The sequence below is a fragment of the Panulirus ornatus genome, chromosome 49 (assembly GCF_036320965.1).
Source record: "Panulirus ornatus isolate Po-2019 chromosome 49, ASM3632096v1, whole genome shotgun sequence".
Taxonomy (NCBI): domain Eukaryota; kingdom Metazoa; phylum Arthropoda; class Malacostraca; order Decapoda; family Palinuridae; genus Panulirus; species Panulirus ornatus.
The window spans coordinates 150460-222548 of record NC_092272.1 but is presented as its reverse complement, the minus strand read 5'-3'; the positions used below and the strand labels follow the sequence as shown (position 1 = coordinate 222548).

Genomic DNA, 72089 nt, shown 5'->3' with positions numbered 1-72089 from the left:
CCCATAGATGAGTATAGGTTATACCCCAGGAGGAGAGTACACTACAAATGTGGCCACCATACACCCACCCTCTCTCTCTCTCCTTCAGGGCGACTCCCTCCTGCTGTGTGCTAACGCCTGCCTTAAGGAGGACGGAGGGATGAACTACCAGTGGATCGCCACCTGCCCTTTCTTCGACCCCACCAGGAAGTAAGACCACCATCCCTCCTTGGAAGTGACGACCCGGAGGGCGAGGCCCCTCGCAGCGCCCCCTCACTAGTTCCCCACACCCTGAGTAACGTGGGTCCGCGAAACCCATCCTGGAAGAGACGACCTGCCTGTAGGAGGTTTACCACCTACCTCTGCTGTCACTCCACTATTCATTTTAGCTCTCACTTCATCCATACATAATTTTTTTTCGAATCAAGTGATACATATATACATTTATCGTCTGTTCTGTGAGGATAGCTAAACGATTACGAAACATCTGTAAAAATATAAAGTCTTCAAAATTTGGTGATATAGTTTATAATCATATAAATAACACACATAAAACAATATCAACATATAGAGAACAAAGATCAATTATATTTCTTATCATGAAGTAATAAATCACTGCAGAATCTTTCATCTTTGAATATACATAACCTAATTTAACCATTAACATTCTAAACGTTAATTCGGCAGACGATTACCTTTGGTAGAGTCCAATTCACTATTGTACTTAGGAGAAAGTTTCTGTGATACGGGGTTTGTGAGGTATAACACTAAAAATGATCATGAGTGAAAAATGAATGACAAACTTGTAATAAATGCCATACGAGGAGCGACGTGTTTTCCTTACCTTAATAATGTTATTCAGGACATAGCTATGGTTTCAGTATGAGCTTCAGTTCCCACTGGATGAACATAGCTTCAATCCCCCACTGGACATACACATCTTCAGTTCCCACTGGACGAACATATCTTCAATCCCCCACTGGACAAACACATCTTCAGTTCCCACTGGATGAACATAGCTTCAATCCCCCACTGGACATACACATCTTCAGTTCCCACTGGACGAACATATCTTCAATCCCCCACTGGACAAACACATCTTCAGTTCCCACTGGATGAACATAGCTTCAATCCCCCACTGGACATACACATCTTCAGTTCCCACTGGATGAACATAGCTTCAATCCCCCCACTGGACAAACACATCTTTAGTTCCCACTGGATGAACATAGCTTCAATCCCCCATTGGACAAACACATCTTCAGTTCCCACTGGACGAACATAGCTTCAATCCCCCACTGGACATACACATCTTCAGTTCCCACTGGATGAACATAGCTTCAATCCCCCCACTGGACAAACACATCTTCAGTTCCCACTGGATGAACATAGCTTCAATCCCCCACTGGACAAACACATCTTCAGTTCCCACTGGACAAACATAGCTTCAATCCCCCACTGGACAAACACATCTTCACTACACCCTCTTCTTCACTACGTTCTTCTTCACTACGTTACGACAATTACACCTTTTAACACGACTGGCCTTTGGCCTGACCTACAAGTCTGGTCAAAAGCCATCGTCACTGAAGGATCAATACAACATCCTTATCTTCACTACACCCTCGACACCACTGGCTTTTGACCTGACCCTCACGGATCTGTAGTTAGAGGCCGTAGTTCAGCGGACATGTGTTTGACCGAACTTCGTCAAAACTGCTGGCTACTGGGTAATGTGAGCCTCACGGGATTTGACCGGTTTAGACCCAGTTGCTCATATAATTTCCGTTTTTATGGGCAGCTTAGCCGATTGGTTGGTTAGCGTGCCTAGCTACTATACAAATGGTACGGGGTTCGAATCCTTGCTATCATAGGGCATTAACTTGATAGATATATGTACATCTTCAACAACTTACATTAAGGGGAACGTATATATGCGTGTGTATCAATCTACGTGTATATGTACGTATATACGAGTAAAAATTATATATATATTGCCTCCCATCGTAATCATATTTGTTATAGAAATATACGTGCCTCCCATCAATAACACACTCTTGCTGTCTCTAGTTCTTTTCCATCTCTCTCTCTGTCTCTCTCTCTCTCTCTTTTAAACACACTGAGCCCCTCCCCTCCGTCCTACATGTTCTTTCCTTTCTTTCCTCCAGAGAAAGCCTCCATCCAGTCCAGGGGACACTGGTGGTGTCATGCTGTACGAAGTGTGGTCCAGAACAAAACATCTAATGCTTAATAAACAGTTCACAAATATACACAAGAGCCACATACAAACTGGGAGAGTATGTGAAGTTTTGTTTACCTTTCTGTCATCCCGTGTGCTCGCCACTTACAACCTACATCCACGTTATGTTATGGGTTAAGAACATGGTACAATACCTTCTGGTATAAGTACATCTCTGGCCTGGTAAAAGCGCCTCCAAGAAGAAATTCCAGGCTGCCTATAACAACCATAGTATATTCTCTTTTCCTTCTCCCAGTTGCTCACCGCCATTACTATCCTGTCCTGACATAGGGGTCAGTAACCCAGCATATGGAGAACTTAGGCCGGTCAAACCTTCTCGAGCTAATCTAGCGACATGACCGTAAGGTCTATATCAGTGACCCCCGGATCAACGTCCAGCCTCCGTCGCCTCTACGCCAACCATTTCACTGTCCTCCCTCCATAATCTCATACCTCGAAAACCCAGTTCAGGCAGAGTCCTCCTCCTAGATGTAAGACTTAGACACAGTGAATCTCTCTCTCTCTCTCTCTCTCTCTCTCTCTCTCTCTCTCTCTCTCTCTCTCTCTCTCTCTCTCTCTCTTCGATGTATATCAACTGACTGTTATATTTCTCTCTTGTGTCTCCCCTGATGATGTGATTATTACACGAAAGTGCACTTGGGAACTTTTCGTATTTCATTTTCCCCATGGACTCATAGGAATATATATATATATATATATATATATATATATATATATATATATATATATATATATATATATATATATATATATATATATAAACTTACATCTGTATATCACTTTTTTTCACTTATTAGTTTTACTACTACTACAACTACGGCTATTACTACTACTACTACTATTACACCCACTTCGACTACTGCAAGATGATTCCTGTGGTCGAACCCAGGGCCTGACCCTCAGGCAGACAACTGAGTTCATAAACGCTTTCCATATTTGTTCGGACACCCATTTCACAGAATCACTTCAGACACCAGAAACTTCTTATAAATACCGATGTTTTACGAATCGTTCTAAGGGTTGGGTCAAGGGCCAGGGCCAGCCTACCCACGGGTCGTATACCGTCGTGGTCAAGGGTCGTCGTATACCGTCGTGGTCAAGGGTCGTATACCGTCGTGGTCAAGGGTCGTATATACCGTCGTGGTCAAGGGTCGTATATACCGTCGTGGTCAAGGGTCGTATATACCGTCGTGGTCAAGGGTCGTATATACCGTCGTGGTCAAGGGTCGTATACCGTCGTGGTCAAGGGTCGTATATACCGTCGTGGTCAAGGGTCGTATATACCGTCGTGGTCAAGGGTCGTATATACCGTCGTGGTCAAGGGTCGTATATACCGTCGTGGTCAAGGGTCGCATATACCGTCGTGGTCAAGGGTCGTATATACCGTCGTGGTCAAGGGTCGTATATACCGTCGTGGTCAAGGGTCGTATATACCATCGTGGTCAAGGGTCGTATATACCGTCGTGGTCAAGGGTCGTATATACCGTCGTGGTCAAGGGTCGTATATACCGTCGTGGTCAAGGGTCGTATATACCGTCGTGGTCAAGGGTCGTATATACCGTCGTGGTCAAAGGTCGTATATACCGTCGTGGTCAAGGGTCGTATATACCGTCGTCGTCAAGGGCCATATACCGTCGTGGTCAAGGGTCGTCGTATACCGTCGTGGTCAAGGGTCGTATATACCGTCGTGGTCAAGGATCTTAACATTAAACCTATACCTCCACCTCTCCAATACCTCATTCACTAAGCGAACCGATTTAGCGCCGCCCGTGACGTCAAACGTAATGCAGACCACCGTCATGGGGTGTCAGCCAGAAGCGAAGCATTATTACATTTGCAATTTCCCAAGCGTAGTGGTGACGTCACGTTTGATGTCCACGGAGGTAAGGTCTGGTCGGTCCACCAAACGCTAAAGTCTATGGCACCAAAATTGCATAACTCGGCATTTGTTTTATGTTGTATCTCATCAGCCAAGTATCTCTTGTGTGAACCAGTTTATAGACATGTTTCTTACTCTCCAGGCGGTCTTCCCTACCACTGGCAAATACATTTCCCCAGTCTTGATGAAGAAAACGTGACGGAGGAGTGACTCATTTGACTCTCCCAACAGACACGTTCAATTATTTTGTTTCCCCCTAAGTAAACACCACAATCAGCTTAAGTACAGAGAGTCATTCCGTTGTCTAGGCTGAAGCCTTGGGTATGGGTGTAAACATTATGGAATGAGGGTGTCCTTCCAGGGCATCAAGGAGGTGGGCTGAAGCCTTGGGTATGGGTGTAAACATTATGGAATGACGGTCCGGGCATCAAGGGCTCGACTGAACAGAAGAGTGAGTAAATATTATGGTTGTGATGGTCCTTTACGAGGAACATTGAAGGGTCGACTGAACAAAGGGGGAAGTGACAGTAAATATTATAATGGCGTGATAGCTCTATATATAAGTAAGGTAGTCTTAGAATTAAGTATATATTATCAGAGGAATTAATTCATAATTATATGGAACATGCTTTACCACTTATGTACATCACACTTGGTTCCCACCGTCCAGGGGTTGGTCTGTACAGATTGGTGCTGGACGGCGGGACATAAGTGTGATGTTGGGATTTAAGTAACTTTGTCAAGTACTGGCGCACTTGGTGAGGTGGGCTGTCTCCGAGAAACATGTCTTGCCACATGTATAGACAATTTACAGGTTAAATATAATTGTATGAACTACTGAAGTGCGATTTCACCTTCATACTATCATCACGGACTAGTGTGGTCAATATATATATATATATATATATATATATATATATATATATATATATATATATATATATATATATATATATATATATATATATATATATATATATATGTGTTCATTTATACTTAACCGCCGTCTCCCGCATTAGTGAGGCAGCGCAAGGAAACAGACGAGGAATGGCCCAATCCACCCACATACACATTTATATACATAAAACGCCCACACACGCATATATGCATACATATAAATTTCACCGCATACATACACATACATACACAGACGTACACATATATACACATGTACATATTCATGCCTGCTGCCTTCATCCATTCCTGTCGCCAACCCACTACACACACGAAATAGCATTCTCCCCCAGCAAGGTAGCGCCAGGACCAGACAAAAAAGGCCACATTCGTTGACAGTGTCTACCTGTCATATGCAATGCACCGAAACCACAGCTCCCTTTTCACATCCAGGCCCCACAGAACTTTCCATGGTTTACCCCAGACGCTTCACATGCCCTGGTTCAATCCACTGACAACACATCGACCCCGGCATACCACATCGTTCCAATTCACTCTATTACTTGCAAGCCTATCACCCTCCTGTATGTCCAATCCCAGATCCCTTAAGATGTTTTTCCCTCCATCCTTCCACACACAACGTTAAGAGACGGGACAACACGAGTGTCAACCTCTCCCCGTAACACACGAACAGTAATAAAACACACATACACACACACACACACATACACACACACACACACACACACATCAAGCTGGCCATCTCTGTGATCAACACGCGTCAATTCCCTAAAGTGAATATGTATTCCCTTGTATAACAAACGCTTTATAAAAGAGCATAATGAAGGGTTACAGTTTGTATTTTACATGTAAATTGGTGTTGCTGGTAATTCCAGGTCAGTATGAACTGCCCATGTATCGTTATTGATTGCCAAGTGTAATTACGGGCATTGTCGTTATGGTGTTTGCTGGTTATAAACGATATAATCATCGTTATTGCCACAACCAACAAACTGTACTTTGAGTACTGGTAACACTATATCGTCAGAGAATGAAGCAATTGGACATGAGATCAAGTACTTTTTCTTATACTAATCATCAATAAGGTGAAGAGGAATAGGCTTACCCTTGGCCCATTACAACAAAGAGGGTTGATTCATGTTATAGCACAATGCTTTTGTTTGTTGGGTCCTGAATAGGCTTATCTAATATCCCAGACTAACAAGGCAAACTACAAAAAGGAATACGAGTGAATGTATCTCCTTGATGGAGCCGATTGGCGTCGCTGGACGTGACGCACTCAAGGGCCGTCCGGGGTCCAGTCTGCGTCGGTTCGATTCACGGTCGCGGCAGCCGGTCCACAGTTAACCCAGGGACAAGAATCAAATGCCTTGTTTTATCAGGTTACAAATTATGATCATTGCATTGACAAGTAATGATGCCATCTCAGTTATTAGCTTTAACTCCTGAACCACGAGAAATATGGAGTCTTCTGTTATTAGATACACAAAGATATGTGACTTTGATATCAGTGAAGGTCTATACAAATTGGATCGCTTTACTGTTGATAAAAATTTGTAAACAGTTCCCATTCTTGTCCACATAATAAGTTTATGATATACTTTGTTGCCAGACACGAACGCACCCGACCTCCATTCAGGTAGTCACTTTATACCAAATGGCGTCCTAGCTACGTCTCTTAGTTGTATTTCAACTATTATATTTCTTTCTTGTATCTCACCTGATGATGTGATTATCACACGAATATATATATATATATATATATATATATATATATATATATATATATATATATATTTTTTTTTTTTTTTTCATACTATTCGCCATTTCCCGCGATAGCGAGGTAGCGTTAAGAACAGAGGACTGGGCCTTTGAGGGAATATCCTCACCTGGCCCTCTTCTCTGTTCCTTCTTTTGGAAAAAAAAAAAAAAAAAAAAAAAAAAAAGAGAGAGGGGAGGATTTCCAGCCCCCCGCTCCCTTCCCTTTTAGTCGCCTTCTACGACACGCAGGGAATACGTGGGAAGTATTCTTTCTCCCCTATCCCCAGGGAAAATATATATATACATATATATTATATCGTTAATCGAATGGCCTCGAAACGGACATTCAGCTGTTCGTGCCGTCTCAGCTACCATAGGAAATATAGACCATGGAAACCTATTAAAGCTTTTTATGATAATGGAAGAGATAAGAAAAATATAGAGATTATTTAGTCTTAAATGAACCATACTACGAGGCACGGGGCGTTCTAGTGAACGAGTCACTCAGCGAGTCAGTCTTTGAGAGACTAAATATTCCAGTCTGCAAGTCACTAAGCGATCCAGTCTATGAGACACTGAGCGAGATAGTGTACGAGACACTAAGCGAGCTAGTCCACGAGACATTGTGCAAACCAGTCTTCGAGGCCATAGTTGACGTGAAGAAAATGGTCTGGTTATGATAATACAAGAGTAATTATAGACCCAGCGTTGGTTATGATAATACAAGAGTAATTATAGACCCAGCGTTGGTTATGATAATACAAGAGTAATTATAGACCCAGCGTTGGTTATAATAATACAAGAGTAATTATAGACCCAGTGTTGGTTATAATAATACAAGAGTAATTATAGACCCAGCGTTGGTTATAATAATACAAGAGTAATTATAGACCCAGTGTTGGTTATAATAATACAAGAGTAATTATAGACCCAGCGTTGGTTATAATAATACAAGAGTAATTATAGACCCAGCGTTGGTTATAATAATACAAGAGTAATTATAGACCCAGCGTTGGTTATAATAATACAAGAGTAATTATAGACCCAGTGTTGGTTATAATAATACAAGAGTAATTATAGACCCAGCGTTGGTTATAATAATACAAGAGTAATTATAGACCCAGCGTTGGTTATAATAATACAAGAGTAATTATAGACCCAGTGTTGGTTATGATAATACAAGAGTAATTATAGACCCAGTGTTGGTTATAATAATACAAGAGTAATTATAGACCCAGCGTTGGTTATAATAATACAAGAGTAATTATAGACCCAGCGTTGGTTATAATTGTTTGGCATAAACTATGACATTGTTCCCAGTTATGCTACATAGCACGTTGATACGACCCTTGGGTAGAGAGTACGACTCCCAAGGCGATGGTCGTTGAGGACGACGGTACGACCCCTTGTGGCACGAATGTACAACCTTTTGAGGAAGACGGTACGACCCTTGTGGATGGAGCACAACCCAATGTAGTGGCTCTTGCATTAATTAGACAACCATACATTTGTATGATGACCGATTATAGGGGGTTGATGGTCCTCCCGGACACAACAAAAGTGGATGCTAATTTGCATATGAGAGAGACTAGATGAGGTTAGGAGAGCAGATTGCATTCGCCAGCCGTGAATTGAGTGATGATGTCGAGTTTAAGTAGAGAGGGAGGGAAGGGGGATGAAGAGAGAAGGTGAGAGGGAGCGTCTCCGGTAACCGGTTCTCGACTGTTACCGGCTCGGGAACCGTGAGAGGCGAATTCGCACAAGATCTCGCAATCTTCTTGTGATCGACGACTTAATCCGATAGTTTTGCGGGATAAGTTCGTCGCCATTTGTCGTTACATCAACCAACCTATACCTAAGATTGAAATACGAAAAAGAAAAATATAAAATATTTTAATCTGACGTGCTCTCTCACCTCGCGTGAACTTGCCTCTGCCGGTTCCCAAAGCGTAAGAGAAACCGTAAGAGAATCGACTACATGGGTACCGGGAACAATCCACCTCAGTGTGAGTCTGGAATGAGTAGTTATCATGTCTAACCTAACCACCTTCCATCACCAACCCATTTCCCCCTTCCCCTTACCTCTCTCTCTCTCTCTCTCTCTCTCTCTCTCTCTCTCTCTCTCTCTCTCTCTTCTTGCAAGAGTCCGGCAGACACACTGCGGACCTGAGTCACCCAAGACCTTCAAAATGAATCGTAAATAAGATCTGGGACTCAATTGATATGTTGATGGGATTTCTCCTCCCAGCCTCGGCCGTGGGTTGGGGCTGGGTGATCATATTTGCAGGGTACGTGTTGAGGAGGAGGAGGAGGAGGAGGAGGAGGAGGAGGAGGAGTCGTTCTCCTCCTTAAGGTGCTTGGGGAGAGGAGGAGGAGGAGGAGGAGGAAGGGGGGGTGTCTGTCAATGAAGGGGGAGAAAATGGGAAGTTGAGGGGAGGAGGAGGAGGAGGAGGAGTCCTTCTCCTCCTTAAGGTGCTTGGGGAGAGGAGGAGGAGGAGGAGGAAGGAGGGGTGTGTCTGTCAATGAAGGGGGAGAAAATGGGAAGTTGAGGGGAGGAGGAGGAGGAGGAGGAGTCCTTCTCCTCCTTAAGGTGCTTGGGGAGAGGAGGAGGAGGAGGAGGAAGGGGGGGTGTCTGTCAATGAAGGGGGAGAAAATGGGAAGTTGAGGGGAGGAGGAGGAGGAGGAGGAGTCCTTCTCCTCCTTAAGGTGCTTGGGGAGAGGAGGAGGAGGAGGAGGAGGAGGAGGAGGAGGAGGAGGAGGAGGAGGAGGAGGAGGAGGGGGGGGTCTGGGGTCTGTCAATGAAGGGGGGTGAAAATGGGAAGTTTTGAGATGGTGTGGGAGTTGCAACGTTGGTGGTGGGTGAGGGAGGTGGAGGGCACGTATGCAGACTGCTAGGGGGAGAGCCTTATAATGATGCACTGGGGGTGTGGACTAATTATGTTTTCTAATAATTTAGAAATAAGACTTTAACATCTGAAATTTTCGTATAGTAACTTTTTTTTTCATCATTTTTTCCAATTTTCCTTTTTTTTTATATATAGGATTGAATATTCCGTGAAGCTTTCTATATGAGATTTGCGGGTAAATGATATTTCCATACAACGCTTCGTGACGCTGTATTTGATCGACCCTCCGCTCACCTGTTGCATTCGACTGTAATAAAGATAAGAAAAAAGATACATTTCTTGAGTTGGTTCTTAGCCTATAATTTGTATCATCTGTCCACCACCACCCTGTCATTATAACCTGACACTTTATTTCCCTTCAATCAACTGAACCTTTTACTTTAACGAAATCCATTCCAGATGAATGAACGAACCTGTGTTATTGAACGAGATTCCATAGTTCCCCCTGCCGTCAGCCAGCATCACGTTTGGGGAAAATAAGTTCTACAAGATATATTCTCACAAAAAATGGGCCATACTTCATGGGTCACGTATGTATGTAAGATATTACGTGGGTTTGTATGTCTTGGTGGCTGTGGCTTGACCTTAAGCAACATATGATGCCACTTGGCACTTGATAGATACCTACTTCCCAAGTCATTAAAGTTATATTCTCTCGATGCAATCTATGGAAATACACTAACGAAACTCATGAAAACAGATATAAGGAGAATGGCTATAGAACTGCTATTCAAGATGGCTTCCAGTCTTTTACAACTGCCCTTTCTCATAACTGCGTCTCAACCAAGTCGCTGTATATGACTTAAGGTGAATAAGATACCTTTTCGAAGAGTTTCAATTCTAACTTGTTTCATTCTTACTAATAATTCTTGTGATACAGAGCGATATAAATGGTCTTATTCTACACTTTCGAGAGTGTTGTGGTATAATTCTTTTTTTTTTACATAATCGCTGTTTCCCGCGTCAGCAAGGTAGCGCCAGGAAACAGGAAGAATGGCGAATCCTCTCATATGCACATTATATATATATATATATATATATATATATATATATATATATATATATATATATAGTGATGGATGATTTGAATGCAAAGATGAGTAATGTGGCAGCTGAGGGAATAATTGGTGTACATGGGGTGTTCAGTATTGTAAATGGAAATGGTGAAGAGCTTGTAGATTTGTGTGCTGAAAAAGGACTGGTGATTGGGAATACCTGGTTTAAAAAGAGAAATATACATAAGTATACGTATGTAAATAGGAGAGATGGCCAGAGAGCGTTATTGGATTGTTTTAATTGATAGGCGCGTAAAAGAGAGACTTTTGGATGTTAATGTGCTGAGAGGTGCAACTGGAGGGATGTCTGATCATTATCTTGTGGAGGTGAAGGTGAAGATTTATAAAGGTTTCAGAAAAGAAAAGAGAATGTTGGGGTGAAGAGAGTGGTGAAAGTACGTGAGTTCGGAAGGAGACGTGTGAGGTAGTACTAGGAGAGACTGAGTGCAGAATGGAAAAAGGTGAGAGCAAAGGACGTAAGGGGAATGGGGGAGGAATTGGATGTATTTAGGAAAGCAGTGATGGCCTTGCGCAAAAGATGCTCGTGGCATGAGAAGCGTGGGAGGTGGGTTGATTAGAAAGGATAGAGAGTAGTGGGATGAAGAAGTAAGATTGTTACTGAAAGAGAAGAGAGAGGCATTTGGACGATATTTGCAAGGGAGTAGTCGAACTGACTGGGATATGTACAAAAGAATGAGGCAGGAGGTCAAGAGAAAGGTGCTAGAGGTGAAAAAGAGGGCAAATGAGAGTTGGGGTGAGTATCGTTAAATTCTAGGGAAAATAAAAATATGTTTTGGAAGGAGGGAAATAAAGTGTGTAAGACAAGAGAACAAATGGGGAAGTGATAACAAGTAGTGGTGATGTGAGAAAGAGATGGAGTGAGTATTTTGAAGGTTTGTTGAATGTGTTTGATGACAGAGTGGTAGATATAGGGTGTTTTGGTCGAGGTGGTGTGCAAAGTGAGAGGGTCAGAAAGAATGGTTTGGTAAACAGAGAAGAGGCAGTGAAAGCTTTGCGGAAGATGAAAGCCCGCAAGGCAGCGTGTTTGGATGGTATTGCAGTGGAATTTGTTAAAAAATGGGGTGACTGTATTGTTGACTGGTTGGTAAGGTTATTTAATGTATGTATGATTCATGGTGAGGTGCCTGAGGACTGGCGGAATGCGTGCATAGTGCCATTGTATAAAGGCAAAGGGGATAAGAGTGAGTGCTTAAATTACAGAGGTATAAGTTTGTTGAGTATTCCTGGGAAATATGGAGGTTACTGACTGAGGGTGAAGGCATGTACAGAGCATCAGATTGGGGAAGAGCAGTGTGGTTTCAGAAGTGGTAGAGGATGTGTGTGTGGATCAGGTGTTTGCTTTGAAGAATGTATGTGAGAAATACTTAGAAAAGCAAATGGATTTGTATGTAGCATTTATGGATCTGGAGAAGGCATGTGATAGAGTTGATAGAGATGCTCTGTGGAAGGTATTAAGAATAATATGGTGTGGGAGGCAAGTTGCTAGAAGCAGGAAAGAGACGAAGAATGGCCTATCCTCTCATATACACAATTATATATATATATATATATATATATATATATATATATATACATTTGTATATTCATAGTTGCTTGCCTTCATCCATTCCTGGTGCAATCGCGCCCCAAAGAAAACAGCATCGCGACCCTCCGGCTCAGCGAGGTAGCGCCCCAGGAAGACAGACAAAAAAAGGCCACATTCATTCACACGCAGGCTCTGGATGTCTTGGTGGCATGTATATAATAGATATATTCTGAAGACATCTACGTGACTTCTGAAATATCTTCAAAAATCTATTGTAAATTGAAAACTTGCTGGAGACATATGAAACTCGTACGTCCTTTCTGAACAAAGGTATTTCTCAATTCTTCGTATATTTCTACTAGTGCTAACTATATACAGGCTTCCTCTAATTCTAAATTCGTGTCAAAATCTTTTTTTTTTTACTTTGTGATGTAAGATATATTATTAGTCAGCCGGACTGGTGGCTAAGGAATTCTGTCCCACCCTGGGCGATATCGTGTCTTAAACCTCTGAAATATTATCATTCGCTGTGACACAATCCAAACTCTCTCTCTCTCTCTCTCTCTCTCTCTCTCTCTCTCTCTCTCTCTCTCTCTCTCTCTCTCACCAACCCCACGGCACGTTGAGCAAGACCACGAAGCGCTTAGCCATAACTATCAACCAGAAAACTCTTCAACGTCTCCTACACTAGTTCCGAGATAATATCATTCGTCAACTATTGATACAACTGATGGCAAATGTCCTCCATAAATTCTCTTCAGCATTTTCGTCCTGACATTAACATGCACATGGACATTTAATAAATACCTGAGTACTTGAGTACATACATACATCAGGTTTAACCTTCAATCGAATAAAAAAAGGTGTCGAGCTAAAATGAATTACGTGTTCTCCAACCTACATAACTATTCTGTGGCTTCTTAATCACGATACTCTTCGGGGTATTACAACCAATGATGGAAAAATACTCCAGATCACTCAAGCATCTTGCAGGTTGAAAAAGGAGAGAAAAAATAGTTGGAAGAGAAAGCAAAACAGCAGGTCATTCAATGATTTAATTGGCGGAGCAAAAATCCTTTGGAGAATTTCACTTTTAATGATGTTTTCTTCTTCGTCGTCCAGTCATGGCCGACAGGTATACACTGGATTCCAGAAAACCTTTAATTGTGAGTCGTTTTCCTCATTCATCCACACAAACCTGGACTCCAGCACGTTGGAATCCTACTAATGACACGGACGGAGTCGTCAAATTGTTTCTAGAATCTTCTTGGGTTTTCCAGAGGGTTAGGTTATTGAAGCTATATTACGACTCCTGAGAAGTATATGTAGTGGCTATATTTCGACCGTCTATAAGGATGAGCAGCCATCTTATGACACATACAGGGGTGAGTTAGCCACTCTACATTATCCTAATTAAGAATTATGCCATAAAAGATACCATTCACGTAATTAATAAAGTCCAATTTCCACCTGTATGGATGTAATTTGTTATATTGTAAATTACTATAAAGTAAATTGCTATAATGGTCATTTTATCCGCTATCTGTACTATGAATCAAGTATTTGTAGATTAAGAGATATGGCTGTGCATAGGAAGAGAGAGGCATTTGGACAATTTTTGCAGGGAAATAATGCGAATGAGTGGGAGATGTATAAAAGAAAGAGGCAGGAGGTCAAGAGAAAGGTGCAAGAGGTGAAAAAGAGGGCAAATGAGAGTTGGGGTGAGAGTATCATTAAATTTTAAGGAGAATAAAAAGATGTTTTGGAAGGAGGTAAATAAAGTGCGTAATTACGACAAGGGAACAAATGGGAACATCAGTGAAGGGGGCAAATGGGGAGGTGATAACAAGTAGAGGTTATGCGAGATATCTGGGAGTGGATTTGGCAGCGGATAGAACCATGGAAGCGAAAGTGAATCATAGGGTGGGGAAAGGGGGAGGGGCGCGAAAGTTCTGGGAACGTTGAAAAATGTGTGGAAGTCGAGAACGTTATCATGGAAAGCAAAAATGGGTATGTTTGAAGGAATAGTGGTTCCAACAATGTTATATGGTTGCGAGGCGTGAGGTATAGATAGAGTTGTGCGGAGGAGGGTGGATGTGCTGGAAATGAGATGTTTGAGGACAATATGTACTGAGGTGTTTTGATAAGGTAAGTAATGAAAGGGTAAGAGATGTGTGGTAATAAAGAGTGTGGTTGAGAGAGCAGAAGAGGGTGTTTTGAAATGGTTTGGTCACATGGAGAGAATGAGTGAGGAAAGATTGACAAAGAAGATATGTGTCACAGGTGGAGGGAACGAGGAGAAGTGGGAGACCAAATTGGAGGTGGAAAGATGGTGAAAAAGATTTCGAGTGATAGGGGCCTGAACATGCAGGAGGGTGAAAGGCGCGCAAGGGATAGAGTGAATTGGAACGATGTGGTATACCGGGGTCGATGTGCTGTCAATGGATTGAACCAGGGAATGTGAAGCGTCTGGAGTAAACCATGGAAAGTTTTGTGGGGCCTGGATGTGGAAAGGGAGCCGTGGTTTCAGTGCATTATACATGACAGCTAGAGAATGAGTGTGAACGAATGTGGACTTTGTTGTCTTTTCCTAGCGCTACCTCGCATACATGCGGGGGGAGGGGGTTTTCATTTCATGTGTGGTGGGGTGACGACGAGAATGAATAAGGGCAGACAGTATGAATTATGTACATGTGTATATATGTATATGTCTGTGTGTGTATATATATGTATACGTTGAGATATAGAGGTATGTATATGTGCGTGTGTGGACGTGTATCTATATACATGTGTATGTGGGTGGGTTGGGCCATTCTTTCGTCTGTTTCCTTGCGCTACCTCGCTATCCCTGGGGATAGGGGAGAAAGAATACTTCCCACGTATTCCCTGCGTGTCGTAGAAGGCGACTAAAAGGGGAGGGAGCGGGTGGCTGGAAATCCTCCCCTCTCGTTTTTTTTTAATTTTCCAAAAGAAGGAACAGAGAAGGGGGTGAGAATTTTCCCTCTAAGGCCCAGTCCTCTGTTCTTGGCGCTACCTCGCAAACGCGGGAAATGGAGAATCGTAAGAAAAAAAAAAAAAATATATATATATATATACACACACATTTATATATTTACATATGTAGATAGATAGATAGATATATAGAAAGGTAATATGGGTGCAGGAAGAGGTAACAGAGAAGTGGGAGGAAAGAAACGTATGGTAAGAACTACGAACAAAGGCACACCGGAACCATTGTACTTTTTATGTAGGGAAGGTATGGTGAACTTCGGAACTTGGGAATGGTCTGGGTGGCTGGCAAGGCCCACACGGGACCAAGCGTCGTCACAACACTCCTGGCAGCGTCGCCGACACCACCAACCCCACACACGGAGCCTCGCTCCCCCTGACGCGCCACCGTTCACTTACGAACTCCAACTCTCACCGTGACGCTTGAACGCAGTCATTAAACGGGCGCTATAATCATACCGTAAGAACATACAAGTTTAACTTAAAAATAATCATGTAATTTACTAATCATCATTATTTTGTACATAACAAATATCTGGCTTTGGGTTCTATTTAATCAATAGACAGTATCAAGTGATGAATACTTAGGCTCTACCAGCAGCGCTCTTGCAAGACCCACAAAAGACCAGAGGAGTTTCTGCACTTCATGACCTGGCCAACAGGAGCCTCTAGGAGAGTGGTAGGTGCATATGTTAGAGTCTGGATGTAGCTCGAAACCTCTTTTCTGTTCAACACCTTTATCAGATAAGTCAAGAAGCGATTTTCTTTCAAGAGCGACACGGTCACCGTAGAGACCCTTTGTTATGGAAGTTCGTTTGGAAGACCATGGATGGGTCAAGGGTCATTGGTGGTGACCTCGAACCATCGTCGTTACAAATCCGTAAAGCGTTTCATTACTTTCTTTACGTCTTTCTTCATCATGGGGGGAGATTAAAGGCGTCAATGCCTTCCCCTCCAACTGACTTTCAAATCTTCATCTAAACCTTCTGCAGGAGTGGCCAGCGAGGTCCCCCCTCCCGGCCGGAGACGTAGAGGGAGTGGCCAGCGAGGAAAACTCCACGGACGTCGCAGCGATACAAAACTTCGACTTGACCCAACCGATTGGGCCTTTGAAGATCATCACCCCGGGGGGCTGGAGGGGGATGGCGGGCGGCTACACCAGGGGAGGAGGAGAGATTCCTACGATGCCTCCAGTTGGAGACATGGAGGCTGCAGGAGTGAAGAGGAAGTGGGACGAGATCCAGGAATACGTAAGGTACGTCTTCGTGACCTCAAAAAGACAAGTTGCACCTTCTTGACATCTACATGACTACATGCATCCTTCTTTGATCCGTAGGACACACACACACCTTCCTCCTTCGTTCCATCTATGGTGACCTCTTCAAAGGGACAACCTGGACCTATATCCATGAATGTAAGAGTGTGTGTGTTACGTACATACGTATACATATCTTTCAGGATCTACAATCCTCGAGATCCTGTACATAATGGTGAAGGAACACGGTGCTTGCGAGAAGCGCTTGGGTACGTCCTTGAGATCAGGTCGTGCTTCTTAATCAACAGGTCAATTAGGGTGTCTAATTAATGAAAGAATCACTACATTGGGTTGTGCTCCATCCACAAGGGTCGTACCGTCTTCCTCAAAAGGTTGTACATTCGTGCCACAAGGGGTCGTACCGTCGTCCTTAACGACCATCGCCTTGGGAGTCGTACTCTCTACCCAAGGGTCGTATCAACGTGCTATATAGGATAACTGGGAACAATGTCATAGCTTATGCTAAACAATTATAACCAACGCTGGGTCTATAATTACTCTTGTATTATTATAACCAACGCTGGGTCTATAATTACTCTTGTATTATTATAACCAACGCTGGGTCTATAATTACTCTTGTATTATCATAACCAACGCTGGGTCTATAATTACTCTTGTATTATCATAACCAACGCTGGGTCTATAATTACTCTTGTATTATTATAACCAACGCTGGGTCTATAATTACTCTTGTATTATCATAACCAACGCTGGGTCTATAATTACTCTTGTATTATCATAACCAACGCTGGGTCTATAATTACTCTTGTATTATCATAACCAACGCTGGGTCTATAATTACTCTTGTATTATTATAACCAACGCTGGGTCTATAATTACTCTTGTATTATTATAACCAACGCTGGGTCTATAATTACTCTTGTATTATCATAACCAACGCTGGGTCTATAATTACTCTTGTATTATTATAACCAACGCTGGGTCTATAATTACTCTTGTATTATTATAACCAACGCTGGGTCTATAATTACTCTTGTATTATCATAACCAACGCTGGGTCTATAATTACTCTTGTATTATTATAACCAACGCTGGGTCTATAATTACTCTTGTATTATTATAACCAACGCTGGGTCTATAATTACTCTTGTATTATCATAACCAACGCTGGGTCTATAATTACTCTTGTATTATTATAACCAACGCTGGGTCTATAATTACTCTTGTATTATTATAACCAACGCTGGGTCTATAATTACTCTTGTATTATTATAACCAACGCTGGGTCTATAATTACTCTTGTATTATTATAACCAACGCTGGGTCTATAATTACTCTTGTATTATCATAACCAACGCTGGGTCTATAATTACTCTTGTATTATCATAACCAACGCTGGGTCTATAATTACTCTTGTATTATCATAACCAACGCTGGGTCTATAATTACTCTTGTATTATCATAACCAACGCTGGGTCTATAATTACTCTTGTATTATTATAACCAACGCTGGGTCTATAATTACTCTTGTATTATCATAACCAACGCTGGGTCTATAATTACTCTTGTATTATTATAACCAACGCTGGGTCTATAATTACTCTTGTATTATCATAACCAACGCTGGGTCTATAATTACTCTTGTATTATTATAACCAACGCTGGGTCTATAATTACTCTTGTATTATTATAACCAACGCTGGGTCTATAATTACTCTTGTATTAATATAACCAACGCTGGGTCTATAATTACTCTTGTATTATCATAACCAACGCTGGGTCTATAATTACTCTTGTATTATCATAACCAACGCTGGGTCTATAATTACTCTTGTATTATTATAACCAACGCTGGGTCTATAATTACTCTTGTATTATTCACAGATCATTTTCTGCACGTCAACTATGGCCTCGAAGACTGGTTTGCACAATGTCTCGTGGACTAGCTCGCTTAGTGTCTCGTACACTATCTCGCTCAGTGTCTCATAGACTGGATCGCTTAGTGACTTGCAGACTGGAATAATTAGTCTGGAAGACTGACTCGCTGAGTGACTCGTTGACTAGCGCGCACAGAACTCCATAGTATGGTTCATTTATTGACTCGGTAATTATTTTTTCTTATCTCCTCCAGTGTCATAAACAGCTTTCATAGGTTTCCATGGTCTATTACTGTATTTTCTATGTTAGCTCAGACGGCCAAGGAGGATATTCCCTCTAAGACTCAGTCCTCTGTCCTTAGTGCTACCTCGGTAACGCGGGAAATGGCGAATATGAAAAAAAAAAAAAAAAAAAAAAAAAAAAAATATATATATATATATATATATATATATATATATATATATATATATATATATATATATATATATTCCTATGAGTCCATGGGGAAAATGAAACACGATAAGTTCCCAAGTGCACTTTCGCGTAATAATCGCATCATCAGGGGAGACACAAGAGAGAAATATAACAGTCAGTTGATATACATCGAAGAGACGAAGCTAGGACGCCATTTGGTAAACGTGATTGTCCAAGACAGACAACGAGCGTATCATAAACTTATTATGTGGAAAAGGTTTGTTTACAAATCTTATCAACAATAAAGTTATCCAATTTGCATAGACCTTCACTAATATTAAGGTTATAATTCTTTGTGTATTCAATAACAGAAGATTCAATGATATTTCTCTTGGTAATAGAGCTAAGAGTTGATAACTGAGATGACATCACTCTAGTCAATACAATGATCATAGTTTTTAACGTGATTAAAAAAGGCATTTGATTCTTGTCCTGTTCTTATACTATATCTATGTTGCTAAAGTCTAACAGAAAGATCCTCACCAGTCTGCCCAACATAAAACTTTCCACAATTTCTACATGGCACTTTATAGATGCATCCAGGAGAATTTTCTGGTGAGTTCCTGAATAAGATATTCTTTATAGTATTATTGCTGCTGAAGGCAACGTTTACATAAAAGGATTTACGCAACATGGGAAGTAAAGTGAAATTTTTATCAAGAGGGAGAACTAAAAGATTCTTGGTGTCAATGGGAGGTTTGGGCTCAACTCTATAAAATGATTTCTTTACTAACTTAAGAGGATTTATCAATGAAAGATCTAGGGTACTTTAACTTCTATCCAATAGAATATATCTTCTCAAAATCATTATCAATAAGCTCTGGACTGCAAATATGTAATGCCCTAAGGAACATGGATTGAAATGATGATAATTTAACTCTGTCATGTTGAGATGAGTAATAATGGATATATGAGCATACAGTGGTAGGTTTTCTGTATATACTAAACTTAAACTTGTTTCCATGCCTATGGATCATGCAATCTAAAAATGGTAACATACCATTATTTTCATTTTCTACAGCAAATTTGATAGAAGGCACTAAATTGTTAAGTAAAGGGAGAAATGTTTGTAAATTTTCATTTGTTGGCCAAAAACAAAGCGCGTCATCTACATACCTACACCAAATTACGTTAGAAGGTAAGACATCCTTTAGTAATTCTGTTTCAAAAAATTCCACATAAAGATTACTTAGTACAGGTGAATGAGGGTTACCCATTGCCATACTAAATTTTTGAGCATATTCTTCATTGAATTATAATACACAGCCTTTTATATACAATTTTATCAGTTCAATGAAAACAGACTTTAAAACAGGTAAATGAATATCATCCAAAACATCAAATAAATATTCTAAAAGGTCATCAACCTGAACTTTTGTGAAAAGTGAAGAAACATCAAAACTAACAAGTTTGAAATCAAAATCAACGTTTATATTGTTAAGCTTGTAAACTAAATCTACATTGTTCATGGTATTAGAATTCGATATCTTATCCACTAAAGGCCTTAATAAACAACCATTTTGACTATATGTGATGGAGCCTACTGAACTCACTATAGGTCTTGCTGGAACATTTTTTTTTTTGTTTTGATAAGTCCATACACATATGGCAATGAAGGGGACAAAGATGACAAACTATTGATAAGAGAACCATTACCTTTCAACAACTTTAGCTCTTTACTGAAATGGGAATTAACTGCTTCTAGGGGATTCTTACTGAGTTTAAAATGTTGTCATCATTTAAAAGATAATTCATTTTAGATAAATAATCACATTTGTCCATAATCACAACAGTGTTAGTCTTATCTGCTTTAGTAATGTATATCATTTATCTTAGAGAAAGACAGGAATTTATCTAATGATGAAATTAATATCCGTAAGGGTTAAGTGTATGCCAGTTTGTCAAAACCAGTGGAACCTAATCGCCCTAAAAGATTAACAAGAGCTATTATAATAAGAATTATAACCTTAATATTAGTGAAGGTCTATACAAATTGGATAGCTTTATCGCTGATAAAATTTGTAAACAATTCCCCTTCTTGTCCACATAATGAGTTTATGATACGCTTGTTGTCTGTCTTGGACAATCTCTTGTTTACCAAATGGCGTCCTAGCTACGTTTCTCCTTTGTATATCACCTGTTTTATATTTCTTTCTTGTATCTCCCCTGATGATGTGATCATTACACGAAAGTGCACTTGGGAACTTATCGCGTTTCATTTTCCCTGTGGACTCATAAGAATATATTTGATCGTACAAAATTGTGATCCCTTACATACATATGTATGTGGGTGGGTTGGGTCATTCTTTCGTCTTTTCCTTGCGCTACCTCGCTAACACGAGAGACAGCGACTAAGTATAATAAAATAATAATGCATATATACCACACACAACCTCAGCCAGGTACGCCTTTATCGAAAGGAGGAAAAACACCTGGGATTGCCTGTGGGATCGACCGCCGCGCCCAGGATGCGAACCTGGACATGCAGGGTGCTGTCGTGTTCCACGTCATCAAACGGTGTGTGTGTGTGTGTGTGTCTACAAAGACCCCCCCCTATCCCTCTCGGCTCTTGCGTCAGTGACCCTGTAGGGATATGTTCCAAGGCAGTAGACGTAGCTGAAATAGATGTGTTTCAACATGAGGAGCGTCGAGGTTCCCGGACCCTGGAACACGTAATGCATGAAGTCCGGCCGAGTGTCGACGACTGCTTACTTTACCGTGGCTTAACTTTTTCAGCGCGACAGTACGACTCTCGAACGCGACGGTACTACTCTTGCGCACGACGGTACGACCCGTGAACACGACGCCGTGTCGTTTGGCCAGACCCCTCACTTCTGATCAAAGGTCAGGCCATTAATATAGCCGAGTCGTACCGTCGCACCTGTGTGCCCAAGGGTCGTCAGGTCGTCCTCGAGTCGTACCTTAGTGTCTGAAGGGATACTGAAGAGGACGACTCCCTAAGCTGTACAAGACCAGCTTGAGTGCCTCTGTGTAAGGAAGGTAGCGAGGCAGGAGTCTTGCCACTCCATCTTAAGGGTCGCATCAGTGTGGACGGCGAGGCCAGAGGCACTCACGTCACTGACTTCGGGTACTCCCTGCCTTCTGCAGGAGACTTTCCTCCCACGAAGCTACAACAACGTCTAGGTGTGCTTCTCTATACAGCATATTATTCACCGGGCGTGTCTCTCCCTCAGCTCTGTGCTGACGAAGGAGGCGATGAGGAGGAACAAGGCGCACGTACAAGAGGCGTGGACGGAGGAGGAAGACATGACGCTGAGGAGTACGATTGCCGACTTCGCGGGTTGCGTCAGCGCACACGGCTTCAGCAAAGTCTACAGGTAGGTCCTGGTGGAACATAACACCTTTAGTAACCTGGCCTTGTGTTGTATTTTTTGATATGGAGGTTCGACGTGGCTAAGGAATGGTTCTCATTGTCCTCATGATCAACAAAGGTCATGTCTGTATGTGTGCTGCGCGCGCATGTTCACGATATCAGGTCCTCATCAAATTATCAAGCCCTTCCCTTCATGATCTAGTGGGCAGTCAAACGTAAGATGAAAGAAAAAGAAAAATGTATGGCAATTCATTTATATTTTCCTCCCAGAGTGAAACTTCTTAAGTCGAGGTCTGAAATGACACGGTGCGTTGTGTGTGTCATCCACAGTCACACACACACACACACACACACACACACACACACACACACACACACACCTGACCTGTGCCAGTAAAGACACCAGGGAACGGGCTGTACCCAACATGACCCATCCGTCCCAAACATTGAACCTGATTCACCTTCCAAAATCCCATCGACCCGAAGTTCCGCACATATAGTCTTCATTTCGCTTTACCACAGAGGACCAACTGGCGGTGAAGGGTTCCGTACGCAGCCCCTGGGGCGTGAGGGTATGACACTTGAGATACAGTGGTCTGAGCTTTGCTAACTAAGGAGCGAAACTATCAGGCCAGAGGGTCGTAAGGCTGTTCTCAAGGGTCGTCCTCGAGGGGGTTACACACACGTTCTCGGGAGTCCAAGTGCCTTATGTTTCCCCAGTACATCCAGGCTGTGTCCAAAAATTTCCCCCCTACGCCACCTCCATAACTTACAAAGACTTACCGCAAGATTCGCACCAAAAAAAAAAAATATCAGCAACATAACCTGAAGGTTATTCTCCCACGAGACAAACTGTGTGTACCCCTAACGTCACCTCGTAAACTTTAAAGAATGAAAGAAGAGTGAGAGAACAATATTCTTTGATGGGGACAACATTCAAATCATGAGCTCAATAGGAGAGGGTTTGCCATATATCACAACTGTCCTTTACTGTTGCATCTTATGCAAGATCCTTCGTGTCCTCGATAATGCCACAGCTGCCACACAACACGTAACAGCTCAACTGCCCCCCACCCCCACAAAAACACTTTTCCCTCCCCCTTCACAGAAGCCTACACCACATCACCACACTTCATAACCCATGGTCGTCCCGACCTGTAGACGTGGCCGGCTTCCTGAGAGCTGCGAGAGTCTCATAAAGAGATGCTGGACAGCTGGGATAGGTATATGTGTGTGAGAGAGAGAGAGAGAGAGAGAGAGAGAGAGAGAGAGAGAGAGAGAGAGAGAGAGAGAGAGAGAGAGAGAGAGAGAGAGACCGTGCTAGTCTACTGCTGCCACCTTACCCTAGCGTGCTGTAACCTTACTTCAACGAGCTGTAAAGTTACCCTAACGTGGTGACATTTACCTTACACTAACAACCTACGACCTTACCTCACACTAACGAGGTGTGGGCGTAAATTACCGGGCCACTAGCTTACCCCCCAACCTAACCTTACTAAGCTCTGGCCTAACACTACTGAGCTTTGACCTAACCTTACTGATCTCTGACCTAACCTTACTAAGCTCTGGCCTAACACTATTGAGCTTTGACCTAACCTTACTGATCTCTGACCTAACCTTACTAAGCTCTGGCCTAACACTATTGAGCTTTGACCTAACCTTACTGATCTCTGACCTAACCTTACTAAGCTCTGGCCTAACACTACTGAGCTTTGACCTAACCTTACTGATCTCTGACCTTACCTTACTGATCTCTGACCTTACCTTACTGATCTCTGACCTTACCTTACTGATCTCTGACCTTACCTCAATGATCTCTGATCTTACCTTACTGATCTCTGACCTTACCTTACTGATCTCTGACCTTACCTTACTGATCTCTGACCTTACCTTACTGATCTCTGACCTTACCTTACTGAGCTCTGACCTTACCTTACTGATCTCTGACCTAAACTTACCGAGCTCTGACCTTACCTTACTGAGTTCTGACCTTACCTTATTTTACTATGACCTTACCTTTACAACCCTCGGTGGACTTAATCACTCTCCTCTTTGCCCCATCTATGACCTCCACCTGATGAGCCATGCGACCTTACCTATATAGCTTTAAGGCATGTCTCACCTAACTGCGGCGTGACCTGACCTTCGTGTGACCTTACAGGTCACAGCACTGGGGTCGACGACTCCTTTGGCTGACCGTCTGCCTCATCATGATGAGCTGGGGAACGTATCAATGCCACAGCGTAATCGCCGAATACCTCACCTACCCAAAGAAGGTAACCATCGGGGTAAGTAACGTAGGGTCGCCTTACCTTACTAAGACATCTTCAGAGAAGGGAACCCAATTAAGGTAAGAACAACAGACTGCTTTACCTTACTTAGGGAGCCCCAAAGAAGGAAACCAATAGGGTAAGAATTACAGACTCCCCTTACCTTATCATAAACAGGAGCTTCCCCCATCCCTTTCCCACACACACACACACACACACACACACACCTAACCTTGCCTCCGACCAATGCCAATTTATCCAATCATCTACACAAAAGAACTGTGAAGCCAATTTAGGGAGAATAAAAAAAAGTTATAATTACAAAGGTCTGGGAGTCGATCTCGTGACTTGGACTCGGGGGAAAAAAAAATACCTGTCGAGTTCCATTCCAAAAACATTACCCTCGCATTTTATTTATTTGTAGTGACGCTGTGTTTTTGTATCCTGTTATTACTCGCTTACATAAAAAGCGATCTTTCTCGGCTCCTTGGGCACGACCCTTGAGCACGAAGGTACGACGACCCATTACGCATCGTGGCATGGCAATTGCCATGACCTGAGTGAGTCAGGCCAAAGACCAGGTCTCCATACCTAAGGGTCGTACTGACGTGGTCTAAGGGTCGTAGAGCTGCACTCACAAGGTCTCCATACCCAAGGGTCGTCCTGCCGTGCCCTAAGGGTCGTCCTCAAAGGCTTTGTACCCTCATGCTGACCGGAGTTAAGAGAAATGTAACCCCAACGACATTAACAAGCGGCTCCTACCTAACGACCTTAATGACGTGCTTGTTAATTCGACCCTCCCGTGAGTTCCCGCCTCAGATGGCCAATTAGCTTTCTACGATGCCTTGCATGTCGCTCCGTTCCGTTTAAGAGCTCAATTTTCATTAACTCTTGTCAGAAGAAAAAAAAAAATGTTTGTTTAATCTCTTAAGTGTCGTAGAAGTAAGTGTATATAAGCGAGAGTAAACAAAAGTTCATGTAAGGACTTGCGTGTAGCGGAATGCGAGAAAACCAAATTCGATGTGGATAGGGAGGAAGAAAATGGGGAGGAGGGAAAGCCAGACAATGCAATATTCATCAAATGATTTACAGTAACAATTGAGGTCATGGTATGACAAAACATAAGTCACACACACACACACATCTCTACATAAGTGGTAAAGCATGTTCCATATAATTATAAGTTAATTCCTATGATAATATATACTTAATTCTAAGACTACCTTACTTATATATAGCGCTATCACGCCATTATAATATTTACTGTCACTTCCCCTTGTTCAGTCGACCCTTCAATGTTCCTCATAAAGGACCATCACAACCATAATATTTACTGTCACTTCCCCTTGTTCAGTCGACCCTTCAATGTTCCTCGTAAAGGACCATCACAACCATAATATTTACTGTCACTTCCCCTTGTTCAGTCGACCCTTCAATGTTCCTCGTAAAGGACCATCACAACCATAATATTTACTCAGTCTTCTGTTCAGTCGAGCCCTTGATGCCCGGACCGTCATGCCATAATGTTTACACCCATACCCAAGGCTTCAGCCCACCTCCTTGATGCCCCCCCTAAATACCTCTCACGCCCTAAGTCTTGTTGACAATCGCTACCACCCGTCCTGTCCTCCTCCTCCTCCTCATACTTCAGTCCACTCCCCGATGTCCTGCATTCGTTGTAAAGGACAAGCGATGCTTTCTTGTCAACACAGCTGGACGGGTGGATTTTGGTAGTATGTTCCTGAGGCAGAGTGTGGAAGTATCCACCTCCCACATGGTAGGCAGTTTGCCTGAAGAAGCCGCAGACATACGAACTTCCCGGAGGCATATGAAACTCGTAAGTCCATTTCTAAACAAAGGTATCCATCAATTCTTCGTATATTTCTACTACTGGTGATGACACAGGCTTCCTCTAATTCTAAATTCTTAAAAAAAAAAAATTACTTTGTGATGTTAGATCTATTATTGGGCAGCCGGACTGGTGGCTAAGGAATTCTGTCCCACCCTGGGCGATATCGTCTTAAAACCTCTGAAATATTATCATTCGCTGTGACACAATCCAAACTCTCTCTCTCTCTCTCTCTCTCTCTCTCTCTCTCTCTCTCTCTCTCTCTCTCTCTCTCTCTCTCCCTTTTCCTTCCTGGTGTGTTTACCTCTTTCTCACCCCCCCCACGGCAGGTTGAGGAGGACCAGGAGGTAGAGTTCCCGGCAGTAACCGTGTGCAGCCTCAACCCTCTGGGCAACGAGGACAACTTCATACACCACCCGCTCTGGGGAAGCTTCATCGACATCGAGAAGGATAACCAGGACCCTAGTCAGTTCGAGGACGCGTATTAAGTATAGCATGAAGATTTTATGTGGGAGAGGGATGTGTCAGGGATGAGGACGACGAATGAAGGAGGATGTGCACGGATTAGGGAGTATGAGGGAGTACTGAGGGATGGAGGGGGAAGGATTAGGGAAATAAAAGACGTGTTTGGGAAGGGAGAGGCTTGTAGAATCTGGAATCAATTAGGGAGTATGAGGTGATTCGGTAGTCCTAGCAAACGAATCAGAATATTCTCAAGGATGTTCACGGACTTGCAAAGGTCAGGATATACAGAGACGTCACATGAATACTGAATAGGGAACGAGGATTGTGTAATATCTCAACACTGATATAATAACGTCCCCGATATATTCCCGATATAAAAGTTCATACACTATATCTAAGTCAGCCCTAAAACACTTGTAACAAACATACACACACACACTCAAGGATGAATAGATACATGTGTATATATACATATGTATGCGTAACTGTGTGTGTATATGTTATGTCTACGTATGTATATGTACGTATGTCTATGTATGTATATGTATGTGTATGTGCGTTTATGCATATATATATATATATATATATATATATATATATATATATATATATATATATATATATATATATATATATGTGTGTGTGTGTGTGTGTGTGTGTGTATATGAGAGGATGGGTAGCTCTTCGTCTATTTCCTGGTGCTACCTCGCTGGTGAGGGAAACGGCGATCAAGTATCACAGGCCAAGTGAGGATTACCCTTAAAGGATCAGTCCTCTGTTCTTAACGCTACCTTGCTAACGCGGGAAATGGCGAATAGTATAAATATATATATATATATATATATATATATATATATATATATATATATATATATATATATATATATATATATATATCTTTCAAAATTTGCCAGCCTGTGTATGTATATCATAAACCGTAACCTGGCCATGTTGTTATAATCATACCTAAGAAAAAAAAAATATGTGTAATGACGTAAGTGTTGCCATGACACGAGGCGATGGACAAAAAAAAAAAATAATAAAAATTACAGCCGTTCCTGGCAGGTTGAGTGCTTGGGTTATGGCCATAATGGTGGGCTCACAGAAACTGCGATCAGGTGGTCTTGAGAGAGAGAGAGAGAGAGAGAGAGAGAGAGAGAGAGAGAGAGAGAGAGAGAGAGAGAGAGAGAGAGAGAGAGAGAGAGAGAGAGAGAGAGAGCTATATTCCCCCCTTTTAGTGACTGTTATTTGATCAAATATATATAATCACCTGTGTCGTGTAACTGTTGGTATCTTAGATAATGATGATTGAAGAATCTAATAAAATGAAAAAAAAAAACGGGGTGGGTGAGTGGGGTTGTGGGTGAGTGGGGTGGGGGGGTTCCCGTTAGAGGAAAGGGGGGCCAATTGGGTTTGGAAGGAGAGGAGCAACAAACACCACACGATCGTGATAAGCTCACCACACATACATACCCGAGGCGCTGAGTCACCATAGTGAGAAGGCCGGTGTGTCTTCAGTGTTCCATTATCATGTCATCATACCTGACTGCGCGCGCCTAGTCATCATAAATCCCGCGTTTACCAACGTATTGAAGGAGAGGTCATTATGAGGTAATGACGTACCAGCCTCTCACTAAAGTATAGGCATCATCAATCCATCGTAACACAGGAGGGTTCGATCCCCTGTACCCATCACACGTCGTGGTTCAGTTGATAAACACTTAGGTAGGGGGTTTCACCCCTCACCCACCTCCCCCTTCCACTTCATCCCCTCCATCGCATTCATTACGTGTCAAAAGGGCCACACATTCATCACACGAACGAAGTGGGCGCCATGCTTCATGCATGAGACGCGTCAGCACGAAACGATCGAGGGACGGCCAACACGAAACGATCGAGGGACGACCAACACGAAACGATCGAGGGACGGCCAACACGAAACGATCGAGGGACGACCAACACGAAACGATCGAGGGACGGCCAACACGAAACGATCGAGGGACGACCAACACGAAACGATCGAGGGACGACCAACACGAAACGATCGAGGGACGACCAACACGAAACGATCGAGGGACGACCAACACGAAACGATCGAGGGACGACCAACACGAAACGATCGAGGGACGACCAACACGAAACGATCGAGGGACGACCAACACGAAACGATCGAGGGACGACCAACACGAAACGATCGAGGGACGACCAACACGAAACGATGATCCACGGGCGGTCACTACGAACGATGATCCACGGGAAAACGAGCCCAGATGATGACCTTCGGCCTCCCTCACCCTCGCGCCATTACGCCTCACCTGGTTACAACAACAAACTTTTTCTTTCTTTCTTTCGATGAATAACAAATGAAGTCACAGCGTTGAATAAATGAAGGCCCAACACGAATCGAGGAGGAGGACATCCCCCCTCCCTCCCACAACAGCTCTCCATGTGCGTGAAATGAACAATTCTCTCTCTCTCTCTCTCTCTCTCTCTCTCTCTCTCTCTCTCTCTCTCTCTCTCTCTCTCTCTCTCTCTCTCTCTCTCTCTCTCTTCTCAGCTGCCTTTGCGCTTAGCCTATCAGCCTTTTCATTGTGTGTGTGTGTGTGTGTGTGTGTGTGTGTGTGTGTGTGTGTGTGTGTGTGTGTGTGTGTGTGTGTGTGTGTGTGTGAGTGAGTGAGTGAGTGAGTGAGTGAGTGAGTGAGTGAGTGTGTGTGTGAGTGTGTGTATGAGTGAGTGTGTGTGTGTGTGTGTGTGTGTGTGTGTGTGTGTGTGTGTGTGTGTGTGTGTGTGTGTGTGTGAGTGAGTGAGTGAGTGAGTGAGTGAGTGAGTGAGTGAGTGAGTGAGTGAGTGAGTGAGTGTGTGTATGAGTGAGTGAGTGTGTGTGTGTGTGTGTGTGTGTGTGTGTGTGTGTGTGTGAATCAGCTATCTACACGGCACGTGGTCCTTCCTCTCACACTGTCCCTACTGCTATCGCACAACACTTTCAACCTGTGTGCCTTGGTTTGTTACCGGCATTAACGTGGTAGTTTCCTGCCACGCTGCCGACCGCCACTCCTGCGCTAGTTCGAGTCCTCCATGTTACGGGGGGGACCTGTTCTATACCCACTCCCCCTCGCTCGGCCCGCTGACGAACTTGAAGGCGGTGGTCAAGCCGCTCCCTAAGTCTTCCCTCTCTCGTGTGGCGTTGGGCCAATTCACGTGCACTAACCTCTTCTCGCTGGAGCCGGAGGGAAACCGGTTGTGGTAAAGACAGTGCTTGGAGGAAGGGAGGCACGGGGAAGTGTTGTGGGAGATGAAGTCTTGGTTTGGAGGGGGTTTGTTGGAGGAAGGGAGGCACGGGGAAGTGTTGTAGGAGATGAAGTCTTGGTTTGGAGGGGGTTTGTTGGAGGAAGGGAGGCACGGGGAAGTGTTGTGGGAGATGAAGTCTTGGTTTGGAGGGGGTTTGTTGGAGGAAGGGAGGCACGGGGAAGTGTTGTGGGAGATGAAGTCTTGGTTTGGAGGGGGTTTGTTGGAGGAAGGGAGGCACGGGGAAGTGTTGTAGGAGATGAAGTCTTGGTTTGGAGGGAGGGTTTGTTGGAGGAAGGGAGGCACGGGGAAGTGTTGTAGGAGATGAAGTCTTGGTTTGGAGGGAGGGTTTGTTGGAGGAAGGGAGGCACGGGTAAGTGTTGTAGGAGATGAAGTCTTGGTTTGGAGGGAGGGTTTGTTGGAGGAAGGGAGGCACGGGGAAGTGTTGTAGGAGATGAAGTCTTGGTTTGGAGGGGGTTTGTTGGAGGAAGGGAGGCACGGGGAAGTGTTGTAAGAGATGAAGTCTTGGTTTGGGGAAGGGTTTGTTGGAGGAAGGGAGGCACGGGTAAGTATTGTAGGAGATGAAGTCTTTGGAGGGAGGGGGGTTTGTTGGAGGAAGGGAGGGATGCACAAGGTGTCGTCTGAGTTTAAGTGTCAAGGAATAATTTGTTCGAGGTATATCTATCTATCTATCTATCTATTTGGAGTGTGGTAAGGGTAGAAAAAAAAAGATGAAGAAGAGAGATAAAATAAAAAGGTAAAAGGCCCCAGACCCTATAAGTACTCTATTGCTAACAAATAAATCAATTCGGTAAACTGTTGTAAGTTAATGTATAGGAAATAGAAAGAAAAGCAAACTTGAATAATACGTGTAATATTGTATTCCGGGGGCGATATAAGGTAATGTAAGGCTTATTAATCATAATTTCGTTTCGTAATTTACCCTTACAGAAAAATCTGTAAACACAACATACGGATTTACGTAGTTTGTCCACAACTGGTGTTTACACTGGGCCGGGTGTGTTACCAGAGTGCGCGCGCGCGCGTGTGTGTGTGTGTGTGTGTGTGTGTGTGTGTGTGTGTGTGTGTGTGTGTGTGTGTGTGTGTGTGCGAGGATGCTGATGATGCTGGAGTGTATTTCAAGTGCAGTAATACAGTAGACAGGCGGTTGTAGATACAGCAGCTACAGTCATGTAGGCTCCCGTCCCAGGTCACCCCAACCCCCCAGCAGGTACAGGTAGAGATGCTGTAGCTAGGGGGTGGGGTCATGCGTGCCACTACCCTCCCACGCCACGCCCCTTGCAGCTAGAAAGAGTGTAGCTAAGGGGGGAAAGGGAAGGGGGGGTTGTCGTCGTCATGTAGGCCACCACCCTCCTAGGTCCCGCCCCTGAAGTTGCAGAGGTGTAGACGAAGGGCGTGACGCCCCTGAAGTTGCAGAGGTGTAGACGAAGGGCGTGACGCCCCTGAAGTTGCAGTGGTGTAGACGAAGGGCGTGACGCCCCTGAAGTTGTAGTGGTGTAGACGAAGGGCGTGACGCCCGTGAAGTTGCAGTGGTGTAGACGAAGGGCGTGACGCCCCTGAAGTTACAGTGGTGTAGACGAAGGGCGTGACGTAGCAAGCCACCTGACCGCCCCACAACCTTGCAGTATGTGATGGCCTGGACTACTACGACTACTACGACAACTACGACCACTATTTCAACTTCGACCACAGCCTCGGCGGACTCACCTTCCCCGATGAACATCACCCAGATACGGAGGAAGGTAAGAGATGTGTAGATATTCCCGCTAAGGCTCAGTCCTCTGTTCATAACGCTACCTCGCTAACTCGGGAAATGGCGATTATGTGCGTGTGTGTGTGTTTGTGTGTGTGTGTGTGTGTGTGTGTATATATATATATATATATATATATATATATATATATATATATATATATATATATATATATATATATATATATTTATTATATTTATGTTGCTTTGTCGCTGTCTCCCGCGTTTGCGAGGTAGCGCAATTATATGCATATACATATATAATTTCCCAAGCTCTCTCATCCCCAACAGACTTCATACTTGCCCCTCTTTCCAAAACTCTTGCATTTACCTCCCTAACAACCCCATCCATAAACAAATTAAACAACCATGGAGACATCACACACCCCTGCCGCAAACCTACATTCACTGAGAACCAATCACTTTCCTCTCTTCCTACACGTACACATGCCTTACATCCTCGATAAAAACTTTTCACTGCTTCTAACAACTTGCCTCCCACACCATATATTCTTAATACCTTCCACAGAGCATCTCTATCAACTCTATCATATGCCTTCTCCAGATCCATAAATGCTACATACAAATCCATTTGCTCTTCTAAGTATTTCTCACATACATTCTTCAAAGCAAACACCTGATCCACACATCCTCTACCACTTCTGAAACCACACTGCTCTTCCCCAATCTGATGCTCTGTACATGCCTTCACCCTCTCAATCAATACCCTCCCATATAATTTGCCAGGAATACTCAACAAACTTATACCTCTGTAATTTGAGCACTCACTCTTATCCCCTTTGCCTTTGTACAATGGCACTATGCACGCATTCCGCCAATCCTCAGGCACCTCACCATGAGTCATACATACATTAAATAACCTTACCAACCAGTCAACAATAGTCACCCCCCTTTTTAATAAATTCCACTGCAATACCATCCAAACCTGCTGCCTTGCCGGCTTTCATCTTCCGCAAAGCTTTTACTACCTCTTCTCTGTTTACCAAATCATTTTCCCTAACCCTCGCACTTTGCACACCACCTCGACCAAAACACCCTATATCTGCCACTCTATCATCAAACACATTCAACAAACCTTCAAAATACTCACTCCATCTCCTTCTCACATCACCACTACTTGTTATCACCTCCCCATTTGCGCCCTTCACTGAAGTTCCCATTTGCTCCCTTGTCTTACGCACTTTATTTACCTCCTTCCAGAACATCTTTTTATTCTCCCTAAAATTTAATGATACTCTCTCACCCCAACTCTCATTTGCCCTTTTTTTCACCTCTTGCACCTTTCTCTTGACCTCCTGTCTCTTTCTTTTATACGTCTCCCACTCAATTGCATTTTTTCCCTGCAAAAATCGTCCAAATGCCTCTCTCTTCTCTTTCACTAATACTCTTACTTCTTCATCCCACCACTCACTACCCTTTCTAATCAACCCACCTCCCACTCTTCTCATGCCACAAGCATCTTTTGCGCAATCAATCACTGATTCCCTAAATACATCCCATTCCTCCCCCACTCCCCTTACTTCCATTGTTCTCACCTTTTTCCATTCTGTACTCAGTCTCTCCTGGTACTTCCTCACACAAGTCTCCTTCCCAAGCTCACTTACTCTCACCACCCTCTTCACCCCAAATGGCGTCCTAGCTTCGTCTCTTAGATGTATATCAACTGACTTATATTTCTCTCTTGTGTCTCCCGTGATGATGTGATTATTACACGAAAGTGCACTTGGCAACTTATCATGTTTCATTTTCCCCGTGGACTCATCGGAATATATATATACATATATATACATACATACATACATATATATATATATATATATATATATATATATATATATATATATATATATATATATATATACACACTAGGAATTGGACAGTGTGGTACAAGAGATTCTATAAATCTAACTGCAGAAACTGGCCCGATGTATGGATATACAACAGCAGCAACTGGCCCGATGTATGGGGATACAACAGCAGATACTGGCCCGATGTATGGAGATACAACAGCAGATACTGGCCCGATGTATGGAGATACAACAGAAGATACTGGCCCGATGTATGGGGATACAACAGCAGATACTGGCCCGATGTATGGGGATACAACAGCAGATACTGGCCCGATGTATGGGGATACAACAGCAGATACTGGCCCGATGTATGGGGATACAACAGCAGATACTGGTCCGATGTATGGGGATACAACAGCACATACTGGCCCGATGTATGGGGATACAACAGCAGATACTGGTCCGATGTATGGGGATACAACAGCAGATACTGGCCCGATGTATGGAGATACAACAGCAGATACTGGCCCGATGTATGGGGATACAACAGCAGATACTGGCCCGATGTATGGGGATACAACAGCACATACTGGCCCGATGTATGGGGATACAACAGCACATACTGGCCCGATGTATGGAGATACAACAGCACATACTGGCCCGATGTATGGAGATACAACAGCAGATACTGGTCCGATGTATGGGGATACAACAGCAGATACTGGCCCGATGTATGGGGATACAACAGCAGATACTGGCCCGATGTATGGGGATACAACAGCACATACTGGCCCGATGTATGGAGATACAACAGCAGATACTGGCCCGATGTATGGGGATACAACAGCACATACTGGCCCGATGTATGGAGATACAACAGCAGATACTGGCCCGATGTATGGAGATACAACAGAAGATACTGGCCCGATGTATGGGGATACAACAGCACATACTGGCCCGATGTATGGGGATACAACAGCAGAAACTGACTTAATGAATGACGCTACAACAAAACCTACAACAGAGGGAAGTGTCGTCACACAGGAAAGTACAACAGAGGGAAGTGTCGTCACACAGGAAAGTACAACAGAAGGCAGTGTCGTCACACAGGAAAGTACAACAAAAGGAAGTGTAGCCACACAGGAAAGTACAACAGAAGGCAGTGTCGTCACACAGGAAAGTACAACAGAAGGAAGTGTAGCCACACAGGAAAGTACAACAGAAGGCAGTGTCGTCACACAGGAAAGTACAACAAAAGGAAGTGTAGCCACACAGGAAAGTACAACAGAAGGCAGTGTCGTCACACAGGAAAGTACAACAGAAGGAAGTGTAGCCACACAGGAAAGTACAACAGAAGGAAGTGTAGCCACACAGGAAAGTACAACAGAAGGAATTGTCGACACACAGGAAAGTACAACAGAAGAAAGTGTCGTCACACAGGAAAGTACAACAGAAGGCAGTGTCTTCACACAGGAAAGTACAACAGAAGGAAGCGTCGTCACACAGGAAAGTACAACAGAAGGCAGTGTCGTCACACAGGAAAGTACAACAGAAGGAAGTGTCGTCACACAGGAAAGTACAACAGAAGGAAGTGTAGCCACACAGGAAAGTACAACAGAAGGAAGTGACGTCACACAGGAAAGTACAACAGAAGGAAGCGTAGCCACACAGGAAAGTACAACAGAAGGAATTGTCGACACACAGGAAAGTACAACAGAAGAAAGTGTCGTCACACAGGAAAGTACAACAGAAGGCAGTGTCGTCACACAGGAAAGTGCAACAGAAGGAAGTGTCGTCACACAGGAAAGTACAACAGAAGGAAGTGTCGTCACACAGGAAAGTACAACAGAAGGAAGCGTCGTCTCACAGGAAAGTACAACAGAAGGAAGCGTCGTCACACAGGAAAGTACGACAGAAGGCAGTGTCGTCACACAGGAAAGTACAACAGAAGGCAGTGTCGTCACACAGGAAAGTACAACAGAAGGAAGCGTCGTCACACAGGAAAGTACAACAGAAGGAAGCGTCGTCACACAGGAAAGTACAACAGAAGGCAGTGTCGTCACACAGGAAAGTGCAACAGAAGGAAGTGTCGTCACACAGGAAAGTACAACAGAAGGAAGTGTCGTCACACAGGAAAGTACAACAGAAGGAAGCGTCGTCGCACAGGAAAGTACAACAGAAGGAAGTGTAGCCACACAGGAAAGTACAACAGAAGGCAGTGTCGTCACACAGGAAAGTACAACAGAAGGAAGTGTCGTCACACAGGAAAGTACAACAGAAGGAAGTGTAGCCACAGAGGAAAGTACAACAGAAGGCAGTGTCGTCACACAGGAAAGTACAACAGAAGGCAGTGTCGTCACACAGGAAAGTACAACAGAAGGAAGTGTAGCCACACAGGAAAGTACAACAGATGGAAGTGTAGCCACACAGGAAAGTACAACAGAGGGAAGTGTAGCCACACAGGAAAGTACAACAGAAGGAAGTGTAGCTACACAGGAAAGTACAACAGAAGGAAGTGTAGCCACACGGGAAAGTACAACAGAAGGAAGTGTCGTCACACAGGAAAGTACAACAGAAGGAAGTGTAGCCACACAGGAAAGTACAACAGAAGGAAGTGTAGCCACACAGGAAAGTACAACAGAAGGAAGTGTAGCAGAGTCTGGGGTGGCTGAAGATACCGGTCAGACACAGAGGAGGAGGAGGTGGGCCATCTCGTCGAGGACCTCTGCGTCAGGAGGTGACTTCATCAAGCCCCCGGGGACGCCAGAGAACCCGAGGGTAACGCAGGAAGGAGGTACTAGGGAAGGGCGTGGAGACGCGACAGTAAGGGTGAGGGGGACTTGGAGGGCCGAGGCGAAGAGTAGGATAAAGAGAGGAGGAGGAGGAGGAGTGGAGAAGGAAGAGGAAGCCACACCGAAGAGGAGCTGGATGAAGAGGTTGGAAGACTTCCTGCAGGAGGGGTTGGCCTTCTTCAGAGGGAAGGCGACCTCGACGCAGTCCACCTCCACAGAGAGAGAGAGGGTCGTGGACTTCGAGACGTTTACAAAGGTGAGCAAAACTCTCTCTCTCTCTCTCTCTCTCTCTCTCTCTCTCTCTCTCTCTCTCTCTCTCTCTCTCTCTCTCTCTCTCACTAGCAATACTTCCACACAATGTTACGTTCTTATCTATAATGCTACGTTATCAAACTTATTCTTCTGCTTGTGAAGAGAGATATTGTTATACATCTGTCATAAACATAAAAAAAAAAAAAAAATTGCGTTTTTCAATAGAGTGGGGTCTGCAAGATAACAAGTATTCGTCTTATCAACCAGTTTTCCTTCCGCCAATCTGTTTCCCCTAACCCTCCTCCTGCCCGCTGCACGTCATAACATCATTGCTTGCTGCACACGCACTCAACCTCCATGTATCGTCGGATCACACGTCTTCAAGCGTTGACTTTTGAGGCCCGGTCGTCTGCGTCAAGATCTACGATTAGTGTATCACGTAACAACCCCCCGCCCCCCTTGGAACTTTAAGCAAATCATGCTTACTATTTACAATTCAGTGGTTCATCCACATCTTGAATACTATTGCCTTCAGTCTTGGTCATCCTACCATCAAAAAATAAAGCCATGGAATGCAGATAGTGCAACGTTGAGCCATCAAAGATGATTCCAGGGCTGAGACACAAACCCCTACAAGCCAAGTGATTTGAATCTATCTAGCTTTGGAAAGAGAAAAGGTCAAGAGGTGGTCGAACACAAGCATCCAAATGTATCAAAGACTCTTTTGGTCGAACACAAGCATCCAAATTTATCAGACTCTTTTGGTCGAACACAAGCATTCACATTTATCAAAGACTTTTTTGGTCTAACATAAGCATTCACATTTATCAAAGACTTTTGGTCGAACACAAGCATTCACATTTATCAAAGACTTTTGGTCGAACACAAGCATTCACATTTATCAAAGACTTTTTTGGTCTAACACAAGCATTCACATTTATCAAAGACTTTTGGTCGAACACAAGCATTCACATTTATCAAAGACTCTTTATATGATCTTGATGTATCATTGCATAGTACTAGTAGTACTCGTGGTCCGACGTTTGACCTCGAATGAGCCGAATCACTTTTCCTCCAGTGGCACATCGTTATCATAAGAGATAATTTGCTAAATCAGAGGTTGAGAGCAGTACCGATCGATAAGTTTCATATTTATCTTCGTCTCCAAAAGCTTGTGTTACTTCTGTCTCCTTAGATCCATACAGGGTTTGCGGCTTCTTTCCCCCCCACACACTGAAACGTCTTCATGTCTTTCCACTCTCACCATCACCACACTAATGTGAATTTCTCGAAACGACCCGTTGGTCTGCTGTTGTGTGAATTCCTCTGTGTGGTACAGTGTAGTGGAGAGTTCCGGTATAGACCATTACAGAAAGATAAAAAGAACTGTCAATCTATTCAAATCCCACTCTAGTTTCTCTGTCCCCTTTGTGCATATCAACGCCGCCTCCAAATAAAGCGAGGCAGCGCCAAAAAAAAAAAAAAAGAAAAAAAAAAAAAAACAGACGAAAAGAGGCCGAATTCGCCCATATGCTTTCTCCAGCTGTCATGTGTAATGCACTGAAACCACAGCTCCCTATCCGCACCAAGCCCCGCCAACCTTTCCCATGGTTTACCCCGGCTACTTCGCGTAGAAACGAACGAATCTATGCACGTAGAAAGGTAGGACCGTGCCGTAGGAACGCTCCAGTCACTGTGTTCTACACCCACTCCTTCCTTCACTGATCTACGGTAACCCAGCCATCCTCTCACGCCTTCTCCCACTCTTTCCACAGCTGAATGCAGACAAACTCCTCATCGGGACGTCCGGAAACCCCACACTCCACCACAGGACTAGACGTCAAGGTGCGTCTCGCCTCACACTACCAGCAGCTGGAGGAGGACATCCGTGTGTGTGTGTGTGTGTGTGTGTGTGTGTGTGTGTGTGTGTGTGTGTGTGGCGTCACAGATGGACGTCCCTTGGGGGTCCATCTCCCGTGCTGGGGGAATGACACATAGCCCCAGCTAAATAATGATAATAATAATAATAATAATAATAATAATAATAATAATAATAATAATAATAACTAATAATAATAATAATAATCATAATCATAATAACTAATAATAATAATCTCAAGTTACCTATTAAGATGATGATCCTCAGAATTCAATGCCTGTCAAATCAAATGCATGCAAATGAGGAACAACCTATACCCATGAGAAATGCTGTCTAATTACCATCATTACGGCCATTCACAATGTAGTTAGGAGGGATCAGGCACACGTGCAGTTAAAATCGAGAGGGAGGTAATTAATTTCACACACACACACACACATTAAGTGTATTGAGTTCATAAGAACATTCATTCCGTGTAAACTGTCCTCTCTATATAGAGTTCGTGGTCTCTGGTCCTCCCTGTCCTCTCTATATAAAGTTCGTGGTCTCTGGTTCTCCCTGTCCTCTCTATATATAGAGTTCGTGGTCTCTGGTCCTCACTGTCCTATCTATATAGAGTTCGTGGTCTCTGGTCCTCCCTGTCCTCTCTCTATATAGAGTTCGTGGTCTCTGGTCCTCCCTGTCCTCTATATATAGAGTTCGTGGTCTCTGGTCCCCCCTGTCCTCTATATATACAGTTCTTGGTCTCTGGTCCTACCTGTCCTCTATATATACAGTTCTTGGTCTCTGGTCCCCCCTGTCCTCTATATATACAGTTCTTGGTCTCTGGTCCTACCTGTCCTATCTATATAGAGTTCGTGGTCTCTGGTCCTCCTTGTCCTCTATATATAGAGTTCTTGGTCTCTGGTCCTCCCTGTCCTCTATATATACAGTTCTTGGTCTCTGGTCCTACCTGTCCTATCTATATAGAGTTCGTGGTCTCTGGTCCTCCTTGTCCTCTATATATAGAGTTCTTGGTCTCTGGTCCTCCCTGTCTTCTATATATAGAGTTCTTGGTCTCAGGTCCTCCCTGGTATTACTACACTTCTACCTTGATGGAAGACCAAAAAGCTGCGATTTCTATTTTCTTGTTTTCTTTCTTTTTCATACCGTATTGCTGCGTGCAGACAGTCCTCAACCGGCTCAGTACGACAACGGTACGACTACCTTGAACACGACCGACGGTACGATCCTTGAACACGACGGTACTATCCTTGAACACGACCGACGGTACGATCCTTGAACACGACGGTACGATCCTAGAACACGACCGACGGTACGATCCTTGAACACGACGGTACGACCATTAAACACGACGATACGATCCTTGAACACGACGGTACGATCCTTGAACACGACGGTACGATCCTTGGGTAGGATGACCTGATCCTCATGAGTCAAGTCACAGGCCTGGTCAACACAACTACAGGCCGCACCGTCGTGGTGACGCAATTGACCCGACGGAGTCAACAGAGATCATGTCCCCCCCCAAATATACTAGTTTGATTTTACGCTTACAGTAGACATAAATATAGGGCAGACACCAGTGTTGCATCTGTCGACAGATAGAGAGACACAGGAGTAGATGTGTGCTTCATTTGAGTTTCTCACACGAGTCCTCACTCGCTAACATACCTTCCCCCACTCTACATCCTGCTGTAGACCTACTCACTCTGACTTGACCCACTCCCCACGGCTCCAGCTGACCTGACCCACTCCCTACAGCTCCAGCTGACCTCCTACCCACTCCCCATACCTCTGGCTGACCCGACCCACTCCCTATAGCTCCAGCTGACCCGCCGGCAGTGAACATGAGCATGGAAGCGGTGAAGCAGCTGCGCCTACGATGCAGCTTCTACTACAAGTACCAGACCTACATCAAGAACGAAGAGAGCGCCGTCAAGGATTCGACTATTACCGCCGAAAACCTTCTGAAGGATGACTGTGAAGAAAGTGAGTTTCATGTCCCATCAAAGACTAGGGCGTGCGTGCATGCGTGTGTGTGTGTGTGTGTGTTTATATTAGGCAGAACCTTTGAGACTATCCCTAGATGATTAAGTATCCATGACAACATTCGGTGGCAATATCTGCTCATAACGTCCTCTTACAACGTCCCATACCTTCATCCCCTTGCGACCTGTGTTCTCTAACATTTGTCGTCACGTCTCCCAACACCTCGCCAGGCGAGTACAACGTCAATGTCTCCTTCGACTTCTTGTGCCAGATGGCTGTCTTCTGCGACAACTTCGGCTGCTTTGACGAAAATCTCCAAGGTAAGGCCTCGCCTTCATCCCCCACACGGGGAGCGTTTGGTCGTGTTCCATCCTTTAGAGATATATCATGGGCGGGCACGAACACCACAGGCCAGTCTCTATCAACGAGATCAATCAAAGGGTTCTTTTGGCTCCTGCCTGGCGGGGCCCCGATCGAAGTCGAGGTAGGCAACTCGCCTATCGTTCGTCCCCCCTTTTGACTAACCATGTCCTGAGGGTTAGAATCGCCAGATAAATTCTATCAAACTCCTCCTTCTGGACCGACCCATGCTCCATCGTGGACCAAACCGTGACGCGTCATTTCGGTCTCACGTCAGGAACGGGTGGTAGGAAGTACTTTAAAAAACGGAGGTAATATATCTCCAATTCACAGAACCTGTGCTTGGCTTACGGTGCCCTGAGGGACCCTGAAGACGTCGATCTCTCAGTGTTATCTGGTGTACTAAGAAGGGGAAGGTGGCTCCTAGTGGCATCCATTTGTAAGATACATCACAAGATGATTTCACAGCTTCTGACACGTAACAGCATAAAAGGAATTTAGTAGACAGTCTTGTTCTTATCAAGTATTTCTCTATGATTATTACTCAACGCCAGATATCAACTTTCGGCACCCCGCTCTTGACCAGCCATCAAAATTTCTCAGTTTAGGCAGTAACTAACAAGCGATGGGATGTAACGACCTAACAACTACAGGCTTGGCACTATCAAACAACCACTGGCTAGGCACTATCAAACAACCATTGGGTGAGTGCCTCATGTGTCAGCTGACGGGTAAAGCTGGTAGTTCAGTGGGTCCTGAAAGCACACAAGTCTCTCTTAACTTTTCAAAGTTGCCAGATCAGGTGCCTGTGTTAAGTGACACGCTGGGTACGTTACCCGAGAGAGAGAGAGAGAGAGAGAGAGAGAGAGAGAGAGAGAGAGAGAGACCGGCCACTAATGCAGGCGTATGTTTCTCAATCCCGAGATCCAGGAGACAATGTCACTCCATCATATCTGTGTGGGTTGAATAATACTGACCTCCAAGGGGGGGCTGGGGGTCTTACTAACAGCATAGTTTGACGTCTTTCTCTCTCTTGCGTTACAGATTACAAAATGTGGGAGAAGAACAACACGGGGGCCCGTGAACGCTGCAGCTCCTGCTCACCGGATTGCTCGCCAGTGGAGTGTTAGTACCAACTTCTTTCGTCTGCTCAGCTGCAAATCATCTCTTGTTCTCTGGCCGACCCAACCAAACCTAAGCTCACTGTCAGTTGTGCTCACATAACCAGTGAAAATTAATGACATAAAGTTGTACTGTTTATAAGTGTAATATATATATATATATATATATATATATATATTGGAAAGAATCACAATTTTGCGCGTGATCAAGATATTCCTATGAGTCCACGGGGAAAATGAAACACGAAAAGTTCCCAAGTGCACTTTCGTGTAATAATCACATCATCAGGGGAGACACGAGAGAAATATAACAGTCAGTTGATATACATCGAAGAGACGAAGAGAGAAGGCATATGATAGAGTTGATAGAGATGCTCTGTGGAAGGTATTAAGAATATATGGTGTGGGAGGCAAGTTGTTAGAAGCAGTGAAAAGTTTTTATCGAGGATGTAAGGCATGTGTACGTGTAGGAAGAGAGGAAAGTGATTGGTTCTCAGTGAATGTAGGTTTGCGGCAGGGGTGTGTGATGTCTCCATAGTTGTTTAATTTGTTTATGGATGGGGTTGTTAGGGAGGTGAATACAAGAGTTTTGGAAAGAGGGGCAAGTATGAAGTCTGTTGGGGATGAGAGAGCTTGGGAAGTGAGTCAGTTGTTGTTCGCTGATGATACAGCGCTGGTGGCTGATTCATGTGAGAAACTGCAGAAGCTGGTGACTGAGTTTGGTAAAGTGTGTGAAAGAAGAAAGTTAAGAGTAAATGTGAATAAGAGAAAGGTATTAGGTATATATATATATATATATATATATATATATATATATATATATATATATATATATATATATATATATTATCCCTGGGGATAAGGAAGAATACTTCCCACGTATTCCCTGCGTGTAGTAGGCGACTAAAAGGGAAGGGAGCGGGGGGCTGGAAATCCTCCCCTCTTATTTTTTTTTTTTTCCCAAAAGCAGGAACAAAGGGGGCCAGGTGAGGCTATTCCCTCAGAGGCCCAGTCCTGTGTTCTTAACGCTACCTTGCTAATGCGGGAAATGGCGAATAGTTTGAAAGAATATATATATATATATATATATATATATATATATATATATATATATATATATATATATATATATATATATATATATATATATATATTTTATATATATATATATATATATATATATATATATATATATATATATATATATATATATATATATATATATATAGACACAAAGGTTTAATGACTGGATCAAGATGTTCATCAAGTAGTGATGACCAAGTCCCATTATGAAAGGAAAAGTTTGAACCAAGGAAGACCCTGGAAGGGCTCCACTGGGTAAACTGCTTCAAGAACAGTTTAAGGTATACGTAACGAGGTGTTTGGTCTTGCAATCACCTTGAACACTTTCTCGATTGTCCTTACATGACCTGATGGCCTTAACTATGGCCCCTGGCAGTCGAAAGACCAACCTAACCACCCTATAAAACCAACCCACGACAAAGGCCTGACACCCCATCATCATCGTCATCATCATCATCATACCCAACTTCCACCCCCAATTCATGGGCAAATCTGTCTCTTTCTGTCTCTCCCACACAGGGTACACAGCTTGGTCGCAAGGCAACATGACGTCGGAGCAAGTCATTTCGATCATCAGGAAGAGCCGAACTCTCGACTTCTCGGACCTGATGGGGACATTCAGCCCCTCCGAGGAAGACCTCACGAAGTACTCCATCCCCGCGAGGGATTTCATTCGCACCTGTAGCTTCGATCGACGCCCCTGTTCCCACCAGTCAGTACACACACACACACAAACAAAATCCTACAGCTCTATCACTACCCAGTATGGGAAGTGCTAAGCCTCTCTCTCTCTCTCTCTCGCCCCTACAGGCATTTCTACAAATGGACCAGTGACCAGTACGGTAGTTGTTACACCTTCAATTCCGCCTTCATGATGGTAAAGACGAAGGACAACCGAAGACTCAATGCCGTTCCCAGGAAGACCTACGCAATTGGCCCTACGGTCAGTACCATACTGGGAGGGAGATTCATCCAACGTGTGTATGTTGGCATCCATTCTTAGCTCCATGTGTGATGACGTGGTGCTACAAAAAGGGTCGAGGTGGGCAAAAGATACTGGCGCTCTCAATACACAAGTGGTAAATTTCTTGTCAATGACACACGCACACACACACAGCTTCAAGGTGATAATGGTATATTACGTGGCATATATGTGTTACGTGTGCTCCAAATACATATTTTCTTGTCTTCACTGTACGAGCTGAGGAGGTGACAAGTCACCACAGACAATATGCTTTTTTTGTTGACCAACTTAAGTATAGAGTCTGATGCTCTTCAAGACGGTACAACCCTTGAACACGACGGTGCAACCCTTGAACACGACTGAACGACCCTTGAACACGACGGTACAACTCTTGAATACCACTGAACGACCCTTGAACACGACGGTACAACCCTTGAATACCACTGAACGACCCTTGAACACGAGGGTGCAACCCTTGAACACGACTGAACGACCCTTAAACACGACGGTACAACTCTTGAATACCACTGAACGACCCTGGAACACGAGGGTGCAACCCTTGAACACGACTGAACGACCCTTAAACACGACGGTGCAACCCTTGAACACGACTGAACGACCCTTGAACACGACGGTACAACCCTTGAATACGACGGTGCAACCCTTGAACACGACTGAACGACCCTTGAACACGACGGTACAACCCTTGAATACGACTGAGCGACCCTTGAACACGACGGTGCAACCCTTGAACATGACTGAAAGACCCTTAAACACGACGGTGCAACCCTTGAACACGACTGAACGACCCTTGAACACGACGGTACAACCCTTGAACACGACTGAACGACCCTTGTGCACGACGATGCAACCCTTGAACACGACTAAACGACCCTTGAACACGACGGTGCAACCCTTGAACACGACTGAACGACCTTGAACACGACGGTACAACCCTTGAATACCACTGAACGACCTTGAACACGACGGTTTGCAACCCTTGAACACGACGGTGCAACCCTTGAACACGACGGTGCAACCCTTGAACACGACGGTACAACCCTTGAATACCACTGAACGACCTTGAACACGACGGTTTGCAACCCTTGAACACGACGGTTTGCAACCCTTGAACACGACGGTACAACCCTTGAACACGACGGTACAACTCTTGAATACCACTGAACGACCTTGAACACGACGGTACAACTCTTGAATACCACTGAACGACCCTTGTGCACGACGATGCAACCCTTGAACACGACTGAACGACCCTTGAACACGACGGTACAACCTTGAATACCACTGAACGACCCTTGAACACGACTGAACGACCTTGAACACGACGGTTTGCAACCCTTGAACACGACGGTACAACTCTTGAATACCACTGAACGACCCTTGAACACGACGGTACAACTCTTGAATACCACTGAACGACCCTTGAACACGACTAAACGACCCTTGAACACGACGGTACAACCCTTGAATACGACTGAGCGACCCTTGAACACGACGGTGCAACCCTTGAACACGACGGTACAACCCTTGAATACCACTGAACGACCCTTGAACACGACGGTTTGCAACCCTTGAACACGACTGAACGACCTTGAACACGACGGTGCAACCCTTGAACACGACGGTGCAACCCTTGAACACGACGGTACAACCCTTGAACACGACGGTACAACCCTTGAACACGACGGTACAACCCTTGAACACGACGGTACAACCCTTGAACACGACTAAACGACCCTTGAACACGACGGTACAACCCTTGAACACGACGGTACAACCCTTGAACACGACTGAACGACCCTGGAACACGACGGTGCAACCCTTGAACACGACTGAACGACCTTGAACACGACGGTTTGCAACCCTTGAACACGACGGTGCAACCCTTGAACACGACGGTTTGCAACCCTTGAACACGACTGAACGACCCTTAAACACGACGGTGCAACCCTTGAACACGACGGTGCAACCCTTGAACACGACGGTACAACCCTTGAATACGACTGAGCGACCCTTGAACACGACGGTGCAACCCTTGAACACGACTAAACGACCCTTGAACACGACTGAACGGACCCTTGAACACGACGGTGCAACCTTGAACACGACTGAACGACCTTGAACACGACGGTGCAACCCTTGAACACGACGGTACAACCTTGAATACCACTGAACGACCCTTGTGCACGACGATGCAACCCTTGAACACGACTGAACGACCCTTGTGCACGACGATGCAACCCTTGAACACGACGGTACAACTCTTGAATACCACTGAACGACCCTTGAACACGACGGTTTGCAACCCTTGAACACGACTGAACGACCTTGAACACGACGGTTTGCAACCCTTGAACACGACTGAACGACCTTGAACACGACGGTTTGCAACCCTTGAACACGACGGTACAACTCTTGAATACCACTGAACGACCTTGAACACGACGGTACAACTCTTGAATACCACTGAACGACCTTGAACACGACGGTACAACTCTTGAATACCACTGAACGACCTTGAACACGACGGTACAACCCTTGAATACGACTGAGCGACCCTTGAACACGACTAAACGACCCTTGAACACGACTAAACGACCCTTGAACACGACGGTGCAACCCTTGAACACGACGGTTTGCAACCCTTGAACACGACGGTGCAACCTTGAACACGACTGAACGACCCTTGTGCACGACGATGCAACCCTTGAACACGACGGTGCAACCCTTGAACACGACTGAACGACCTTGAACACGACGGTACAACCTTGAATACCACTGAACGACCTTGAACACGACGGTACAACTCTTGAATACCACTGAACGACCTTGAACACGACGGTACAACCCTTGAACACGACGGTACAACTCTTGAATACCACTGAACGACCTTGAACACGACGGTACAACCCTTGAACACGACGGTACAACTCTTGAATACCACTGAACGACCCTTGAACACGACTGAACGACCTTGAACACGACGGTACAACTCTTGAATACCACTGAACGACCCTGGAACACGAGGGTGCAACCCTTGAACACGACTGAACGACCCTTGAACACGACGGTGCAACCCTTGAATACGACGGTACAACCCTTGAATACCACTGAACGACCTTGAACACGACGGTTTGCAACCCTTGAACACGACGGTACAACCTTGAATACCACTGAACGACCCTTGAACACGACGGTTTGCAACCCTTGAACACGACTGAACGACCCTTGAACACGACGGTACAACCCTTGAACACGACGGTGCAACCCTTGAACACGACGGTACAACCTTGAATACCACTGAACGACCTTGAACACGACGGTACAACCTTGAATACCACTGAACGACCTTGAACACGACGGTGCAACCTTGAACACGACGGTGCAACCCTTGAACACGACTGAACGACCCTTGAACACGACGGTACAACCCTTGAACACGACGGTACAACCTTGAATACCACTGAACGACCCTTGAACACGACTAAACGACCCTTGAACACGACGGTACAACCTTGAATACCACTGAACGACCTTGAACACGACGGTACAACCCTTGAACACGACGGTACAACCTTGAATACCACTGAACGACCCTTGAACACGACGGTACAACCTTGAATACCACTGAACGACCCTGGAACACGACGGTGCAACCCTTGAACACGACGGTACAACCCTTGAACACGACTGAACGACCCTTGAACACGACTGAACGACCTTGAACACGACGGTACAACCCTTGAACACGACTGAACGACCCTTGAACACGACGGTACAACCTTGAATACCACTGAACGACCTTGAACACGACGGTACAACCCTTGAATACGACTGAGCGACCCTTGAACACGACTGAACGACCCTTGAACACGACGGTACAACCCTTGAATACCACTGAACGACCCTTGAACACGACGGTGCAACCCTTGAACACGACTGAACGACCCTTGAACACGACGGTGCAACCCTTGAACACGACGGTACAACCCTTGAATACGACTGAGCGACCCTTGACCCTGAAAAGACACATGGGAGGTCACCATATACAAGCCATAAACCTTGACCTCTGACCCTCCCCCTGGCATAACCCCTCACATTTCGTCTCTTCAGACCACCTCACGTGTCGGGTATGTAGATTAACGTGTGTGTATATATATATATATATATAATATATATATATATATATATATATATATATATATATATATATTTTATATATATTTAATTTTTTTTTTATATTTTTGTCGCTGTCTCCCGCGTTAGCGAGGTAAGCGCAAGGAAACAGACGAAAGAATGGCCCAACCCACCCACATACATATGTATAACATACACGTCCACACAGCACATAATACATACCTATATATCTCAACGTATAATATATATATTATATAATTATATATATATTATATATATATAATATATTATATATATATATATAATATATTTACTATCAGTAAATTTTAGGGAGAATAAAAAGATGTTCTGGAAGGAGGTAAATAGGGTGCGTAAGACAAGGGAGCAAATGGGAACTTCAGTGAAGGGCGTAAATGGGGAGGTGATAACAAGTAGTGGTGATGTGAGAAGGAGATGGAATGAGTATTTTGAAGGTTTGTTGAATGTGTCTGATGACAGAGTGGCAGATATAGGGTGTTTTGGTCGAGGTGGTGTGCAAAGTGAGAGGGTTAGGGAAAATGATTTGGTAAACAGAGAAGAGGTAGTAAAAGCTTTGCGGAAGATGAAAGCCGGCAAGGCAGCAGGTTTGGATGGTATTGCAGTGGAATTTATTAAGAAAGGGGGTGACTGTATTGTTGACTGGTTGGTAAGGTTATTTAATGTATGTATGACTCATGGTGAGGTGCCTGAGGATTGGCGGAATGCGTGCGTAGTGCCATTGTACAAAGGCAAAGGGGATAAGAGTGAGTGCTCAAATTACAGAGGTATAAGTTTGTTGAGTATTCCTGGTAAATTATATGGGAGGGTATTGATTGAGAGGGTGAAGGCATGTACAGAGCATCAGATTGGGGAAGAGCAGTGTGGTTTCAGAAGTGGTAGAGGATGTGTGGATCAGGTGTTTGCTTTGAAGAATGTATGTGAGAAATACTTAGAAAAGCAAATGGATTTGTATGTAGCATTTATGGATCTGGAGAAGGCATATGATAGAGTTGATAGAGATGCTCTGTGGAAGGTATTAAGAATATATGGTGTGGGAGGCAAGTTGTTAGAAGCAGTGAAAAGTTTTTATCGAGGATGTAAGGCATGTGTACGTGTAGGAAGAGAGGAAAGTGATTGGTTCTCAGTGAATGTAGGTTTGCGGCAGGGGTGTGTGATGTCTCCATGGTTGTTTAATTTGTTTATGGATGGGGTTGTAAGGGAGGTAAATGCAAGAGTCCTGGAAAGAGGGGCAAGTATGAAGTCTGTTGGGGATGAGAGAGCTTGGGAAGTGAGTCAGTTGTTGTTCGCTGATGATACAGCGCTGGTGGCTGATTCATGTGAGAAACTGCAGAAGCTGGTGACTGAGTTTGGTAAAGTGTGTGGAAGAAGAAAGTTGAGAGTAAATGTGAATAAGAGCAAGGTTATTAGGTACAGTAGGGGTGAGGGTCAAGTCAATTGGGAGGTGAGTTTGAATGGAGAAAAACTGGAGGAAGTGAAGTGTTTTAGATATCTGGGAGTGGATCTGTCAGCGGATGGAACCATGGAAGCGGAAGTGGATCATAGGGTGGGGGAGGGGGCGAAAATTTTGGGAGCCTTGAAAAATGTGTGGAAGTCGAGAACATTATCTCGGAAAGCAAAAATGGGTATGTTTGAGGGAATAGTGGTTCCAACAATGTTGTATGGTTGCGAGGCGTGGGCTATGGATAGAGATGTGCGCAGGAGGATGGATGTGCTGGAAATGAGATGTTTGAGGACAATGTGTGGTGTGAGGTGGTTTGATCGAGTAAGTAACGTAAGGGTAAGAGAGATGTGTGGAAATAAAAAGAGCGTGGTTGAGAGAGCAGAAGAGGGTGTTTTGAAATGGTTTGGGCACATGGAGAGAATGAGTGAGGAGAGATTGACCAAGAGGATATATGTGTCGGAGGTGGAGGGAACGAGGAGAAGAGGGAGACCAAATTGGAGGTGGAAAGATGGAGTGAAAAAGATTTTGTGTGATCGGGGCCTGAACATGCAGGAGGGTGAAAGGAGGGCAAGAAATAGAGTGAATTGGAGTCATGTGGTATACAGGGGTTGACGTGCTGTCAGTGGATTGAAGCAAGGCATGTGAAGCGTCTGGGGTAAACCATGGAAAGCTGTGTAGGTATGTATATTTGCGTGTGTGGACGTGTGTATGTACATGTGTATGGGGGGGGGGGGGGGTTGGGCCATTTCTTTCGTCTGTTTCCTTGCGCTACCTCGCAAACGCGGGAGACAGCGACAAAGTATAAAAAAAAAAAAAAAAAAAATATTCCTATGAGTCCACGGGGAAAATGAAACACGTGGACTCGCGCAAAATTGTGATCCTTTCCAACACACACACATATAATATATATATGTGTATATATATATATATATATATATATATATATATATATATATATATATATATATATATACATACATACATATACACGCATGTACATAGCTCACACACACACACACACATATATATATATATATATATATATATAAATATATATATATATACACACACACACACACAAAAACCACAGAGTACGTGACCCGTCACTCAATATCCTCCTATCGTTTCCTCTGTCGTCGTCGCCGTTGGGACGGGATGGTGGCCTGACCTGACCCCTCCGGGCAACAGCGATGCCAGAAGGTGTGCGTGGAGCGGGAGTACTGGCGGGTGTGCCAGTGCTACGTGGGCCATAACCCGGCCTTCCGCGACCCCCTCAACCCGAGGCCCACGCAGCAGTGCTCGCCCTTTAACGTCACCCAACGTAAGGGTCACGGGGGACATCTACCTCAACTTCTCCTCCTGCATGTGGATGGAGTTATATCTACTCTTAGAGAAACATCAATTTAATACCAGAAATAATAATAAACTAGTGACGGAATCCATATTTTCTGAATATGATGTCGAGTTGGAAGGTGAGAGAGAGAGAGATGCATTCTTAAAGCCCGTGTTCTCCCCCGCTGCAGAGATGTGCCTGACGAAGGTGCAGTTCCAGTACCAGCACCGCTTCCTCCAGTGTGACTGTCCGCCCGCCTGCAAGTAAGTGTCGTGCGACGCGGCCCTTCACGGGTTTATACCACAGCCGCTTCCTCCATGCAGTTCACTGGACACTTAGGGGTCAAGTCTACAGGTCTTCCATCAGAAGAATCTGCACGTCCTTCTACTCCTAACTACACTAAGTCTTGTTAGTTTCTGTTCTTATTCCACGATCACAAATCGCCTCGTTAGGACCCAAGGTTCTACTGCTGGCTGGATTTATTTGCAGATGCAGTCTGGTCTGATAAAAGGTTCTGATACGTTGTCTTCTCTTTAAATGTTATATAGGACCATATAACTACAGCAGCGTACAAATATGTAAACACACTTCCTTCCCTAGGCACTAGAGTAGACGTAGATGATGACCTTAAGCCACTACAGAGGGTGACAGGCAATGCTATCATTCTCCTTGTGTTCTGTATTCCTTCAGGTTCACGTTACAGTAAAGACGTCACACACACTGTTGTATCTACTCAACCCCCCCCCTCCAAAAACATTTTTGCAAAATCATTTGAAGCAGAATTTTCAGGCTTACAGACCAGATATGATAACAACTTACTGCCTTACACTTGCTAACCGCCTTATTGCACTCCACTGTCTTCTTAACTACCTCCAGATGTCCTTTAGTCCAGAGAGGAACTTAACAATCTATACTTCTAGTATGCTTCAATTTTTTTTCGTATGGGATAGATTTTTCTTTTTTCTTTTTTGTAACTTGTTACTAAATATGCCATGTTCAGGAAAGTGACGCAAGTGTTGGTAACGATTGCTCTTGTGTGTGCGGCCAGAGAGACGGTATACACGACCCAAGTGACGACCAACGAACCCAACCAATGGTTCTACACCGTCATTCAGAACCTGAAGAAAACCATGGTCGCAAGTGACCTCTGTAACACGTAAGTTACCTCAAGCAAAACGGGTTTGGGAAATGGGTGCAATACCAGTGTCCCCCCCAACCCACTCGCAAACCCCCTGCTCATCCTATCCAATGGCTACTATCTACGTCCTACACTTGGGTCATTAATGATATATTCCATCAGGTCAATATGGCTCTGTCTTGCACGTAGATGGAGCAAAAGTTCGCACATACACGAACCCCATTGTATTTCATCGTTCTTCCCTTAGGTGTAGCGTTCGCCCAGCACACACTGTCTCTCGCCCTGTAGCCTACACCTTGTGAAGCGTCCAACACTACGGTTTATTCAACTACTCTTCTTTCTTGCGTTATGTCTACCAGTCTGTTCCTACCCGCATACCTGTTATGAATTCTTGTTACTATACATGTGTGTGTGTGTGTGTGTGTGTGTGTCATAACCATTTATGTTAGGGTAAGTTTTACAATCGTATTGCCCTTGTGTGTATATACACCACTCCTAGCCTGGTACCCATTTGTCATCCAGCCCCCGAAGGGTGGATGAACACGCAGGACTGGTTGTGGGCCGATGGCCGAACCCGATTCGGAACCATGCGCGAATCATCGTCAGCTATGCCGACCATTACACCACGTGTGGCTGCTTTCGTACATGAACAGCGCGGGGAGGGCATTACACACTCGGGCGACCGTATCTTGAAGATTCTATCATATGACTTTTTAACCTATGTATGTGTCTGTTCGTGTGTTCTGACCCATGTGCGTCTGAATACGTTGGTAAGTATGACTGCGGTCTTAACTCTCTCTCTCTCCAAACCTTTGCACCGCTGGTGTTGTTCTTCTAGAACATTCCTCAAACCTGTGAACTCCCCCTTCCCCCATCTTTCACGCTCAACCCATTTCTCTCACACAGGTTACGCCCGCCCTTGTGAAATCTACACGTTCTAGAATCTCATACCGTTCATTAACGCGTCTCACGTAAGCAACAGAAACACCTAAGAGCTAAATTCTATATAGTGACTTCCAGGAGAAAAAATCCTTTGGGGTTAGGATGGCGGGACGTGTTGCATGCACACAGTCAGGGTGAAATGCCATCACAAAACCAGAGGTTATTAACATGTCTCTATCTATCCCTACAGCAATTCGGCCAACGAGACGGTTCGCCTGCATGTCTACCTCAACTCCCTCACCCACGAGACCATCCAAGAGAGTCCAGCCTACACGGTAAGAAGTCGTCCCTCCTCCACACACACACACACACACTTATATCGTCAAAGATGAACACAGGGTTAGGCTAGGGTATACAGGCCAGGCGAGGGTCAAAGACGCGCATGCGTGCGCCGCACCACTCGACGCCAAAATTTCATCATCACCCAACCTCGCTAAAATGCCGTACAACACAACCAACGGAAAATTCTGACAAAACTCGTGCGTCTGGCTCTGCTGTCCTCACATGGCACTACCATAACTACTGTTACCCGTCGTTATAATCTAGGATTAAGAAAGATTTGTATTATGGTTATGCGAGCAAAGTAACTAATGTAATTCACGCAGTCATTCGTGTACTGAAAATCCCATAAGTCAAAGATACTTTTCAATATGCAAAGTTGCCACTGTATTTCCATGTTGCTTTAGCCCACTCCACGAGGGGAGGTAACATAACCCCTTGTTGCCCGGAAAGTAGTTTAACATCAAAAGGTACGACTTAACAGCAATGAACAATATCGAATGTGCCTGTTTTTATACGTTTCGGATTACAGACTTCGAGAAGTTAAGGAAAGAAAAGCATGCATTAATATCACGATTTCAGATCGACAATTATGATTCCAACAATTTAATGTTACCTTCCAAATGACGGATTACTGTACGAAACATAAATATTCATATAAAAATAGGCTCTTTCAAAATCATCTATGTGCCTTTACGGCAACCCCATCCCTTGAGCCGAAATTAGTTAATAAAAAATCTGCATTATATATATATATATATATATATATATATATATATATATATATATATATATATATATATATATATATATATATATAATCCCTGGGGATAGGGGAGAAAGAATACTTCCCACGTATTCCCTGCGTGTCGTAGAAGGCGACTAAAAGGGGAGGGAGCGGGTGGCTGGAAATCCTCCCCTCTTTTTTTTTTTTTTTTTTAATTTTCCAAAAGAAGGAACAGAGAAGGGGGCCAGGTGAGGATTTTCCCTCTAAGGCCCAGTCCTCTGTTCTTAACGCTACCTCGCAAATAAGGGAAATGGCGAATCGTATGAAAAAAGAAAAAAAAAATATATTATATATATATTGCAATGTATTTATTACAATCAGTAGTAACAACCCTTCTCAAACAACTGCAGCCACTGTACTCCATTTCAAACTCCACTAAACCCTAAGGTGACGATAATTTTGTAGTGTACATAAACTCCATCAAATCGACACATAAATAGTCACAGTTACGTACATATGTGCACATAACTCGTGTGTACAAACAGATTGGACCATGTACGAACGCACATGACAACCGTCAGCGTATAAAAAAAAAATCTTGTCATATATTGAAATATATAAACGCTACACCTACTGCTTCTACAGATACATATATAAATCACATTACAATGTATATCACAATCAGTGGTACCAACCCTTCTGAACCAACTGCAGCCACTGTACTCCATTTCAACTCCACCAAACCCTCTTGGGTGACGCTAATTACTCTTGTAGTGTACATAAACTCCATCAAATCGACACATAATAATCACAATTACGTACATATGTGCACATAACTCGTGTGTACAAACGATTGGACCATCACAACTGTCAGCGTATAAATGGCATATATTGAAATATATATAAACGCTACACCTACTGCTTCTACAGATACATATATAAATCACTACGAGAAGCAAACTGTAGCAGGAGGGTCTCCGTATGAAGATAGTGTGATAAAGTAGAATAGAATTATCAAAATGGAATTATTGATATATATATATATTTCATACTATTCGCCATTTCCCGCGTAGCGAGGTAGCGTCAAGAACAGAGGACTGGGCCCTTGAGGGAATATCCTCACCTAGCCCCCTTCTCTGTTCCTTCTTTTGGAAAAAAAAAAAATAGGGGCGAAAGAATACTTTCCACGTATTCCCTGCGTGTCGTAGAAGGCGACTAAAAGGGGAGCTGAAGGGGAGGGCTGGAAATCCTCCCCTCTTCTTTTTAATTTCCAAAAGAAGGAACAGAGAAGGGGGCCAAGTGAGGATATTCCCTCAAAGGCCCAGTCCTCTGTTCTTAACGCTACCTCGCTGATGCGGGAAATGGCGAATAGTTTGAAGGAAAGGAAGGAATAGTATGAAATATATATATAATTTTTTGTACCTTCTTGGTCCGGTGGGTGGACGTGGCAGTGGGACACGCTGGTGTGTAACGTGGGAGGGAACCTGGGCCTGTTCATCGGCATGTCCATCGTGACCATAGTGGAGCTGATGGAGCTGATGGTGGACGTGGGCCTCCTCTCCTGCCGTAGCTACAGGAGGCGCCACGCTAGGGTAACGACCCTAAACGTCAAACAACAAGGTAAGGGCGTCGTTAGCATCACAGTGATCAAATATTGATGATTTAGCCGGGGATAATGAGGCATCGCTTTAGGGGGCGGGGTGGAAGAATGAGCTACAAAATGGCGACTTTCTACGGGCATCGAAGTTTCTAGAAGGTCTATCCAAAGGTTTAGAATTAAAGAACATTATATCACATTTTACCACAATTCGTCCAAAATGCTTCACTTAATATATGCAATTTGCACTCTAGGTAATAAATATATCCAAATAGTCTGCATATCTAAGAGAAAACTGCGCAAAAAGCGGGAAAATTCTCTTACCAAAGATCAAGAGTTCCTCCTCGAACGACTTCCTCCACTCGACTGCCGCCACGTTTAACTTTCCCGCCTAAACATGGCGACAGCCAGGACTGCCAACACTACCGGTTAATCACTCAACTGATAGTTCGGCCAGCGATGCCAAATTACTGACTTCTCAATGGCTAGTGTGAACAATTAATGAGCAAATGACACTTACCAAATTCATCTATTATCCCAAGAACATTACTAGACCATTAAACTCCACCATTGATCAATGCATAGTTGATCCGTGAGTGGTAACCTTGTGGTCATTTTTTTTTTCCACGGGAAATCAACTCTTGATCACTAAGTTGTCTTCTAAAAGGAAGTAAATTAATATGAAGCTCCCTTTAATGACAATAATAAGCGGATGTTGTTCATGTGTTGAAATGGTTATGAATATTTCTCGTTTACCAGTTGGTAGAGGATGTGATAATTGAAATCCACTCGAAAAAGTGGGGAGGTGGGCCGGATTTCAGAATTCCAGTTCTTCGTCAAAGTAACATAAAACGTATACATAAAATAAAGTTTTGATGGCACTAATTTTTGAACAAAATCACAATCATAGAGACAATAAAGACATGAAGATTAGTGCCAATTCCTGAACTCATTGTCTAATCTAGATCGCCCTTGTCAGTCTTAAATGCACCCAAACTTTGCCTTACGTCTATAATTTCAGAGGCCATAGAACACTTTCATTTAACGTGAATTATGTGGTAAATAATAATAATATAATAATCAATTAAATACTTCGCGAATTGAAGTACAATCTTCAGGGTATGAGGAAGCCAAACTTCACTGCTTACATTTGGCATTGGCTGATTTTCAGCTGTATTATTAGCAACGTGGAGAAAGATGAAGTATAAGCCCGTTCACATGTAAATCATAAAGAAAATTATATATATACAAATGAACTGAAAGCCATTTTATCTAATCTCGTTACTTACTTTGTTTCACAAATCTTATAATCTTAATTAATATCTTACATATTTCTTTAGTGAAGTATCTTGTCTCACAGATCTTACAAGACATTTTAACTTGGTACTTTTCACTTTACTAAGTAGTCTTGTTTCACAGGTCTCTCTGAGGTGAGCACACAGACATGCCAGGAGGTCCAACCTTACCCCATAGACCATAACTTGTTCCACCGTGAAGCAAGGTACAGGAACACACAAGCAACAGCTGCTTTCGACAGAATCTTTCTGGGCGAATGAAGGCTTCAACACACTCTACTCCATCACTACACCCCCCCAGTTACAATCATGACCATCAGCTTTGATCACTTCATTTGAGGACAGATACTGGTGGAAAGGCTAAAGGCACCTCATTACCGCCAAGAACAATCAATGACCCACAGCTTTGATCACCTCATTTGAGGACAGATACTGGTGGAAAGGCTAAAGGCACCTCATTACCGCCAAGAACAATCAATGACCCACAGCTTTGATCACCTCATTTGAGGACAGATACTGGTGGAAAGGCTAAAGGCACCTCATTACCGCCAAGAACAATCAATGACCCACAGCTTTGATCACCTCATTTGAGGACAGATACTGGTGGAAAGGCTAAAGGCACCTCATTACCGCCAAGAACAATCAATGACCCACAGCTTTGATCACCTCATTTGAGGACACATTGATGGAAAGGCTTTGGAGACGTATTACTCCTAAATCAGTAGCTTAACTGGAGGTTATGGGGAATGAGAAACATAATGAGGTATTGAAAGACTTGGGTTAACTAGAATTCTTCATAAGAAATTTTAGTCTGATCCTGTGATTTGAAATCACTCAGCATATTAGTTTTATAAAATTTTCATATATATATATATATATATATATATATATATATATATATATATATATATATATATATATATATATATATATATTTGGCTCCACACATTATAGGTAAATATTTTAAATTGCTATTGACAATTATATGGCTCCACACATCAGTAAACACTTTAAATTGCAATTTTGTCAACATACCCAAGCACAAATACATGTGATTGTTCAGGTTATATATGTTGTGTATTCTTACATTTGGTGGTAATCCTCACTGGCCTTTTAAAAATTCAATAAACAAAATTCATCCACCAGTTGTACATTTGAACTGTATATCAGCAGCCACCAACACATTTCGCCAAGATATAATACTAATCTTAGTATATCATATGATGTCTACTGAATTAATTGCATGATTACATCCATTCATCACCTGAATCACTTGCTTGATTATATCAATTCGTCACCTGAATTACTTGCATGATTATCAATTCCTCACCTGAATTACTTATATGATTATCAGTTCGTCACCTGAATTACTTGCATGATTATATCATCACCTGAATTACTTGCATGATTATCAGTTCATCACCAGAATTACTTGCAAGATTATCAATTCGTCACATGAATCACATGTACTATTATCAATTCGTCACCTGAATTACTTGCACAATCACCAGTTCATCACCTGAATTACTTGCACGAATATCTTCTTCATCTAAGGTAACCTCGTTATCCATGATCTACAAGTATTTTTTTCCAGTCTCTAACAGGCATTAGATTTGTTAAGCCTGCCACTTGGGTAGATGAGACTACCTAAACTACCAGGATAGATCAGCATCAATGGAGACCAAATCTAGTTTGATTTCTAAAAATCCATGTAGTAAATGCGGGTCACAGAGCGAGTTCTGTGGCCTTACACTTACCTGGAGTGGACTTGTTTGGGTGTGGGGGTTGCGACGAGGTAATTTATCCTACCTGACCAGAAATAATATGCATGTTGTCCATTATATGTCACCAAGTAATTACAATTGTAGATCGACAGGAGAATTGAGGAAGAAACAGGAAAATGATGGGTTTGATGCATACTTTTAAGACTATGTTTTGGTTGACATCACTATGGCAGCAGCACTTTTTTTTTTCTTTTTGAAGACCCTCAACTTTCAAAAGCAGGGGGATTAGTGCCCCCCAACTCCATTTTGTTTAGACTTACTTGTTTAGAAGTGCAGGAACTGCAGTATACTGCATCATCACCTTTAGCTTTTGCTCCAGACAGACCCCCACCCTTTTTTTTTTTTTTTTAAGAAGCTGCCGCCATCTCTGCACCATTTCGTTCATGAAATATATCATCAATTAATTCAGGATCATTACTGCCTGGTCCTCTATATTCAGCTGAAAGCTGCCCAGGTTCTTCCCAATAAAACTCATGAAAATATGTTATCAGAATGGGTGGAGGATGTCTGACTGTGTAGGCAAAATATTGTGCACTGTCACTTCAGACAGCACCCAGGCTCAGTGCACTGTTTTGAAATGGAGGCGTGAAACTCGGTGTAAATATATGTTTAGAGGCATCACTCAGCTCACGTAAACATCTATGCAGAGACAGTAAGGGTTTAACTGTTAGGTCTGACTGTTGCTTTGTGTAATAGTCATTATGAACATGTACTTTAGTATATCTATCCCTCGGGATAGGGGAGAAAGAATACTTCCCATGTATTCCCTGCATGTCGCAAAAGGCGACTAAAATGGGAGGGAGCAGAGGGCTGGAAATCCTTCCCTCCAGGTTTTACTTTTCTAAAAGAAGGAACAGAGAAAAGGTGGCCAAGTGAGGATTTTCCCTCTCAGGCTCAGCCCTCTGCCCTCAATGCAACGTCGCTAACGTGGGAAATGGCGAATACGAAAAAAATACACACACATTTACATTTTTTTTTTTTTTTTTTTTTTTAAATACCTCGTCGCTGTCTCCCGCGGTTGCGAGGTAGCACAAGGAAACAGACGAAAGAAATGGCCCAAACCCCCCCCATACACATGTACATACACACGTCCACACACGCAAAATACATACCTACACAGCTTTCCATGGTTTACCCCGGACGCTTCACATGCCTTGATTCAATCCACTGACAGCACGTCAACCCCTGTATACCACATCGCTCCAATTCACTCTATTCCTTGCCCTCCTTTCACCCTCCTGCATGTTCAGGCCCCGATCACACAAAATCCTTTTCACTCCATCTTTCCACCTCCAATTTGGTCTCCCTCTTCTCCTCGTTCCCTCCACCTCCGACACATATATCCTCTTGGTCAATCTTTCCTCACTCATTCTCTCCATGTGCCCAAACCATTTCAAAACACCCTCTTCTGCTCTCTCAACCACGCTCTTTTTATTTCCACACATCTCTCTTACCCTTACGTTACTTACTCGATCAAACCACCTCACACCACACATTGTCCTCAAACATCTCATTTCCAGCACATCCATCCTCCTGCGCACAACTCTATCCATAGCCCACGCCTCGCAACCATACAACATTGTTGGAACCACTATTCCTTCAAACATACCCATTTTTGCTTTCCGAGATAATGTTCTCGACTTCCACACATTTTTCAAGGCTCCCAAAATTTTCGCCCCCTCCCCCACCCTATGATCCACTTCCGCTTCCATGGTTCCATCCGCTGACAGATCCACTCCCAGATATCTAAAACACTTCACTTCCTCCAGTTTTTCTCCATTCAAACTCACCTCCTTGGGGTGGGAGCCTTGAAGAATGTGTGGAAGTCGAGAACATTATCTCGGAAAGCAAAAATGGGTATGTTTGAAGGAATAGTGGTTCCAACAATGTTGTATGGTTGCGAGGCGTGGGCTATGGATAGAGTTGCGCACAGGAGGATGGATGTGCTGGAAATGAGATGTTTGAGGACAATGTGTGGTGTGAGGTGGTTTGATCGAGTAAGTAACGTAAGGGTAAGAGAGATGTGTGGAAATAAAAAGAGCGTGGTTGAGAGAGCAGAAGAGGGTGTTTTGAAATGGTTTGGGCACATGGAGAGAATGAGTGAGGAAAGATTGACCAAGAGGATATATGTGTCGGAGGTGGAGGGAACGAGGAGAAGAGGGAGACCAAATTGGAGGTGGAAAGATGGAGTGAAAAAGATTTTGTGTGATCGGGGCCTGAACATGCAGGAGGGTGAAAGGAGGGCAAGGAATAGACTGAATTGGAGCGATGTGGTACACTGGGGTTGACGTGCTGTCAGTGGATTGAATCGGGGCATGTGAAGCGTCTGGGGTAAACCATGGAAAGCTGTGTAGGTATGTATATTTGCGTGTGTGGACGTATGTATATACATGTGTATGGGGGTGGGTTGGGCCATTTCTTTCGTCTGTTTCCTTGCGCTACCTCGCAAACGCGGGAGACAGCGACAAAGCAAAAAAAAAAATAAAATATATATATATATATATATATATATATATATATATATATATATATATATATATATATATCTTTTTTCTTTCTTTTAAACTATTCGCCATTTCCCGCGTTAGCGAGGTAGCGCTAAGAACAGAGGACTGGGCCTTTTTTGGAATATCCTCAACTGGCCCCCTCTGTTCCTTCTTTTGGAAAATTTAAAAAAAAAAAAAAAAACGAGAGGGGAGGATTTCCAGCCCCCCGCTCCCTCCCCTTTTAGTCGCCTTCTACGACACGCAGGGAATACGTGGGAAGTATTCTTAATCCCCTATCCCCAGGGATATATATATATATATATATATATATATATATATATATATATATATATATATATATATATATATACTCTCACCACCTTCTTCACCCCAACATTCACTCCTCTTTTCTGAAAACCCATACTAATCTTCACCTTAGCCTCCACAAGATAATGATCAGACATCCCTCCAGTTGCACCTCTCAGCACATTAACATCCAAAAGTCTCTCTTTCGCACGCCTGTCAATTAACACGTAATCCAATAACGCTCTCTGGCCATCTCTCCTGCTTACATAAGTATTCTTATGTATATCTCGCTTTTTAAACCAGGTATTCCCAATCATCAGTCCTTTTTCAGCACATAAATCTACAAGCTCTTCACCATTTCCATTTACAACACTGAACACCCCATGCATACCAATTATTCCCTCAATGTGTGGAAGTCGAGAACATTATCTCGGAAAGCAAAAATGGGTATGTTTGAAGGAATAGTGGTTCCAACAATGTTGTATGGTTGCGAGGCGTGGGCTATCGATAGAGTTGTGCGCAGGAGGATGGATGTGCTGGAAATGAGATGTTTGAGGACAATGTGTGGTGTGAGGTGGTTTGATCGAGTAAGTAACGTAAGGGTAAGAGAGATGTGTGGAAATAAAAAGAGCGTGGTTGAGAGAGCAGAAGAGGGTGTTTTGAAATGGTTTGGGCACATGGAGAGAATGAGTGAGGAAAGATTGACCAAGAGGATATATGTGTCGGAGGTGGAGGGAACGAGGAGAAGAGGGAGACCAAATTGGAGGTGGAAAGATGGAGTGAAAAAGATTTTGTGTGATCGGGGCCTGAACATGCAGGAGGGTGAAAGGAGGGCAAGGAATAGAGTGAATTGGAGCGATGTGGTATACAGGGGTTGACGTGCTGTCAGTGGATTGAATCAAGGCATGTGAAGCGTCTGGGGTAAACCATGGAAAGCTGTGTAGGTATGTATATTTGCGTGTGTGGACGTGTGTATGTACGTGTGTATGGGGGTAGGGCCATTTCTTTCGTCTGTTTCCTCGCGCTACCTCGCAAACGCGGGAGACAGCGACAAAGTATAAAAAAAAAAAAAAAAAAAAAAAAAAAATATATATATATATATATATATATATATAAATCCCTGGGGATAGGGGAGAAAGAATACTTCCCACGTATTCCCTGCGTGTCGTAGAAGGCGACTAAAAGGGGAGGGAGCGGAGGGCTGGAAATCCTCCCCTCTCACTTTTTTTTTTTTTTTTTTTTTTTTAATTTTCCAAAAGAGGGAACAGAGAAGGGGCCCAGGTGAGGATATTCCCTCAATGGCCCAGTCCTCTGTTCTCAACGCTACCTCGCTAATGCGGGAAATGGCGAATAGTATGAAAGAAATATATATATATATATATATATATATATAGTCATGCATGCTCGCCATCTCCTGCGTGAGCGAGGTAGCGTCAAGAATAAATGGCAGGGCATCAGAGGGAAAATTTCTCAGTTCCTTTTTTGGAAAGTATTCCAGGAAGGGAGGGGGGTAGCAATGCTGTTTCCTGTGGGGCAGTGTGTGACCAGGAATGGATGAGGGCAAGCAAGTATATGTACATTTGTACATATATGTTGATATGTATATATGTATGGGCTTTTATGTATATATGTGTGCATATGAGTGGAAATGGCAATCAAGTATAAAAAAAAAAATATATATACTGATACACAGATAGATAGATATATGACCTTCCTACTGAGTGGAGTAAACCTTATTGCTTTAAGAGCCAATGAATAAGGAGTCCTGGGAACTCTACTCTTGTTTGGGAGAGTAGTGACTGAGGTGGCATGCACAGAGCACAAGCAATAGTGTGGCTGGAGTGCCAGAGTATGTCAATCGAGTATTTGTTTTGAAGACTGTGTGTCAAACATAGAAAAACAAGAATTTGTGTATGGATTTTATGGATTTGGAGAAGCATATGCTAAGGTTGATTGAGTTGCTATACGAGAGGTGTAATAAATACAGTGTGGGAGGCAAGCTTTTGGTAGCAGTGAGTTTTACTAAAAGTACTACGTACGGCATGTGTGCACAAAATCATAAAAGAGGATGAGGGGTTCAAAAGATGTGTCTGCAGCAGGCAGGAGTGTGTGACGTCACCATGGCTGCTTAATCCGTTTGTGGATGGGGTTGTAAGGGAGGTGAATATGAGAGTTTTAGGGATAGGAGCAGGCCTCCAGTTTGTTAGGGGTTGGAGCAGGCTGAGAGGGATGTCAGTTACTGTTAGCTGATGACACAGTACTTGTGGAAGATTTGGAAAAGAAACTGCAGAAGTTGGTTTCTGAGTTTAGGAGAGTGTATGTAACAGAACATCGAAAGTAAATGTGAATAAAAGTAAAGCTACTTGCTGTAGTAGTAGAGACAGATTAGTTTGGATATGAATTTGAAATAATGAAGAAAACTAAAAGAAAGGGAATTGTTTTACATATCTGGAGGCAGATATGGTAGCAAAGAGAACCACAGGAAACATGAGTCTTATTTTGCTTTACACTTGCTCACCTCCTACTTCCTACAAAGGTGGCATAAAGAACATACAACTAAGTTTTAATATGAAAATAGAAAAACAGGATGAAATACGTATTCACTGTAAGAGAATATTTATTCAGTTCGTGCAGATGAAGTTAAGACAATCTTACATAATACTCAGGTGAAGAACAAGTGTCAACTGGAAGAATAATATTTCTTAGCAAGTGCTGACTATATTTTCATATAACATCATTGTATGTGTCTAGGAAATATAATGAGAAATATAATGTATGCAAAATCATACCCAGCAAATAATACACATATGAATTAAGACAATACACTGTCAACATGAAATCACAGCTTTCAAATAATTCTCTCCATGACGACCTTAAAATAACTAACATTCTGTCAGTAATGTAATCAAATCACCATCTTCATCTGGAAGAGAGAGGAGTGAAAGACAAAATGCAGAAGATAAATCTGCAAGAAAGACATTAATTTAAGGACAAAGAACAGACTTTTACAGCATATTCACCCTGAAAGTATATCAATGTTATACAACAACAAACTAAAAAAGCATGAGACATTTGGAGTAACATCTATTTAACTCTAGATTCTGAAAAATAAAATGTTTGCAGCCCTGTATGATCTGAAATGATAATAAAATGAAATGCCTTTTTCTGTGTAAAATACAATGGATAAGTTTCACTGGTAAAGATGTGAAAAGACTGAGGTAGAGACTAAACAGGTAGTTGCATGGTGAAGACTGGGCAAAACAAGATAAGATGAAATGATTTGTGTGTGTGCAGATAAACTCAAAATTAACAGGTGAGTTGAATTAAAAATGTGAAAGATATAGTTCCATAAAGAAATATAAAGATATACCTATCTTTAAGCTGATACATGTGATGCAAAGGAATTATAGCAGGAAAGCATATCAGAGAAAAATTATTAATAAGGAGTTACCAGATAAGGATACCCACGATTATAGGAAATTAATAAGGGAAACTAGGCCACATGGAATAAAATGGACGTGGTTACTTCTTAAGAAAAATCTGGCAAGCATTACGAATAAGCATAGCCCTGAATAATTTGGTGTTCAAGAAGTATGGAAGGCTCTAAAGCAAGAGGTCCAATTTTCTGTAATGCATAAGAGTGTTTTGGAAAAATGCACAAAATCTTCAAGCGAACTCCCAGAGGAGAATGTGGAATAAGAGGGAACAGGAAAGTCTAACAAAGTCAACACAATATGCTGTAATGTTATATGAACGGAAAGCTCACATGCACTGCACATATAAGCAGAAAAAAATGCATCTGAAAGTCATTCAAATGAACACAATATAATGAAAACCTACGATTACAAAATCTTATAACTGCTTGATCTTTTCACTTGTATTTCCTGAGTTTATAGATCCTATAACCTCAAAATTTTGCATGCTGTTTCCATCTCTCCCTATGGTATATTTACACATGTCATACCCACTACCACACCTTATAGAATTTTTTTGAATGATACTTTCAGTAGTGACAACTAGGTTAATACGAAGTGAAAAGCCTTACTTGATCAAGACTCACTGTCATGTAAGCATAAACAAATCTATGCCAAAGAAAACTTAGCAACAGCTGTGACAAGACTAATCCTCATTTTCTCAAATTTGCAAATTTCTAAATTATCAAAACCACAGCTGTTATAGCTTGACCACAATTTTTCTGCAGTTAATGTAGATTTTCCCCCTTATCTTTCTTTCAATCACTTTGATGTTGAACTGCTTGTTCTCTGATTGTGCAGTATCAAAAATGTTATTATCTATAAAATTAAGAATATACATTTAGAAGGAAGAATAACTTATAACACCACATCAAACAATAAATGAACAACAGCAACTGCAAAATGCTACTTTTTTAATGACTGCAGATTGGAGACCATGATTATTCAGATTATATAAAATTATCCCTGCGGATAGGGGAGAAAGAATACTTCCCACGTATTCCCTGCGTGTCGTAGAAGGCGACTAAAAGGGAAGGGAGCGGATGGCTGGAAATCCTTCCCTCTCGTTTTTTTTTTTAATTTTCCAAAAGAAGGAACAGAGAAGGGGGCCAGGTGAGGGTATTCCCTCAAAGGCCCAGTCCTCTGTTCTTAACGCTACCTCGCTATTGCGGGAAATGGCGAATAGTATGAAAAAAAAAAAAATAAATAAATAAATAAAATTATGAAGTAAACCAGGGCATATGAAGTGGTCCTGGTAAACCAGGAACAGTCTATTGATCTTGGCTGTGGATAGAAGTCTCTGGTTTCTGTGCATAATTCATGACAGCTACAAAGTGCATGTGTGAGAATGAGGCACGTTATCCTGTTCCAAATGTAACTCAATAAGGCAGGACAAACAAATGTGTAGAAAAGTAAACAAAAATCTTACGCCAACTAAAGGAGTAACATTAAAAGTGAAACGGACCCCAAAAAACATAAAAGTCAAACATAACTTTTTTTTCATGCTATCCTATAAAAGACTTGTATTTGTATTTTTGAGTGAAAAGCATTTGTAAATCAACAGGATTTTCATTCTTCTCTGCATTAGTCAGTAACAATAAAATCTTATCTTAAAAGTCCAAGTACATCCCACAGAAAAATGGTGCCAGTAGGAATAAAAAAAAAACTTGAACAGTTAATACTTTATACCAGCAATGTCTCCAAATTATTAGGATGGGAAAGATATTTACTCATATCTTTTTCCAAAATTAAGTAATGATGTAATTTTCCCACAGGCAGATATACTCACACGTATTACATACCCTAACATCTTTTCACACCTCTATTCTGGTTTTTTATTCATCTATCATTATCTTTTTTTTTCTTTTTTTTTTTTTGTTTTCTTGTATTCTACCTTCCTACTTTTTGTACATAATCTGACATGACCCTCATACTTACCCTGCTTCGATGTTTTAAGTATAGGCAATTAGCATCTTCACTTACATGACAGCCAAATCAATATATCGAATTCTTCAACCTATGATTTGTCACTGTTAAATACTCTACACCTGAAGGAGTGGAAACGACATACAACTAAAATATATGTGGATGACCCTATTATGTGCCACCCAGGTGTGACAGAAGGACAAGGCAAACATGATATGTATACTGATATAAATGATCTAATGCAACATGTTTAATGAAACCAGAGAAATCCACAAACCATAGCAATAAAAAAATTCAATGTATGAATACCGTGTGGGAAGGAAGACAATATACACAAGAGTGGAAAACTAAGCTCCTTTGTCTTCATCTCAAACAGTTATTTATATATCAACAAAAAATTATTGGTGTTCAAATAAATTTAGGGGCTCATCTCCCATTACAAGTAACATAATAAGAGTAACTTTTCTAAACTGAAAACTTACAGCTTCCAGGTGCAGTCACATATATACTATATGTGCTACATCTCACAAAAAGAATTCTACTGAAATTAAAAAACACATGAAATATGATGAATCTATGAGCACACACATACACATACACACAAATATACAAAAGTAAAAAACAAGCATATCCAACAATCAAAATGCTCATGTCTATTTCACCCTTAAGTGATGGTGATCGTTACCTAAGGATCTCACAGGGGTGGTGGTTGTTGACATATGATGGTTTAGCTCCATCTCAGTTCAAATATGCACCTGACACTACCATTACAAGCCAATAGAGGTCCCTATCTTTGCCTGAAAGGCACTGGAAAATTCCATTCTCCTTAATATGCCTGCGATTACCATTACGAGTGCATGACCACTGACCTACTAGTTGTGTGTATGCAGAACCCAGTGGTTGTTGAATGACCTAAATGATAAAAACAGCATTTATGAAGGAAAGTGAGACTAGCACACATAGCCTCACTAACTGCCCGACAAGTCTTTGCTCAAGTGGAAGATAGTACCTGGGGGATGGAGAGCTTTTGGTCACCTTTACTGTACAGAGCCAAAATACAAACCAGTAAGGGAAGAGACACAGAGTACAAAACAATAAACATACATCCAGTTGAATATATGCAAATAAACATTACCTCCAATATCCTTTTCATGTTACCATCCACTATTTTATGCTCACACTCATTCTAAGTATACATTCTGTAAAATTTCTAATCATATTCAAGTTATTCACCAACAATATTGTAAGTGTATGAAATAAGATAGGACTGTAAAGTCAAGGTCATGTGACAAATAATAACCTTCAAATATCTTTCACACACACGCCAGCCTCTCTGCTTCCTCATGCACATTTTTAGCGTACTTTTTGTGTTGGTAGCATAAAAATTCATTCGAATCATGTGATTCACCACTAACACTGTGCTTGAGAATGAAGTATACTCTATAATAAGTGTGTAAGAATGTTTAAAAGAATGAAAGTTACAATGTCTCCATATCTTCTCTTATTAGGGGCTGTCGGACATGTCAACTACATCACCCTCTACCCCCCATTCTGCATTGGACCATGCCAGCACAAAGGTGTTTAAAATATTATGAATATTCTGTCATACCTTTGTATGCTGATCTGTCATACTTAAAGGCAAACGAATGTCAAATTTTTTTCAAACACACATATGGACTTATGTTGCCAGTATCACCACATAAGGGTTAAGCAAGGCATCAAAATCATGTTACACAATATATGAAATTCTACGTGAAAGCTTTATCATGAGTCTCTTCTTTGATTTCCTGCAACTCCTTTGATTTCTGATATTCTACTCAATAATAGAAATTATTATCAGAAGGGGATAATCATCTAAAATAAAAAAAACAGAAGAGTAAGAAAGGAATACGAGTAGATAAATGAAATTTGATTCATTAGTTTTGATAATTTCATGTATGAGAAAGTATAGAAAAAAGATCAATACATCTCATAAATGTATGCATTTGCGTACATTCCAAAATCTGAAACTGAGCAGAAAGCATTTTTAAAAATCCAGTGACCATTCCATAACATGAAATTTAATACATTTGATGATACACATTCCTATGTAATACGACAGAAAATACCTGAAAAAGGAGTCATAATTTCAGACGAAATTAAAATTTGATATGCATTAATATCAACCACAAAAACTTATGAATCCAGGTACTCTTATCCTATACCATTCTTCATCCAATCTCCCTTAATGCCTCAGCCCACTTTTCCTAACAAACCCACTTTCACAACTGTCTTTATGTTGTTTCCTCTTTCTAAACCCTCAACAACACACTCTTGCTTCTGTCAAGCAATGATCCAACATTCCACCTTCTGCCCCTGTCAGCACATTCATATCCAACAACCTCTCCTTTGCATGCCTGTCAATCAGCACATAATCCAATTATGCCTAATGACTCCTAATCACACTCACCTATGCATACGTATGAGAGCAACTTCTATCAATGCATGTATCATGATCAGCATTCCTTTCAGCACGCAACTCAAGTTTGCCCCCATGCAATCACACCAGGGAATATATGTCTTGCAATCATACATCCAGTCAAAACATAATACATCCTGGCATTAGGATTCTCGAACACCAGGATTAGGTCCCTTGAATCAGATTGCCAAATTGCTCACTCAGGTGGAGAGGAACTGACTGGGGAGGAGACATAAGGCTTCAAGAATATTAAAGGAATTGTAAACTAGGCATTTTCTTTGATGAAAGCAAGGGATTTGTATGCGGCATTTCAGGAGTTAAAGAAAGGTAATGATATGAATGTTATAACAGGAAATGGGAAGATGGCAACTAAATGCGGTGAGGATTTTTTGATGAAAAATTAAGGCATGCATGCAAGTGCAAAGAGAGAAGGATGGGTGGTTCCAGATGATGGTGGTCTACATTAAGGGTGTGCGATATTACTATAGCTGTTTACTCTGTTTATGGACTGGGTGGTGTGGATGGTAAATGAGAGGAACTTGGGCGAGGCAAAGGTCTACAATAAGTTGGGGGAGCAGTTGTGGGCATAGGAGGGGAGTCAGATATGGTGTACATACGAAACAGCTCTGGTGGCAGAATTCTAAAGCTGTCAGGTGCTGGAGTTTTGGGAATGTCTGAAAGGAGAGTTAATGTGAATAAAAGTGAGGTATTGAAGTACAGCTAGGAAAGAGACAGGATAGTATACGTGTACTTTGCTGTGGGTGTAGCAATGGATGAAACCATGTGGACACACGGTAGACAAGTGGGTGGCGGCCCAGGGGTCCCCACAGAATGTAAGACAGGAAAGGTAAGTGTCTGTAAGGGCAAAGATAAGCAAGTTTGAAGGTAAAATAATCCTCTCAATTATGTACAAACGTTGGCCTTAGGTCTTGAATATAACAAAAATGAAGAGGGTGGATATGGTGGAAATGATATGTGGTGTGAAATGGATAAATTAAGTAGGGAATGAGAGCATCATTCAAACTTAAAGATAACCAGGGTGTATTAAAATGATTCAGGCAGATGGAATGGAAGTCACAAAAGACTAGGAAGATATGTGTCTGCTCCATGTACGCATCCAACTCAGCATTATGAGCAATGATTCAATAAATTGCAGAATCCATATCACCCAAAATGCAACTTCTATACAAAAAACTACCATCATTCTCTCCACAAATGCATTGCACTGACACCATTAACTCCAACTCACCACATCTCTTCACGTACAGTCCAAGCCATTGGATATGACTTGGCTCCTAAGTCCTTCACAAGCCCCGTTATAAACAGGTCCTGGGGCTAAATTCATTCCTCAATTTGAAAAAGGATATGCTCCTGAAAAAATTCTGTAAATCAATACCCATAATAAAATGAGATACATACCTACAAGACAGAAAATTTCCAAAATGTAATGAAAGTCACCTGACACCAATTTAAAGATTAGTTCCACATGAACACAAATTTCATTGTAAATGTTATTAGGATTAGCATACATAATATCTATTTATGAACAAAACAAATCAAGCACTTCAGGTACATCGATAAGACTATACATCATCATATTGCATTAACACATCCTGTTTTACCTCAAAGATGATAGTTCTTGTTTTCCCCATGGTGAGTGCCTATCATTGTTTCTGGAAGGGTTATAATAATGTATTTCTCATTCATTCTGGGAGGGATTTAAGGGAGTTTTCAACTGAAAGTTTTTTTCAACCAAAATTTGGTGAAAACTTTGCACACATTTGAAACTGCACTTCTTTTTTAGCCAGAGGAATGTTTCTTTCTGGTTCTGTCAACAAAATTTCACAAACAGCCTTTGTACATCAGGGTCATAAGCAATGTGCGGTCTGGGGAAACCACGGACAGGTCAGCAGAGCCTGACTGTGGACAGGGAGCTCTAGCTTTAGTGCATTATACATGACATCTAGAGTCTGGACGTGAGTGAATGAGACAATTTCTTCACCTGTTGCAGGCAATAACTTGCTGCTGCAGGGAATGGTAAACAAGTACAAGAAAGAATAGTGCTAATAGTAATATACCGGAACTTTTTCTTCCCACCTCAGGATCCCCTTCCATGGATGCTCCAGCAGTGCTCAGGAAGATGGCCACAATAACTAGGCAGGATCATGGGTCAAAAAGTGTGTTGATGTTGAGTGCAAGCATTTGTATGGTGAGCAAAGGACAACTGAGGCATAATAGTTCAAAGTTTCTGTCAGAAAAATGCACCCAGGGCATGGAGAATTTTGTGACACTGAATTGCTCTTTGTATTACATACTATACTCAGATCTATTTATTCACTTATAATTGCCCAAGGACCTCCTTTTAAAGGTTCCCGCAGCCAAGGCTGTGCTACTTCCAGCAGCAAGGGAATGTGAATACCTTTGAGTAAGAAGTCCTTCAACAAGACTGTACTTCCAATGATACAGCCTCACTAAAGGTAACTTTTCAATTGTGGTGTAACCTCACGAAGGCAAGGTCCGGTAACATCTACCGTACACATA

The 72089-nt window shown here is 42.8% G+C and overlaps 1 protein-coding gene across 1 annotated transcript; it reads left to right on the top strand.

Moving 5' to 3' along the window:
* Nucleotides 1-15454: 15454 nt before the first annotated feature.
* Nucleotides 15455-59846, top strand: LOC139764248 (uncharacterized). The gene is made up of 19 exons (XM_071690747.1): nt 15455-15502; nt 16303-16565; nt 22133-22276; nt 24434-24560; nt 26721-26856; nt 31788-31904; nt 33848-36771; nt 38543-38612; nt 40471-40638; nt 40869-40958; nt 42043-42123; nt 43722-43914; nt 44013-44145; nt 50993-51125; nt 51328-51400; nt 52186-52293; nt 53408-53492; nt 55675-55843; nt 57240-59846. The coding sequence occupies exons 1-19, from the start codon at nt 15455-15457 to the stop codon at nt 57374-57376; spliced, it is 5199 nt and encodes a 1732-aa protein (XP_071546848.1). The 3' UTR covers nt 57377-59846.
* Nucleotides 59847-72089: the final 12243 nt, after the last annotated feature.

What these genes read in the sequence shown, in the direction of transcription:
- LOC139764248 (XM_071690747.1), top strand. Translation starts at nt 15,455, where the DNA reads ATGGGTGCAGGAAGAGGTAACAGAGAAGTGGGAGGAAAGAAACGTATG. An exon ending in GAGATCCAGGAATACGTAAG is followed by an intron (nt 16,566 to 22,132) that starts GTACGTCTTCGT and finishes TCTCTCCCTCAG; the next exon opens with CTCTGTGCTGACGAAGGAGG. An exon ending in GGATTGCTCGCCAGTGGAGT is followed by an intron (nt 42,124 to 43,721) that starts GTTAGTACCAAC and finishes TCTCCCACACAG; the next exon opens with GGTACACAGCTTGGTCGCAA.